Here is a 70,762-nt window from a genome sequence, read left to right as displayed (position 1 = left end):
GAGATGCAGAAAGACCTTAAGTGTTTTGACCAAAATTAGAATTTAGAACAAAACCATTTTGCCAGCCGTGACTAAGGGCACTAAGTGACACATGACTACTTTTCATCTCCCAAAATGCTTTGGGGTGCAGGGAAGAATAACTTCATTTAGCCAACCAACAATCACAAACGCCCGTAGAGTATCTACAACTGCTGCTGGCAGGGAAACAGCAGTGAACCCCACCAGACCCCATTTCGAGTTTACTCTGTTGATACTGGCAACAGTTGAGGTCATAGGACAAAAAAGACCCTGAGTTTCTGCCTTCCTTTGCTGAGGGTCAAATGCAAAGTATCCTGGGAAACCGGAGATAACTCATTTCAAAGGATTGCTGTGTGAGAATAACCAAAACCCTCTTGCAAAAATATCTATCTGTGAATCCCTAAAACCTATATGTGTGGAAAGATCATGATCATCCTGTAGTAAGTAGCACCGTGAAGCAATAAAATTCCATGTATGGGTCAGAGAGGGTGCTTATGGCTCCCTGGAGTTCACTAGCCAGTCATCCTAGCCTGCTTGGCAGGCTTCAGGCCAATGATAGATGTATCTCTGAAAACAGTGTGTTCAGAGACTGAGGAACGGTACCTGAGTTTGCCCTCTGGCGCCCATATCCATCTGAGCACACACGTGTGCACATACACATGTGCGCCTGCACACATAGGAATGAACACATACACACACACACACACACACACACACACACACACACACACACACACACAAACACAGATGGAATAAAATCTGTAAGAGGTGAGATAGAAGTTTATGCTGAAGTTTCCAGAAGCCCTGATGACACTGAATTTGGACCTTATAGACCTGCTCTGGGCCTTTGATTTCTAGAACCCTCTGAAAAGAATTTTGTCTGGTAGCAATCACTAAATATGTGTTGATTTGGCTTAGCAGTGATAGGACACCAGTGAGTTGTCTGTACAGAGACTACTTTGTTTGCTTGAGACATGGTTTCTCTTTGTCTCTTGCTGGCTTGTGTTGACCTCACAGAGATTTGCTTGCCTCTCGAATGCAGGGATTGAAGACATGTCCCATCATGCCAGGCTTAGGCAAAGGACTATAAAAAGCCTGTCTACAATAGCTTCATGTTTTAAATAGGAAAATAATGAAAACAACTCATCTGCTTACCATTTTCTTGCTAAAACCTTTTTTTTTGCACTATCCTATCTATTTTATTTTATTTTTATATTAAGTTTCTTTTTTAAGGTATACATTTATATTATTACACATGCATAACATAAACTACATAAACTACAGCAGGAAGAACCACACGCCAATCAGGAATTATATAAATGTTACATTCATAGTGATAGAAAGTGTTGGGTGACTGTTCAGGCAGTAAACTGTCTCAGTCGTTTTTTCGTTTTGGAAGCTGCTAACCTGCACTTCCGGTTCATTCAGGTGTTTAGGTTTTATTCCTTCTCAAATCTCTGATGGGACTGAAGATCAGATAGTTTAGTGTCTCAATTAAGATTAGCAGGTTAGGGGTTAAGATGTTTTTTTAGATCAATATAGATGTTTTAAGTTAATAGAGACAAGATATGATGGATATTGATCTTTATTCAGAAATTTAGACCCAACAAGATAGGAAAGATGTTTACTTCAAGTTTGCCATATACAAATAGCTAAAACCTTTTTTTTCTTCTTCTTCAAGTCATCTATATGCACGAGCATGATTCATACTAGTTGCTGGAAACAACTCAAATATTATGAGCAATAGAACAGAAAGTCAAAGTGTTGCACAAATGAACACAATTTGAACTCATTCTATTTTCTTTTTGTTGTTGTTTGTTTTTCAAGGCAAGGTTTCTCTGTGTAGCTTTGGCTGTCCTAGAACTTGTTCTATAAACAATGCTGGCCTTGAACTCAGAGCTCTGAGTGCCTGGGCCTCCTGAGCGCTGGGATTAAAGGTGTGCGCCAGCTGGATTCACTCTATTGTTGAAAAGCCAGATGCTAAAACATTAATACTATGTGATCCATTTACGTAAAACTCAACCTAGGCACAATTCATTTTGTTGCTAAACGTTGCTTAGGAGAAGGATGTATGGGAGGGATGGAAAAGGATGTATGGGGGGGGGTGGATAGAATGGGGTTTTGGCAACATTTGATCCCTTTATTTCTCTGCTAATAAATAATATGGACGAAGTCACTTTGTAAAAACCTTTATTATTTGTATTAACTTTTACATGTTAACACTAAAAAAAAAAGTTTTCTTGCTACTATAAGAATGTGTGTAGTTTCAGGGATTATTCTAACAGGAGTTCACCTCAGAGAACACAGATTTAAAACAGAATCAATGAACACACTTTTCTTTGATCCAGGACCCAAGAGGAACCAAATATACCCCTTCCTGACTTTTGAAACTAGGTAGATAATTTCAAAAGACATGTGAGCCACATACATATGTTCTACCCATCAGTCTTTTTTCTCCCATGATAGTTTCCAAGCTGGTGTTTTAAAATAATATTTAATATTATAAGATAATATCTAATATTATAAAATTATATCTTATAGTATAAAATAATAGTTAATGTAACAAAATAATAGTAATATTATAAAATAATATTTAGCATTATGAAATAATAAATAGTACTTAATATTATAAAATAATAAAATAGATTTAATATTATAAAATAACATAAAATGATATTTGATATTATAAAATAATATTTAACATTATAAAACAATGAACAATACTTAATATCATGAAATAATAAAATGATATTTAATATTACAAAATGATAAATAATATTTACTATTATAAAATATATTTGATCATATTTAATATTATAAAATGATATTTAGTAATATTTAATTGTTGGGTAAATAATCTTGGCCATAAAGAGAGTCTTAAGTAAATTAAGCTAGAGACCCATTACTTAGTTATGGTTCTCTGAAGCGTGAGTCTGGTATGTTTGCAATCCTGTCTATATGCACCTTTTCCCTTGAGCTACCCTTAGCTTGAAAGCCAAGGACATGATCTGCCTACAGAGACCTTTCACCCTCGATGGTGTGACCAGCTGGTCTGCTGATGAATGTATTTAAGGAATGCTGGACAATTCCTGTATTAGACAGCTTCTGGCTTAAATTAGGATCTAAACAACAAACATCTTTAATAAATTAGTATTTGTTTGTGGCTAGCGGTTAAACTTCTGACCTTCAGCAAATGTTCACTCTTCAATTAAAACTGGAATAAGTTCTTTCTCCATCCACAGCAGTCCAGATCTTTGTTTATTGTGTTTTTGAGGTCACTGGAGTGTGCTTCCAGTACTCACTTATCTCCCGAAAGAAGGCGAGGAGCCAATTCAGTACTTAGAATTCTCAAAGTACTTAGAGCAACAAGATTACTTCTGCACAAGTTTCTTGGCAAGTATCGTTGTGACCTCTAATTTTTCCTTTCTTTTTTTTTTTCTCTTAATTTTCCAGTTTATCTCAGGCTAAAAACATTCAAAAGGTTGAATGTAATTTTATTTCACAATTTTAAGGAGGAAGACCCAAGTTATGGAGTTAAAAATTGCCAGTGCAGTTTGACTTATTTTTACACTGAAAATGTTTTTTTTCCCCTTTCTCTCCCATAAGATATCCCGATTCCCAGACTCTACTCCCAGTTTTCACCCACTTCCCCATCCAGACCCATCTGCTTTCTGTCTCTCATTAAAAAACAAACAGGCTTCTAAAGGGTAATAATAAAATAAACTATAATAAGATAAAACAAAACAAATACACCAGAATAGGACAAAACAAACAGAAGGAAACGGACTCAAGAGAAGACACAAGAAGCCCACTCGTTCACACACTCAGGGATGCCTAAAAACACCAAACTGTAAGCTGTTTTACATACACACACACACACACACACACACACACACACACACACAAACTGTAGGGTAAAAAGAGGAAAGGAAAAAGTATATATACTAAAAATAACATTAAAAAAAGTTAAAGGCCTTGACACAATATTATGAGACAAGAAAACGTCATTAAAGCCATTGGGTTTGTTTTCTGTTGACCACCTACTGCTGAGCACACAGTTTCATTGTTTCTCCGGTGAGATTCCCTTGGAGAAAACGAAATTTTCATTTGCAAGTGGCTATCAATTGGAGATAGGTTCTGGTTTAGGACGGGGCATGTGTCCGCTTCTCCTTTCAGCTCTAGGACCCCACCTGGTGCTGACCCATGTAGGCCCTATGCATGGTGGCCCAGAGTCTGTGAGCTCATATGTGCATCAGTCCTGTTGATTTACAGGGCATTATTTCCCTGGTGTCCTGCATCCCCTCTGACTCTTACACTCTTTCCACTCCCTTTTACAGAGGTTTCCTAAGCCCTGATAGTAGGGATTTCATGGAGACACTCCATTTAGGGCAGAGTCTTCCAAGGTCTCTCAATCTCTTTATAATCTCTGACTGTGGTCTCTGTATTTGTTCCCATCCACTGCAGGAGGAGGCTTCTCTGAAGATGGATAAGCTATGGCATTAGGAGTCACTTTATTATTATTATTATTATTATTATTATTATTATTATTATTATTATTATTATTATTTCTTAAAGAACAGTAGTATTTGACTTTACCCTAGGACTTAGGCAATCTAGTCTCATGTTCTTGGCCACCCAGGCAGTGTTGGGTATGGGTTCCGTCTCATGGAGCGGGCCGTAAGTCAAATCAGATAATGATTGGTTACTTCTACAAGCTTTGTACTAACATGTCTGGCAGGTCACCAAGTAGATCACAGGGTTGTGGCTGCCTTGGTGTTTGTATTTCTCCTTTGGTAGCACGCAGAGGTACCTTTCTGTACTACAGATGCTAGCATGTAGGGGTGAAGGCTCTATGGAGGCACCAGCTGGACTTCTTCATGATGAATGCATTGTATAGATGCCATCTTCAGCAATGGGGCCTTGCCATATCAGTTTGTGGCGAGCAAGCTTTAGTCTTGGCAATACTCTGGGCTGCTTGTGGGTTCCCATAGGACCTCATTTGGTCAACAACTCAATTACAGATGACTCAATCCCAGTATTGAAAGCTTCATTTGCTGAGAAGAGATGGCCAGTTGGGAGGACTCTGCCTCCCTCAATATTTGATGCCTTCATTTAGAACTGTTATATATTTATAAAAGCTATATTATAAGGAGAAGCAGTCACTCATGGCAGCCAGGATACAAAGAACTTTTATATATTATTTATATAAGTTAGGAAGCTTCTATTGTATTAAGTTTCCATACTACCCCACAAGCAGCCCTTCATTTTAGCTGTCTTTCCCTGTAGTCCCTCCATCATCAGCCTTTTCTCTCTCTCCTCACTTGACCTTCCCATTTTAATTCCCTCTGTATCCATCTATAACTATCCCACTTCCTTTTCCTAGAGAAAGCTATTTGCCTCCACCCCTAGTCCTTTATTCTATACCTAACCTCTGTGGTTCTATGGACTGTAGCTTAGTTATCATTGACTTAATAGTGAGTATTCACATATAACTGAATAATACCATATTTGTGTTTCTAAGTGGGTCTGGATTACCTCACTCATGGTGAATTTTTCTGGTTCGTTCTTTCATTTACCTGAAAATTTCATGATTCCATTAAAAAAAAAAACCAGCCGTGTAAATTACCCTGCATAAATGTACCATGCTTTCTTTATCCATTTGTCTGTTGAGGGACTTCTAGTTTGTTTCCAACTTCTGGCTATTATGAATAGAGCAGCAATGAACGTGGCTGAGTAAAGGCTGTGTGGTAGGAGGCAGCTACCTAGATCCAGTATAGCTGGGTCTTGAGGTAGATCAACTCCCATCTTCCTGAGGAAAGTCCACACTGAATTCCATACAAGCAAAGAATAGGTGTTCGTCTTATCCCACATCTTCAGTAGCATGAGCTGTCACTTATTTTACTAATCTTAGCCATTCTGGCGGGTGTAAGATGGTATCTTGAGGTAGTTTTGAGTTGCATTTCTCTGTTGACTAAGGATGCTGAACATTCCTCTAAGTGTTTCTCAGCAGTTAGCATTTCCTCTTTTGAGGATTGTGTTTAGAGCTGCACCCATTTTTTTTAAACTGAGTTATTTGTTTTCTTGAGGTCTAGTTTTTAAAAGTTCTTTATATATTTTGGATATTAGCCCTCTGTTGCATGTGTAGTTGGTAAAAATCCCATTTCGTAGGCTGATGGTGTCCTTTGTCATATAGATGCTTTTCAGTTTTTATTTTTGAGGTCCTATTTGTTAATTGCTGATCTTACTGCCAATGCTAATGGTATTCTATTCTGAAAGTCTTTTCCTGTGCCAATGACTTTTTGCCTATTCCTCACTTTCTCATTTGTCAGGTCCAGTGTATCTTATATTTTATGTTGAGGTCTTTGATCCATTTGGAATTGGGTTTTGTGTAGATGATAAATATAGACCAATTTGGGCTCTTCTACATGCAGCCGTCCAGTTGACTAACCACCATTTGTTGAAGATGCTGCCTTTTTTTCCCAGTGTGTACTTCTAGCTTCTTTATAAAAGATAGGTGTCTATAGGTATATGGAATTATGTCTGTGTCTTCAGTTCGATTCAATTGATCAACATGCCTGCTTTTGTGGCTATACTGTGTTATTTTTATTACTATATAGTTCTGTAGTAAAAGTTGAAATCTCTGTCACCAACAGAAAGACATTTGGATTGAGCATACCCAGTTTATTACTGTGGCAGCAGGGAATAATGCAGCCTTTGGACAGCAGTCTGGACAGCTCAGTAAGTCAGCAACCCACAGAGGTCTGCTGTAGAAATCCGGCTTCTGTAAAGTGCTTTGGGGAGGATTTTTGTGTAGGATTGGCAGTTGTCGAAAACTGAGGTTAGTCATATGAAAGAAGATCTCAGTAAGCCTGCTCTGGAAGAGACAGGGGCTGTGACACTACTCGATAAAGGAGAAGCTGTCACTCATGGTGGCCAGAATACAAAGGCCATTCCTCTCCACCACCCTTTGAACAATGTTCATGTTGGGTCTTTTGTGCAGACATAATTATGGAATTGTCTTGTTTCTCTCCTGACCCATATCTGTCATGGGTTGACCTTATTTGAATGTAATGTATTATGAAACTATGTTTGGCAGGAGAGCTCTGAGACCTACCTGGCAGTATCAGACGCAGCTGTGCCACTCCTCACCTCAATATTTATTTATTTATTTATTTATTTATTTATTTATTTATTGTGTGTGTGTATATATGCGTGCCTACTATGGTACATGGGTATAGGCTAAATGATAACTTATAGGAATCTGTTCTCTTCTGAAACCATTCTGGACACCCGCCCCCCCCCGGCCCCACCCCCACCCCTTCCACCCCCCACCCCCACCCAGGGGAATGAACTCAGGTAGTCCGGCCTGGAGACAAGTGCTTTAACTCACAGAGACATCTCAGTGGATCTAGCCTAAGTTGTTTGTTTGGTTTTTTTTTCCTATCTCAGAGTAGTATAAAATAGAAACATATTTGAGAAATGAACTTGTGAGAAATAGGAAGACAAATGCTGAGATTCGTCTTCAGATCACATAAGAAGAATGGACTGTGATGGGCAGGCTGGAGGCAGAGAGGCTAGAAGGAAGGAAGCAGTGATAGTTTCTGGATGCACACAGTGTGTCATCCGTGGGACCGGACTGCAGAGTCGCAGCAGGAAATGAATGAGGCAGTGGTCCCTCACAGAGCATGTGTCACCACATCCAGGCATGGTGACTCTATCGGCGTGATCGGGCACTGGAGAAAGAATGTCTCATGCAGATTTCAGGAGCAAAGGGTGCCAGGTGGGGAAACTGGGAGCATTTTCAGTCAGGGGAAATACAACGATGGTATACTGTAAGATAGGAGGAGGCGGTTTGATGGACTCAACCGGAAGTGCCAAGGAATCGTTAGAAGGACAGTCACCAATAAGAATAGATGTGTTAGTTGATGGAAACTGGCAACTCGGGGTGGGGGGTGGCCAACAATCTGCCTAGATTAGTTCCAGTATTAAGATTAGGGGAAACAGGTTTTCTTTGGAGATGTAGTGTACTTTGGGGGAAGCACAACCATTTTCAGACAGGTTAAGTATGAGGTCACCTGGAAAAGCCAACTGAAATTAAGAAGGCAAGTGGAGACAATGGAAGGGAGTTCAGAGTTTGTGGCTGTTGTGTGGGAGACACTAGATTATAGAGGATAAAGCCACGGGCTAGAGGGAGTCATTGAGGAGAACATTGCATCTCCAAACATAACATTAGGCAAGGTCAGAAGAACTTATGGAGCTGATGTGCTCACTACAAACAGGGTACATCAGTGCCTGTCATTTCATTGTCTTTATGCTACTTGTTTAGAATGCTTTGATACCGTAATGGAATTATTTAGCCCAGGTGTGTTTGTCCTTCCCTTTAAATCCATGTGTTCCTTCCAGTACCTTCTGTAAATGTGGTTTATCCATCATAACTTCATCTCCTTTAGTCATGGAAAGCTTTTAGTTTCCCTTAAAATGTTCTAAAATAAAAATAGCTTCTTTCTAGGTATGTTGCCTGCATGTACACCTGTGCACTGTGACATGTCTGGTTCTCAAAGGGGACAGGAGAGGGCATCAAATGCCCTGAGATTTGTGAGCTGCCATGTGGGTGCTGGGAATTGGACCGGGGTCTTCTGGAAGAGCAGCCAGGGCACCTTAAGGGCAGAGCCATCTCCCCAGCCTTGTCTTTGATTTTAATAGTTTTACTGTGTATAATAGTCAGATGTCAGGCAGTTTCTTATGTCAACGTGGGACATAAGAATACATAGATTCACCCAACAAGTGACTTCTAGACTAGGTCCAAGGATGCCCAAATTCCATATTATATATAAGCTCTAACATACAGCAAGTGACACAGCAACTGTAAACAGTGATTTAAGTGTGAAACGTGAGAACTCTGCCCTTCTCTTCAGTCCTGTATACTGCTGTAAGGCAGTGTGTGGATAAAAACCACTGAATGCTTTGTCCAAGTAAAGGCTTGGACAACCATCTGCTTCCTTAACATTGCTGTGTGTCAGTATGCCAATATGGTCAAGAGATAAGGAAATGGAGTAAAAGTCATAGTGGAGGTGGTGAGAAGCAAGGGCCCTAACCTGCTTAATTATACACTATATTACATTCAGTCCTCCCCCAGTGTGTGTGTGTGTGTGTGTGTGTGTGTGTGTGTGTGTGTGTGCAGGTGCATGTGTAATCCAGAGGTTGATATTCGTTGTCTCTCTAATCTCTCTCCATCTTAGTTTTTAAGACTAGGGTCTTTCACTGAACCCAGAACTTGCTGATTTAGTTAGACTGGCTGTCCAGTACACTTCAGGAATCCTCTGCCTCCACAGGGCTGGGATTATAGGTGGGCGCTGCCACCCTGGCCAGCTTTTCAGATGACTGCTATAAGCATATTATTGACTGAGCCATCGCCTCAGTTATCATCATTCATTCATTGTTGGTTCAGTTTACAACTGAAAGCCTTTTACATGCTAAGTACTGTGTTGAGCGTTGGACATGTAGTTAAAGATGCCATAAAAATAACTCCCACATGTTATGTGATTATAGACACAAGAGCAGTTATAGCGTGGTCTGGCAAGTTGCAGACACAAAGGATGGAGGAATGTTAGAGGAGTCTGCCTGCTGATCCAGATGCAGAGCTCTCAGAGACTTCTCCAGCACCACGTCCGCCTGCATGCTACTGTGAGGTCTGTGTAACACACCATTTCTGAAAAGGAAACTCCATTTTCAAGGGGAAGTGGCCTAGGCATGAGCTCCAATTTCAGAAAACCCACAAGAATGTGCTTCGATCAATTCACCTCTGATAATGTTGATAGTGTTGCTCACCTCCAAGTTTGACAAGCCCTTAACTCCAGAACAGAGTCATGTAGCCTCAAGAACACCTACGAATTTGGGTTGGTTTGAACCCTTTCAGAGAGCTCTTAGTGCCGGACCAGAGCCCTAGCCAATGCCAGATGTATTTGTACTCTTGTTCCTGATCTGTGCCAATAGAAGTAAAGATTACCTAACCCACCTTGGAACTCCCTTTTCTGCCCTTTAAACACCTTGAGGTCTGCATGTGCCCCTCGGGGTTGTTGCCATTTTTGTTTGAACAGTCGGCCCTAGCATGCTGTAATAAAGGCTCTTTGCTTTTACATACAACTTTGGGCTCCTGGTGATTTTTGGGGTCTTCTCAATCTGGGCATAACACTACCATGCTTCCCACCATGATGATAATGGACTAAAGCTCTGAAACTGTAAGCCAGTCCTATGCCACAGATAATGGTGTCTCTTCACAACAATAGACATCCTAACTAAGACACTCATAGACAGCGACCTCATTAAGTGGTTAGCATGTATGAGTTAGGTACTTAGTAGCTCTGTTAAGGAAGTAAGTCTATAAACAGCTAATTATTAATGTTTTTTGTATCAATACGTTTTTACTGAATTCTAAATTTAGGAAATTAAAACTCTGAGGTTGGAGAGATGGCTCAGAGGTTAAGGGCATTGGTTGCTCTTCCAGAGGATCAGGATTTGATTTCTAGCACCCACGTGTGTAGGCATAAGGTTATTGTGTAGTTTTAAATGCTGATTTCTGTACCTCTTATGTCTGGACACAAGCTTTGTTCTGAGAACTTACTGTCTAAATGTTGTCTAAACTCTGTTTTTCAATTGTCCCCCTGATGTGTCAATAAAGCAGCTTACAGCCAATCAATGAACAGGGGAGAGAATAGGGCTGGACTTCCTGCCAGCCAGGGGAGGAGGAGTTAGAAGAGGAAGCAGGGTAGAGGTCCAAGGAAGCTCAAGCAAGAGGAAGGAAGTGGAGCTGAGAAAAGCTACAATGTGCAAGTATCACCGGGATGTTTGGTAGGAGTAAGACAAAATATCATAGAGGGTTAAGAACAGACTTAAACTGCTCAAGATTGAGTTGTGAAGCCTTGCATTATAAAAGAGTCTCAGTTATTTGTGTGATAGCCAGGATAAGAAATAAGGTAAGAGAAACAAACACAGTTTTATAAATATAACTTCAATACACATGGAGTTTTACAGTTGTCTGTAATTGTAGTACCGGGGAATCAAATATCTGCTTCTGGCCTCCTTGGGCGCTACTCACAGGTGGTGCACAGATATACGTGAAGGCAAAAACCACATATAAATAAAATGTAAGAGGTAAATATATCTGTCCAAAATTTTAAAATGTTCAGGAAACTTATTTATGTATCTAGCTATGGATCTATCTACCTTTTGGATTTCTGTTGCTGTTTTGCATTTTTTTTTTTTTTTTGAGACAGGGTGTTATGTAGACCAGACTTGCCTTGAACTCCTGATCCTTCCACCTCCCAAGTGCTAGGATTAGAGCATGCACTGTCTGTCTACTTGGGGAATTTAAGTTACTGGAGATAGACAATGAGCAAGGCAGACTCTGTCTGACAATTGACTTATATCAAGCCATACACTCCCATCCTTTCAAATATGCAAGAAAGCGTGAGGGTTTCTTTTGATGCTACGGGTCAGTAGTATTTAGAGAGTGGAAACTCCAGTGGTGTGCAGAACTGTAGGCTTCAGTCAAGGAATGCCAAAGGTGTTTGCCCCACCCTTCAAAACATCTTACATTATCCTATTCTACTCAGAAAGCTTCGGGCTCTGAGAAATGGTCCTCCCTAGTTCCTCTCAGAACAGGAGTTATCACTGAGGGCGAACTGGACTGATTTAGGGATGGAGATCTATTATTCATCCTGTGATCTGTGTGATGTCCAAGGATGCTCTGTCAAAGGAGCTCGGGCCGTGTAACTGATAGACAACGCTAATTCATGTCTCATTATTCTCAAGGCTGAGGAGTCTAAGATTAAGGCACTTGCAGTATTGGGTGAGGGTAGTGGGGGTGGTTTGAATGAAAATGGCCCCCATAGGCTCATAGGGAGTAGCATTATTTGCAAAGAGCAGAAGGTATGGCCTTGTTGGAGGAAGTATGTCTCTGGGGGTGGGCTTTGAGGTTTCAGGTCCTCAAGCCAGGCCCAGTGTCACTCTCTCTTCCTGCTGCTTGCTAATCCAGAAGAAGAACTCCCCAGACCCATGTCTGCCTGCCTGCCACCATGCTTCCCTCTATGACGATAATGGACGAAACCTCTGAAACTGTAAGCCAGCCTCAATGAAATGTTTTCCTCTGGCGTCTCTCCACAGCAACAGACCCCTAACTAAGACATCCAGCCTGCTCACAGGTGGGCTTTCTCTCTTTTTCATTATTTGGTTAAAAGGGCAAGGAGCTCCCTCCATCTCTCTGGTAAGGACATTAATCCATTTGTGAGGGCTCTGCACTCATGTCCCCCAAAGGCCATACCTACCAACACCACCACACTCAGGTCATAGACTCGGAGAAGACACAGATATTGAGACGAGAGCCTAGGAAGCCATAAGGCACAAATAGACAAAGTGACTTCAAATAGTGGTAAATGTTGTGAGAAAACTAAGGCAGACTGGTAAGGTAAGGAAGGCCCAGGGTGGTGGTGGTGGTGTGTGTGTGGGGGGGGGGTCAAGGGAAGAGGGAATGTTGGGACTACAGAATTATGTGACAACTCAGTCTGATGGCCAGCATTGCTCTTGATGTGGCAGGGACAGTCAATCGTCTTCCCTTAGCATTGCCATTTCCTCATAATAAAGAAATGACAAGAATTATGATACTTAGTTTCTTCTTCACTATTTAGTTGAGTACATGATCCCTCTGACTAAAAATTGTATTGTTCACATTGCCCTTAAACCGGGATGTTAGTAGACTGAGACCTAGCTAACGACATCCGACTGGACCATATTCTTCTGGCTAGATATAGACGTGGTGTTGGAACACCTCAGGACCATGTATCATGGGCCACACAAGACTGGGGATCAAGCTAGAACAGAGCCACAAAACAGAAGTCCGGCTCTAGACTCCCATATCTCCAGACTAGAACATGTGACAGAAACCCATGCACGTGCTGTTTAAAGCCATGGGCATTTTAAAGTTCTGTGTGTTTCCCACCTGAGCCATTCCTAAGCCATAAATCCATTAAGCATCTCAGGGCAGAACCTTTTAACTGCCTGCTCACCAACTTTCCCTACCTCTGTCCTCTCTAATTAGCTCTGGCATGTTTTATTTCCCTCCCCTCTGCTTTTCTTACTGCTTTTTTTCCTTCCTTAAATTGGGCAGTTTTCAAAACTTAAGAAGAAACGATATATTGAGTAAATTTAAAAATCAACTTTCATTATAAAGAACATAAAACCCACGAGGGAATAAGCTACAGTCTCCTTACTTGCCCATCACACCGTCCCACCCAAAGCCCCCATACCATTATGGAGTGAAATTTCAGACTTTCACTGCTTAAGATGAGTCCACTTTATTTCTTCTCTACCTGGAGGATTTCCCTCTTCCTTATTTCCCCTTCTCTGTCGCTTCTCTTTCTCTTCCTACTTCCTTTCCTCCTTCTATCCTGTTTCTGTTTGCTTTGCCTTTAAGAAAGCCAGGCCTCACTTCGGCATCCCTGTTCTGGTGCCTCCCTCTATCTCCCTCCATTTCTATCACTATCTTCCAGCAACAGTAGCCTTTGCACATCCATAGTTCCTTTCTGAAAAGGGATTTTAAAATGTCGCACAACCCCCAGTCTCTACCTCACATAATAAGAACTGGATACCCTAGTCTTGTGCTCTAAGATAATGTAATTAGTAAGAAGAATATATTTGCTGTAGCAACCAAAAATTAAGTATTGGGTACTATTTTAATTAAAAAAATCTTAAAGCCCTGATGATAACTCGTTCTTTGGATAACATTGATAAGCACTGAACTGTCAGTGGACATTGCCCCGGGGACAGTTTCCCACAAAACAGGCTGGAACTGTTTTGAGGCCATTTGTGTTGAGGAGCCAAGCACAGGCAGGGATCAACGGCCATGCTAGATTGAATACAGATTATCTGGATATGGTGCTGGCGTATCTTCCCCCCAAAATAGAAATCTGGGTCAGATTCTCATAGAATTTAGCTGTTTCTATTTTGACATCATGGTGGGAGATAATTTTGCAACGTTGACCCTGTAAACAGAACAGAAAGATACATGGCTAATTAATAGCATCCCTTTGTTCACCTTTTGGAAGCCTACAACATTTCTGAACATTACAAAATGATTTTTTTCCTCCGGGCAAGTTGTGGGCAATAACATAGGTAGCTCCACCTCCACTGCTCTCAACTGTGTCAGGAAATTGAACTTCACCTTGGTTAACAATATGTGGCAATTCTTGTACCCACAACAGGATGAAAGAATTTGTGACGGCTGTAGATTGTATTTACTTATCTAGATGGGTGACAAGTCTGAAAACAGGGAAGACTTGCTTCACCCCTGTAACTCAACCAGCTTCTACAGCCAGGTCAACAGTCACGGAAAGTCTAAGACTGTTTAGAGACATGAGTAAACACCGGAACTCTGTAGACAGAGGCAGCTGCATGGCTTCCAGTTAGGGCCACTTGGGGAGCTGGCCTTCAGTGCCTGTCCTCATTAGTTTAGGGGCTGGAGACTGAACTCTGGAGTGTATGCATCCTAGGCGAGTGCTCCACCACCGAGCTCCACCCTCAGCCTAATGGTTTTTGCAAGTTCTTTTAAAAAATGTTCTTAGGACATATTTTTTCTTATTAAATCCACTCAGCTTTTCCAGGATACTAACGTTTCACCTCTCCTATTCTTCAAATTGCATATTACTTGTTTGTGCAAGTGGGTTTTGACTTATGATTTTAGATTCAAGTATTTAATTTACGCATCTTGAGACAGATAGAGCTGTTCTGGGAAACTTAAAGGAACTATCTGCTTACAACCGACTTCCTGGATGAGTGCTTTTACCTGGAGATGTGAGGGCACCAGGCCTTTCCCATTCTAGTCCTGGGGGGTACTACTTTTTAGGATAAGTGCACAGAAAGGTAACATGGCTTTAGCAAGTCACATACTGGTGTGTGTTTGTGGGAGGTGGGGATCGTGACAGATAATACCGTCGCCATTCCTCTTACATTTGAATATTTAGAATTTCAGTGGCCAGGGACTAGAAGAAAATTTATTACAAGGAAAATGATTACCGTGTGGTAGATTCAGAGAGCTGCCATGTACCTGCTATTTTCCTAGTGTGAGAAATATCAAGCTGACATTATACTGTCTCTGTGATGATCGCTTCTAAATGTCAGAGTGCAAGGAACGCATTCGTGGGACTTCAGTGTCTCGGCATAGTGTCAATTTAAAAGACGTTCACGGTGACTTTTTATTTAAACATGCTAAATGAAGTATGAAAAGCAGGTTAAGGAATCAACGGAGAAAGGAAAGCAAAGAAGAAACCCACCGACCAGAAAATTTTAAGCACCATAATAGATGGCTGTACTTTTACATCAATTTCCGTGGACCCCTTGCTGACAGCAGGCTCTGGTGATCGCCTCCTAAGACTGCCGACAACTGCCATCACATAGCTATTTCGTTCATCTCACACACTGAATTTGAAAAATTAAAAATAAGATGAGGGCTAGTCAATAATTGTGTGAACCATCTCAACGGATATGGCAAATGACCAAAGTAATATTTTCCCGTGATTTTTAGTAGTAACATTGGACTTCTAAAATTGAGTAACAGAGTGATATTGTTAATTTAAAATGTAATCCATTCCCCAAGTCTCTCTAGCAGTTAATTATGAGCCCACTGAACTTGGTTGAACTGCTATTTTGGAAATAACTCAAAGGATTTATTTTTTTCTTTCTTCTAACACAAATTGGTCACAATATAGATAATTATGTGTTTAAATAAACCTTTATCTTTCTAATTATGTGCACAGCATGGTTCCTAATTGCCTGGGGTCACTGAAATCTCAGGGCATCCCTAGGGGAAAGCTTTCTTGTGTAGCTTGCCAGATTTCCTTTCTCTTCTTGGAAGCCAATTTCTCTTCCCTTTTCAAATTCCCCTTTTAGCAATAGAAATGATGATGGTGATAGTAACATGGGTCAGGTAAAATTATTCAGACTTTTTGCAGAAGTCAGTGAAAGGAACCACTGTGGATCCACTGAATTTCTTTGATGTATTCACAGAATGTTATTTCTGATACAAGCCAAAGGTGTAGAGCCTCCCTGAGGAAGCAAACAGCTTCTGGGAGCTGCAGAATTTTAAATTTTTAGTTGAAAAATAAAAGAATGGGAGGATACAAGGGATGGGATAACCATTGAGATGTAACAAAAATAAATTAATAAAAAAAGGAAAAATAAAAATAAAAATAAAAGGACAGGCCCAACCCACCCAGACAGAACCACTCACCACATGTAATTAATTTCGTCACTAAAATCAAAGTCGAAACAGGATGCGGTACTGATTAGGTTATTTTAGTTCTTGCTCATGTTTTCAAGTCTCGGTCAAGATTTAAAGACAGTGGTTTCACTATTAAACTCCAAGAGTCACATTGGTAATAGACACATGATGTTGTATGCATCGAATATCACCCAAATCAAACCGAACTGCACCAAACCAAACCAAAGAAACGGTAGAATATGGCTTTGGACCAGTCATTTCCTTTTTCTGCACCTCTGACAGGAAAGAGGTCCGTAATCATGACCATGATTGTTGGGCTAGATGAAGGTTTGAATTCTCTAGAGTTGATTGCCTTTGAATTTATTTTGTTTTTGTTGTTTTTGTTTGTTTGGCTTTTCGAGACAGGGTTTCTCTGTGTGATAATCCTGCCTGCTGGCTGTCCCGGACTCACTTTGTAGACCAGGCTGGCCTCGAACTCACAGTATCCTGGAGGTCATTACCAGTGTCTTTTCTGGAATTCCCTGACAGCGGAGGTCACTAACAACAACAGGAAGATGAGGAATTTGTGTTTTGCTCACTGGGATCTCTTGGGTTCAAAAGCCCTACAAGGGCTCACGTTGTTTGGCCTTTCTTGTTTGCTTAGCTTTCTTTTACTCTCTTCATCCCCTCCCAGCCTAGTATAGGTGAAGCATGGTGGGTTCACAGCCTGGGTGTTCTTGAAGGAGATTTGGGGCTTTACTGGACTTTCTCAGCTCTAGAAAGCAGCAGGGCATCGTTTTGAAGGATCGTCGCTCTGGAGTTAATGGGCAGAGGGGCCTTGGGCGGAGCTTCCAGACGCGCGCCCCGCCCTACAGACACGCCCACTCCCCCGTTCCACCCCATCCCGGCGGGCTGCGAGGCCGGGGCGCCCCCCAGTGGCTACATGCGCGCTCTGCTCCGAGCGGCGGCGGAAGCGGCTTCGGGTCCTGGCGGCGCAGATATGGCGGAGGCGGTGCGGGAGGAGCTCTCGGCGCTGGCCGCGATTTTCTGCGGGCCCCGCGAGTGGGAGGTGTTGAGCTGTTCAGGTGAATACCTTGCTTCCTACACTGCAGCCACAGCGGGGAGCCAAGGAACCCCGACTCATGTAGCCGTGGGCAAGAGTGGGAGACAAGTAGAGGGGCGCGGCCTACGCTCGCTGTGCCCTCCCCTGGTCTCGCCCTCTGCCTCCCCTGGGCGCTTACAGCCCTCCTCAATGGAAATCTAGCTCTCCCCAAATATTCAGTGCCCCTCCCCCTATAAGTATTTGTGCATCAGCCTTGACAAGACTACGCTGTATTTGGTTGTCAGGGTCCCGAGAACAGTCGCGGAACGCAGTCCGGAAATGATTGTTGGGTTGGATGAAGGTTTGGATTCTCTAGAGTTGATTGCCTTTGAATTTATTTTGTTCTTGTTTTTGTTTCTTTGGCTTTTCGAGACAGAGACAGGGTTTCTCTGTGTGATAGTCCTGCTTTGCTGGCTGTCCTGGACTCCACTTTGTACTACACCAGGCTGGCCTCGAACTCACAGTGGTGATTCGTCTGCCTCTGCCTCCTGAGTGCTGGAATTAAAGGCATATGCTACCGGGCCTGGCAACCCTTGAATTTTTGTTGTGGTTTTTGCTTTAAAAAATATTTTTATTATTACGTTTTCCAGGCTGCTGAAAAGTGAGTGACGGCCAATTCCAGCCTCTTGCTGGGTGCTTAACCATACAGCCCACATTACTGGATGCATGGATGTCTTCTCTTATAACATAAGCAGGGCACCCCACCTCTCCTCTGGGACTTAATAATCTGTAAAGCTATTATGATCATTATTACTGAAAACTAAAAGTTACTCTATTCTTGTCTTAGCCTCCCTTAAGGACCCCCCCATCCCCCAATTTCACATACTTTTAAATGTTAAGTTTTATGTGTGTGCACAAGAGTTTTGCCTGCCTGTGAATATGCTTGCCAGTGACGGGGAGGCCTAAAGAGCGTGTTCAGGGGATCCGAGTTGTAGAGGGTTGTGAGCTAAGAACCGAACCCAGGGACCTCAGGAAGAATACCCAGTGTCCTTAACCACTGAGACATCTCTGGTGCACCCTTAAGTTTCTCCTTTTGGGAAAGTGTGCTGATGTGAACGTGTACATGTACTTTTTGAGGTCAATAGGAGCTAACCCTACTGTTACAGTGTAACTACTATTGAAACTGCCTTTCTGACCGTAACTTGGTTTACATCTAAGAAGATGGTGTGATATGCCCTAGACCTAAGTAAGCTGTATCTATGGTTAAGAGGGCTTTGGGTTTCCATGTGGTAAGTTATTGACTCTTTGGGAGTTGGCCCCCTTGCTATTATTTCTTCATGCATACACCCATCTACAGACATTTTGTGGTGCTTTGTGATGTCCAGGTGATGTGAACTTTCTAGAAAAACGGAGCTGCTCTTTTCTTGAGCGCCTAGACCTGTCTTGGGCCCTTTTGAAACTTCCTTAAGACACCTATGAAAGGATTTGCTGTAGGAATTTGCCACCCCGTTCTGATTGGGTAGCAGTCATAGTTGGTTACCGTCTCCTCTGTGTCCACAGTTCTCTGTTGATAATCGCTTCCTCCGGAGGCGGATATTTAAAGGGGATTACTCGTGTCTCTGAGTTCTTGTATCCTGCCTCACTTGCAGATATGTGGGAGAAGGGAACCTGTGATGTCCTATGACATCTTTAAAAAATGGCGCTGTTTTGCATTCTGCATTCATGGTTGGCCATTACCTACTCTTGATAGGTCAGAGAAAACCCCCCAAAAGCAGTGCTGAGAGAAAGAGGGTGGTTTCTTAATATTGGGAAGAACACTGTGGCCCTTTATCCGCTGCTAAATTGAGCATGACTTTCAAGCCATGCCTCCTAATTAATTTAATTCAGTGTTCTGGCATCAATAAGTAATTGAATTATAAAAGAATCCAGTGTAACAACTTTGGACATTTTGTTACCAGAAGGTTCTTTGGAGAGTGGGACAATTCAGCAGTTGAGATAGGAATGTTTGATGCTCACAGCTGGGAACTGTGAGGAAGGCTTTAGCAGAGCAGACCAAGTGTAGCAGGCTGCATGGCTACCACTTTCGCTGTCAGTGGCACTTTGGGTTTGAGGGTGTGACTCTGCACCCCAACATGTCTTTCCTGACCTCTGCCAAATAAGTTTCTCCTGTCTTCAGTGGAATTAGAAGAATATTGCCAAGGGCCTGCATTTCTCTGTAAGTGTAGGAAGGCCCAGGCTTTAAAAAATGGGTTCAGTTTAGTGAGGGTTAAGAATTTGAGAGACTGTTTTCATTGTGGCCATTCAGATGTTAGAGTAAGCTCACAGGAAGAGGCACTGTGTGTAACTATCTCTTCAGGGTGCAAAGAATGTAAACGTGTTTCCATCTGTGGGAAAGGAGTGGGAATAGACCAAATCAGGGATATCTTGTTCTCTCCGTCCCATGTGTCATTCCGGATGCTGGGTTTGATGCCACCTGACACCTCCCGATCTTTACAAGGGTTTTGATGAGAGGTTTTCTTAGCTATGGTTTGCTCTGAAGATCACGGATGATCAGACTGGTTAAAGACCCGGCAAGCTTCACAGGGTTGGACTTGGCACCGTGTCATATTCCTCTGTAGCAATGGGCTTGTAGAGGAAAAGTTCTTAGCAAAAAACTACACATATTGAGGAAAAAAAATTAGTTTGAGCATCCAGTACAAAAGTACAGGTGGGATCTTGTATAATGAATTAATTATTCTTCATATATTGATTATCACAGGAAATTATTATGGCAGTAGTTTTCTTTAACTAGCTAGTTTCCCAATGATTGACACAGAGAGACTATGATTTATTATTAAGCTGTAGTCCCTATGCTGGGCAGATTCTGAGCTATTCTAATGCTACTACCCTTAAAACCCATATAAAGGTCAATCACTGGCCACTCTGATGACTCCCGTTGGCTTCTGCTCCATCAGTCTGTTCTCATGGCTTCCTTCTTCTCTCCTGCTGCATCTTCTCCACAGTCTCTCCTAGCCTTACTCTCTTCCCAACCCCAATCCTGGGAACCTAAACTCCGCCTACCTCTCTTCTGCCCAATCATAGGCCTCTGCATTTTTATTAACCAATCAGGCATAGTTGGGTAACATTCCTTACATCACATGAATACGGGAGATGGTCCAGCACTCATAACCATGCCCACATCTTGGGACTCAAAGTCAGCATCTGAAAACACGGTGCATAAGATCCTGATCCAACTAGATATAGCTCATATTCGAAACAATCTAGTGGCGGTAGTGGTATAGGGCTGTGTTCCCCTGTGTGTGTGTGTGTGTGTGTGTGTGTGTGTGTGTGTGTGTGTGTGTTTTGGCAGGTGAAGCCGGTGGTGTCTATTTTCCTGGTGGGGTTTCAGAGAGCTTTTTGCTTCAGCCAGTGCTCATTATTAATGGAGTTGCAGTTTTAAAAGTTACAAAACTAGGGAAATCACTTGATAGCACAAGATGTAACATCTTGCAATAGCTTTTTTTTTTTTTTTTAAATACCAACCTTCGGTTTGGACTCCACCCTTTTACAAAATCATTCCATTGTCGCAGTGTTGTCTGTTGATTATCCCAGCTAAACTCACCTCTCTAAAATCAGCACAGTCTTGAACTTTATTTTGAAAGGCTGGGATTGCTGCCTTGGCCTTCCATTCCCTTTAGTGGTTTTGCTTCCTTCTATAAGGACATTTAGAACAGATGGAAATCCAGCTGAAGTGTCAAACAAACATTCGTGTATGCATATTTGTGGTGCGTGGCCTGGGAGTAGGAGCAAAGAAACTCTTGGTTTTCTGGAAGTATAAAGGGTGTGGGGGAGGCGTGTAAGTGCTTTTCTGTGCAAAGGTTCGTAAAGGATATGTAAAGACTGGGAAAAATAAAGCAAGTACAGAGAGTGTGAGTTAGGTATGGTATGTAAATGGCTTCTTGATGTGCGTTAAATAAATCCTGAGAACCCGTTCCATATAGTTTTCCCCAGCATCACAGTGGTGGGACCGTGTGTCTATCCTGTGTTGTAGCCGATGAAGTAGAGAGAAACGTTTAAAATAGGATTAGGGTGGAACCTGGCGTCTAAGCCAGTTTCTTTAGTTGGAACTTCTGTTGTCCGCCGTGTTAGGAACATGATTTCTTTCCTGTGTCTTTTGGAAAGGTTCAGATTTGATTGTCACCAACTTTCGATCCTCCTGCCTCGGCTTCCTAAGTTCTGTGTGTGCCTGGGCTAGGAAGGGTTAGATTTACTTTTTCCTTGAGTTGTAGCTATAATATCAATATTGCTACAAGTTACAAGGCAGAACGACTTGGGTAAATACTGAATGTGGTTCTGAACTTGAGCTAGAAGGCGAATCCTGCATCTTTTGGCAGAAGGCTTAGGCTAGGGGAAACCAGTCTCGGGTCTTATGGAAATTTTGCTGTGGTAGGGCAAGCCCGAGTTCTTTAGGATGCAGGCTCATTGAGAATGTGATTTGTGAGTTAATAGCTGTCCTGGTGTGGGGGACGGGTGTGGGGGACAGGGGTGTGAGGGGCGGGGCGGGGGGGGGCAAAGATTAACATCAGATGGACAGTTGTTTCTGTTACCCATTCTCTTGCTAAGCTGTTACTAACTTTAATTAACCTCAAAGTACATAATAACTTTAAAGCGCAACCATTCCCTCCCCGCCCCCCACCCCCTACCCCCATAGGGTCTCCCTGTGTAGCTGGCTGTCCTGGACTCACTTTGTGGACCAGGCTGCCCTCAAAATCCACCTGCCTCTGACTCCCTGAGTGCTGGGATTAAAGGTGTGCACCACCATACCTGGCTAATTTTTCTTTTTTAATAATAATGATAAAAAGGAAACAAACAAATAAAGACAGTCAGACTTTCAATGAAGGAGACACACAAAGACTAAGGAGCAGAAGAAGCCAGTTATTGCTATAGACACTAAGGCAGATCAAAATTGAGAGGGCAAGAGAGGCACTTCTAAGGAGTTCTTGGGGAGAAAATGAGTTTTTAAGAGAAGATCCTGTGATTTTTTTTTTCCCCGTCTCCCACTGCACTTAACTCAGAACAGGGTCTGTTCAGGTCTTCTCATGGAGATTGACTAGGAAAATTTTGATCCTTTTCTTCTGAATATGTAAGTCCTGCTTTCCTTCCCTAGTTTTCCAAAGGGAGAACTAGGGTGCCCCATCCCATTGCTGTTCTGTTTCTGACGGGGATTGAGCTGGCTTTGGTGACACACACACCTTAAATCCCAGCACTCAGGAGGCAGAGGAAGGTGAGTCTATGTGTTTGAAGCCAGCCTGGTCTAGAGAGTGAGTTCCAGGATAGCCAGGGCTACACAGAGAAACCTGTCTCGAAAAAACTAAAATGATGAAGAGGAGGAGAAGAACAGAAAAAAAGAGGAAGAAGGAGGAGGAGGAAGAAAAGAAGGAAGGAAGAAGAAAGAAAAAGAAAGGAAGAAAGAAAGAAAGAAAGAAAGAAAGAAAGAGGAAACTTGGCAAAGATTTACCTGGCCTCTCATAGCTTCCCTTGGGCTGCTGGCCAGTTTATGCATTTCACTGGGCTGAAACATGCTGGGTTTTCCTGTAGCACAGTAGCCACCTGTGGCTGGTGGCTGCTACAGCCAATTCCCCCCCACCCCCACCCTCCACAGGTGGTTTAAGACAACACATCTGCAGTGCACTGAAGTTCTGAAGGTCAGATCCAAAGTCGATTTTTACCGGGTGAAACAAAACGATGGATGCTCTTTGCTCCCCTCAAGCCCCTGGGGACGTCCATTGGCCTGCCTTTCTCAGCTTCATTGCCATGTACTGAGGGCCCTCTTCCTCTGTCATCAGATCCCAAAGCAAGAGCTGTATGCTTCGGTGGATATGTTTCCTTTTTCTCTGATACAATCTACATCTCCACCTATCCCCTCCCCACTTTAGGACACTGAGGATGGTGTGTTTAAGTAAGCCAGGGCAATTTCCCCATGTCAGCATCCTTCCTCAGGTCTGCAGGGGCCCTTTGACATGTAAGTGAGTACACTCACGGCTTCAGGGGGGCTTCAGGGGAGCAGGGCGCATACATTCATAGGTCTGTTGCTCAGCATGCCACAGGTGCCAAGGACTTCCACACTCATGTGATCCATGGTTATAAGCCAGTGGCATAAACTGAAAGCCTCTGTAACTATAAAACGTGTTTCTTATTAAAGCTTCCTCCATTTGGGGAGCGCTATAAAACAAAATTGGCATATTTCAGAGGTAGAAAAAAAAAGTTAATTTGGTTTAAGTATAATAAATCTGCATCTGAAAATGCCATAATAAGTTCAAAGTACAATGGACACTGTAAGGTCGGTGTTAGAGGAGTGTTGTGGTGGAAAAAACTCAGTGATCTGCAAGGATTTACACGACTCAGAAAATCTGTTAAACTCAGAGCTGCATTTTGTTATGTACTAGCAGGGGGGAGTAAATCTGTGGAGAGAAAGGTGCAGGAGACGCAGCGAGCAAGCTACCGGGATGTGGTCCTCCGGTCGGCTTGTCCAAGCATGCCAGATTCTTAAGAAGTGTTGCCAACTGGGAAAGTGGACTTTCTCCTGCACGGTAGCAGTTAGGAGGTGGTGAGAAAACTGGCTCCATTTGAGAACCAAGCTTCAGAGAGCAGTGATGTTAGGTGTCCCAGGACAATGACGTGCTGGCTATATCAGGGCTCACGTAGGCACACACCTGCGTGGCTGACTTCACCCTCACTACAGTGCCATGGGTGTAATGAGTGTAAACTATTGAGCTGGCCTGGGACGGTGGGGGTCCAAGCTGTCAAGCGTACAAAGCATCTTCCTCCCAGACAATGTTCTAAGGACTGGGCCTCGCCTCTCAGTAGGTAGCCATGGACCAGTCCTGACAACAGCCTTGCCTGGGAGTGTGCAGGGCTTAAGTAGCCCAGGCCTGCTAAGCCTTCCCCATTCGCCATAGTAGCATTTTAGAGGTCATGGGTCGCATCTGAGAATGCTGCTTCGGAAGGAAATGGCACCAGAAGTTACAGTTTAAGCGGTTATGGGGAGGCTGGCTTATGAGACAATGGGAATGGGTGGCTGGAGTTTTATGTTACAGAGATTTGGCAGGGAAGCAGCAGAGGGTGATAGGGCTGAAGCTTGTTGAGGAATTAACAGCATTGGGTTTTTTTTTTTTGCAATGTTTTGGGTTGTTTTAAAAACATGTTCTAAGTAGGAGAGAGAAGCAAGGAGAGTGAGAAAATGCACAGGAAGTTAAAATGATTAGAACAAGACACTAGGGGTGGTAGGATTTGCTGTGGGAAAAGACATTTCTTTATCAGAGCAAAGAATGAAAAAAGGAAAGAACAATAGGATAAAAGAAAATGGATATATGGCTGAGTGATGCAGCAATTGCAGCTTCTGGGCCAGGGTCAGGTTCAGGAGTAAGGAGACAGCGCCGCCAAGTGGCGATAGGCAGTACTGCTTCCTGCACACCCATCGCATTTGCACGTCTTCTCCTCCTATTTCCACGTCTCATATGGTGTACTGTGAGGAAACACCTCACACGAAAACGGGAGAGAGCACGCTTTTCTCCTGTCTCACAGTGAGAATACCGTTCATCATGGGGGAAAAGGTGGCTGCGGGAAGGGCTCTCAGCTGTGGCAGCAGGGGCATGAGGTGTCTTCTCATATCTAGGTGGATTAGGAAGCACAAATTATACAGGAAGTGAGGCCAGACTATAAACTTGAAGGCCCACTCCACGTCTTCCAGCAGGGGCCCCTATTCCTGAAGTCGCACTACCTTCTGAAAATAGCGCCACCAACCGGAGACCAAGTACGCAAACATACCTGTGGCGTGCATTTTACATCCAAACTCTAATACTCGAAGTAGCACGCAGGTGAATAGTTGCACACCATGGGTCTTTCTTTGTCACAGCTGAGGGACACTGAGCTTAAGACCATCACGGTGTTCGGGAGGCCAGTAAGTTTACCTCAATTTAAACCTTGCAGGGTATCAAAATATGATAAACACCACATAAATATATACAATTTATTTTTAATAAAGAGACAGACCTTCCAGTCTTATGAAAGTAGAGTTTTTTTTCTCAGCTTTTGTCCTAAATATGCTATGTGTATTGTCCGGGTCAGGAAACACCTGCTTTCTGACCCAGAGGAAGGCTCCACAGACACTGAGAGAGACTATAGGGAACTGTACCCCAAGACACACACACACACGCACACACACACACGCACACACACACACACACACACACATACACACTCAACCATACACATTCACACATGCTTAAAACTGGGTGTAGGGGCTCATGCCTTTAGTTTGAGCACTTGAAAGGCTGGACTTATATAGCTGGTTCATACAGCAAGCCCCAGAGGCCAGCTATGTGAGTACTATACAGAGTACACAGCCCAGTACTACATAGAGTCTGTCTGTCTGTCCTTGCTCTCTGTTTCTGTCTGTCACCTCTCTCATTCTCTTTCTCTCTGTGTCTGCCTTCCGTCTGTCCCTCCTTATACATGGCCGAATAATAATAATAGTAACAATGATAGTAGAAGAAGAAAGGAAGGAGGAACAAAGAGATTTGAAGTGTGTGATGGGTTTTAGAAGCATATATGCTGCTAGATTTAGAAAAGTTTTTAAAAAATAGTATATACATTACATATGTAAAAGAAAAGATTGTATGATTTTGGCATGGTTACTACCTATGATTCTGGATGATGTCTGAAAATAATAGTTCCTTGCAGCTGGTATTGACATCCACTAAAGAAACTCTCTGCAACAGATGTGCTTGGCTCAGTGTGAATCTGTGTAACAATGGCTTTTATATGCCATTGGGCTGAGATGGCTAAGAAGTGATTTTAATGTTCTGTGAGGGTCTTTAAAATGGACGGGGTGGGGAGGTGCATCCAGGTCTCTGTTATTGAGGCAGCCATCCCGGCGTGCTCCCCTGCTGAGGAGAAGTAGAGCAAGGGTACAGGAAAGAAGGCAGAGAGAGGGGCCCCGCACACCACAGCCACACATCTGGGTCCAGCTCCCTTCTCCACTCTCTCTGATCTGGCTGCATCTGCCCCCTGCAGAATGAATTAGCCTGACATTTTATCAACTTTTTGGAAAGTGGGGTGAAGTGATGTGGAACACATCAGAGTGGTGAAGCCGAACACATCTGATAGAGAGCAGAATATTTCATCTCATCGCCTAGGTGCGCTCTCCTCTCCCCCTTCTCACAGGGCCAGCGGAGGCTGAAGGGATGTCTGCTCAGGCTCCGTTCATCTTGCTGCCTTCATGTCCCGCTGATAGGAGTGCATTTGAATCGGAACAGCAGGCCCCATCACTTTCAGCATCACACCCAGCCATCAGCTTCTCCCAACCCTGCCACCACCGAGGCTCCATGTGACTGACTCATCATAAGTAACTTCAAGTGGACGTCTTTCCTACTCCCTATACGTGTTACTGCTCCACTGAACACCCGTAGGAGTTGGTTCGTGATTTGCATAATTATCAGTGAAATGTGGGAGGAAGGTATATGAATCAAAACTACTTTTTTTTTTTTTGGTAATTTAGTAAAAATGGATGATAAAAAGTGTGAATTGCAAGTGCGTTTGTGTGGTGTTGTTCATATATATTTATGGCTGGGGGAAATGACGTGTAAATCATGGCTTTCTTTGCATTGTGTGTCTCTTCATAAAATAACCCAGAGTTTTCCTACGAGAAATAAATTGAGATTTAAAAGGGAAATTTTAAGCGATTAGTATTCCATTGCAATTGAATTATGTACAGCTAATGATTATCTTTGGATGTCTTCCAGAGACAGATGGGGCTGTATTGAGAATTCACACAACAGCTGAAGGACTTGTGGGTGAGGATGTGCCCTTAGCACTGGTGTTCCATTTACCAGCCGGCTACCCTCTGTGCCTACCCGGCATCTCTGTTAACTCAGACAGTCTAACCAGGGCCCAGTGCGTTACCATAAAGGAGAAGTTACTTGAAGAGGCTGGGAAGCTCTTGTCAGAACCTATGGTTCACGAGCTGGTTCTTTGGATTCAGCAGAATCTCAGATTCGTCCTCAGCCAGCCAGAGACGGCAAGCAACAGCGAGAAGTGTGCTTCGCCAGAAAGCATGACTGAGGATGACGGCGTGTGGACAACTCTATTGCATTTAGATCACATGAGAGCAAGGACCAAATATGTCAAAGCTGTGGAGAAGTGGGCTTCAGAGCTAAGGCTGACAGGAAGACTGATGTTCATGGGTAAACTAATACTGATTTTACTACAAGGAGGCAGAAGCAACATCAAGGTGCCAGAAAATTTAATGTTGAATACGAATCTGCTTAGTTTCGGTTAAACACAGTGTATCTTTAAATGTGTTTTACAGCAATGGGATATTGAAGCATGGTGTTTCTGCTTTACTTATTATCATGTTAAGTGGTACTTTGTTTTTTCTTTATTCTTTAATATGTACTTATTTATTTTATGTGTATGGGTATTTTGTCCGTATGCATGCCTGTGCATCTCATGTGTGCCAAGAGCTCACAGAGGCCAGAGGAAGGTGTTGGATCCCCAGGGACTGAAGCTGCAGGTGCCTGTGAGCTGCCAAGTTGGAGTAGGAATCAGACAGGTCCTCTGGAAGAGCAGACCTGTTCTTAACCACTGAACCATTTCTTTAGCCACACCCCGAGTTCTTTTAAAAAATGAGTATTTTGCTCCTAACAATAGCTATAGGCTTGCAAAGCTTAAGAGTAAGTATAAGATTATATTTAAAAAATTATGCCACCCAGTGAAAGTGACAATTTTAAAATATATATTTTACCTGGTCTACAAAGCCAGTCCAGGACAACCAGGACTGTTATACAGAAAAATCCTGTCTTTTAATATGTGTGGGTGTTTTGCCTGTCTGTGCACCATGTATGTGCAGTGCCCAAGGAAGCCAGAAGAGGGCGTAGGATCCCTTGGAACTGAGGCCAGAGGCAGCTATTAGCTGCCCTTTGGGTATTGGGAATCAAACCCAGGCCCTCTGAAAGAACACAGAGTGCTCTTAACCTCTGAGCTCTCTCTCTCCAGCACCAACAATAGTTTTTGAAAAAGTCCCACAGCATGTATTTGTTTCATATTAATGATAAACTGCAACCGTATAAGGGAACATGAAAATACTGATTTTTCCATAGCTCAGCACAGCAAGGAGCATGTTTGTGAGTAGTCTGCAAAATTCCTAACATGCAGGTGCTTAAAAGTGCGTCCTGACACGTCAGTGTTGTGTCTGTAGTGCCTGAAAAGAAAGCATGTCCCTTACAGCAGAGAGCCAGCCTCAGAGGGAGCAGGTCGGCAGGACTGTCAGCAGGTCACCTCCTCCCTTTTTCTGTCTTCTTTCCACCTGACTTGTCCCAGCTGCTGCTTTCAAAGCCGTCACCTTCAGGCTTCCAAGCCCTCATCCCGAAGCCCCCTAGCCCGTTGTTTTATGAGGAGCCAGACAAGGGAACCTGCTCATTACGTCTTAAACCTTTACCGAGCTACAGATCACGCAGTAAGTTTTACACTGTCAGATAGGGTGGGTCAGGCACAGTTACAGAAGATTTTATTTAAAACTGATTTAGCACGAACAACCTATAATCTTAAAAATTTGAAGAGTAACAGCCCAGAGTTTTCCCAAGGTAGGTTCTTAAGACAACCTTCTTTGACATTTGCTTAACCAGGTCCTTGCTGGGTTCTGGTGGAGAGAAAGTAAGAAGCTGGATTTAATCTATAAATGGCAGTAGGGCCTAACCAGGGAACCACAGATTTGGAGGCAATCTGTGTGCATTATAAACGTCGATCCTTTAGAATAGTATACTAGCTGATGAAAATGGGGACAAGGTTCCTTGTCCCCACATTTAAATTCTCTGATTGTGACCAGCTCGGGTACATTAGGATAAACACAGTATTTTTGCTGACAGAACCATGAATTACTAACATGTATTTGTTCTTATGCCTACAATTCCACTAGTTCAGAGAAATGTATTTTTTTAAAATAACTTTCTCTAAAATGTCATTTTACATGAATCTCTGTTAATTTTTTTTATAAGGTTGTCTACTAGGATCAGGAACACGTATGTGCATTTATAGGTGGGCGGTGAGTGGTGGCTGCCTGATGGCCCCACTCGCAGCTGGCTTGGTGACAACAGCGGTTGCTATTACTGTGCAGTGTCCCGTGTTCTGGAAGGCAGTCATTCCTGGAAGGGCTTTGTGTGCCCTACTTCACTCAGTTGTCCCAGAGTCACCGGGAGGTGGATGCCGGAGTGAGTCCGGTTGTGTGGAGTCGGTTAAGTAAGGCTCCCAGACTTTGAGCAGCCAGCTCAAATAGCTAGTTTAAATAGCTGGTTTAAACAACAGAGGGTGTCAATAGCCTACCCTAGCATCTGCCCAGTCCAGATTTAAAGGTGGGCACTTTGTTTTTATTCCTCTTTACAGGGCGTTCACTGGAGCAGTGTTCGGCCACCTACGTGAAGATGCTCGCACCTCTCTCACTGCTGCTTTCTGAGAACGCGCTCCAGGCAGGACAGTGCGTGTGGATTCTGCCTCCTTTGTACCACTCAGCTTAAGACCCGCACTTAACTACGGTTTTATCCTTCAGGAGTACCTGATTCTTCAGAAAACCTCCAAAGTGGACGTGGACTCAAGTGGAAAGAAATGCAAAGAGAAAATGATTAGTGTACTGTCTGAAGCAAAAGTGCAAACGGAACACAAAAGGTATAATTTAGTACTACCGCAGATGCAAAAGCAACCGAATGGGTAATTATCCTCTGACAAATCTGCGCATATTCATGAGCTTCTCTTGTATAATGCAGGTTTCTGGCGTTTGAAGTCAGAGAGTATTCAACACTGGAGGAGTTACAAAAGGAATTTGAGACGGCAGGACTTGGGGAGCTCTTCTCAGAGTGTGTACTCGGGCTGGTAAAATAAAGTGACTGACAGGACCCACTGGTAAAACAGCCGCTCTGTTGTTGACTTCCTGCTGCGTTTGGGGAGGGGCTCCCTGAAGTAGTTATAAGAGAGCAATCTGAAGTTGCTCTGAAGCAAAATCATTCTCATTTCAGGAAGAAAAGCGAGTTCTGGTTTATAGAATATTAAACATGAAAAGATCCCATATATTCTAATGTTTGCCAGAAAAGACTAGGTTCAATAGACGGGATTATCTGAAGTAGAAATTAAAACAAACAAACAAACAAACAAACACCACAACGGTAAATGAGCTGGTTCTTTTTTTTTTTTTTTTAATATGGACAATTTGTTTAGAAGTCTGCAATTTTCATGTAATTAAATGATTTCTTAAAGTGATTTGTTTTCATGTTTACTTTCTCATGTTTACATTTTTGGCATTTAATCATGATTTTTCCCCCATTCCGCTTATTATGTCTACTGTTTTAAGTTGAATGTTGAGAAAAATCTAACACTAATTTCTTGGTGCAGTTGCGTAAATTGTTGGATTAAATTCAAAACAAAGAAGTTTTACAGAACACAGTTGCTTCTTAGGGTTCCAGACTGACATGGTATTGCTAGCTGTAAGATTACATAGTAAGTTTAAATTAAAATTCTTATTTGAAAAAAAAAATTCTGGTTTTACAAGGGAAATATGTCCAACAAAGTGAACCTGCCTTGTTGGATAGGAAAAAAAAACCACTATGGCTATATAGTTTTCTTTGTGTAAATTTTCAAATAATGGTAAAATACACTTATGTCCAAGAGGAGATAAACTAAAAAAATAATTATTTGTATTAAAATTTATGATGAAAAGTAAGAGGACCCTTGTTTTTGAGAAGGGTATTTATGTATATAAAGTCACTGGGCTTCTAAAGTTAGATGTTGAGATGTGAAAAAGGGCCACGAGACACCGTGACACTGTAGCTGGTGTTGGGGTGAACGGAGCACAGCAAGCTCATGCATGGATGAATGTGAGTGCACACGCGCATGTGTGCACATGTGTGCGAGTGTGCATGCACTTGCCTCTGTATGTGGAGGCCAGAGGTCAATGTTAGATGTCCTCTTCAGTTGCTACTTATTTATTTATTTAATCACTTTGGTTTTTTGAGACAGGGTTTCTCTGTGTAGCCCTGGCTACCTAGAACTCATTCTGTAGACCAGGCTGGCCTCAAACCCAAAGATCCACGTGCCTCTCTCTGTCTCCCAAGTGCTGGGATTAAAGGTGTACACCACCACTGCCTGGTTGCCATTTTATTTAAAAAGTGATGTCACTTTACTTTTTGTGTATGGGTGTTTTGCCTATGCCTGCGCCTGTGCACCACATGTGTGCACTGCCTAAGGGGGCCAAAAGAGGGTGTTGGGTCCTGTGGAACTGTAGTAACAGATGATTGTGAGCAGCCATGTAAGTGCTAAGAACAGAATCTGGGTCCTCTGGAAGAGCAGCCAGTGCTCTCAACCACGGAGCAGTCTCTCTCTCTTCTTACTTTCTGAGACAGTCTCTCACTGAACATGGAGCTCACTGTTTGCCTAGGCTGGTTGACCAGCAAGCCTGGGATCCTCCTGTCTCCACTGAAGCCCTGAGGTTACACATGTGTCCCACTGTGCCAGGCTTTTGCATGAGTGTTAGGGATTTGAATTCAGACTGATGTATTTGCACAGCAAGTATTTGGCCCACTGAGCCTCTTCCTAGCATCATGAGGAATGTCTGTCTCTTGGCAGTGCTGTTCTGTGACCATGGAGGTTCGGTGTGACAGTCTTACTTTTCCCACTATTATTACATTTTGTTCGCCCAGTGATCGTTTTATGGAGCTCTGTTAACCAGAGGTGATTTTCAGTCTCTTAAGCCATGCCCCAGGGTGTTTATTTCTTTCCTGAAGAACCTGCAAATGCAGTTAGACTGTCCTAGGGAAAGACTTATACGTGGCAAGTTGAAGATGCTCCACTTGGCTACCAAACCGAGAAAGGACTGTGAAGATTCAGGCCCGGCCATCATTACCCTTTTCCTTGATTTACATGGTTTTAGTGAAAAATTTAAAAGGGCAGAAATCAGAACTGAGAATTCTGTGCACCCATGGTTGAGCTGAGCTGAAAGGGATTGTAATACAGTAACACCAAGGTCATTGTCATCAGGACTATAGGCCAGCAGCAGGAGGTCGGCGCTGAGCTTTATCACAGCTGCACTTCCAGTCCTGTCTCACTGTGACTTTTCTCTGCTGACACGCTGCCTGTCTCATGCTCTATGGAACATTGTCAAGAGTTTACTCTGTATCCCTGAAAAGGAACTAGGGCAATAGCAGCTCTTTCCACTTGACTGCATTTCTGTCTGTTAAACTTATTCGAGTCGTTTTATTTATTAATACTTCCTTGTATATATATATTCACATCCAGAATGGAACAGGAAATTTTGGCAATGTTTAAGTCACGGTCATAGGACAGGGGAGTAAGGGGAAAATGGGAGGGAGGGAGGAATGGGAGGATACAAAGGATGGGATAACCATTGAGATGTAATATGAGTAAATCAATAAAATTAAAAAAAAATTAAACTTGACCTTTGGATAAAAGAAAGTTTTAAATTATTTTCTTAATTATGTTTTATGTGTTTGTGTGTGTGTATGTGTGTGGGTGTGTGCATGTGTTACAGTATAGAAGTGGAGTCAGAGGACAGCTTGCAGAAGTCGGCTATTTGCCTCCATTTCAAGAGTCGTGGGAATGAAATTCAGGTAGTTAGGATTGCTGGCAAGAACCTTGACTGCTGAGTCATGCTGCTGCCTAGGGGAAGAAGACAGGGTCTCTCTGTGTAGCCTTGGCTGACCTGGACTTGCTTTGTAGACCAGGCTGGCCTCGAACTCACAGAGATCTGCCTGCCTCTGCCTCCCGAGTTCTGGGATTAAAGGTGTGCGCCACCAAAACCTGAAGCTGTCCTTTCATTTTGCTTTCCTTAGCCAGGTGTGGTGGAGCTTGACTTCTGAACTTCTGATTTCTTGTTTCCTTCTTTCCTTTTTTCCTTTTCTTTTTTTCTCCTCCCTTCCCTCCCACTTTCTTTCTTTGATACAAGATTTCTATTATGTATCCCTGGCTGTCCTGGAACTTGCTGAGTAGACCAGGCTGGTCTCCAATTTACAGAGATCCACCTGTCTTTGCCTCCCAAATGTAGGGATTAAAGGCTTTCACCTGGCCACTTGTTTCTTAAGACCAAACTAGCTTCTCATAGAAGAGAGTGAAAAGGAGTATCAAACATTTTCTAATTACTAAGTCAAGAAGTCAGAACTGCTGGAAGAAAAGAGTAAGTCCTGCGAAATGAACTTGGATATCTTAGCTAGTTTAGGAGGGCTAGCAGAAGCGTTGACTTAATTTTTTGCAAGTTAGAAAAACTCAGAAGTACAAATTTGGGCTCTAGGGGATAAGAGGAGGGAGGAAACTAAGACTCCTGAAGGACTGTGCTGTAGGAAGGAGGGTGAGCTCAGCGAACCAGTCGATCCAGCTCAACACGGAGGATTCTGACTAGATCTAGGAAATCTTAGACCTTGAACTTGGATTGAGGAAGTCTGTGATTCTAAAGCTCTCAATCCCCTGAATCTTCTTTGGGGGAAAATATCATTCTTATAACCCTTTAATTTTATCACTGAGATATTTTAAAATTCAGTGTCCAACAAGTAATGAGAGATAATTGGATACACCAAGAAACAAACAGTAGAAACAGACTTGAAGGTAGAGCTGGAAAACACTGAGAGTTCATGGTCAGCATGATAGTCCTTGCCTGCCTGACACAGACTTAGAAATACCCAGGTAGAGAGAATCTCAATTGAGGAATTTTGTCTACACACTGGCCTGTGGGCATGTCCGTGAGCCTTTTATTGGCTGCTATTGATGTAGCAGAGCCATGCTGTGGGAGATGCCATCCCTAGGCAGGTGAGCCTGGGCTATATATAAAAGGTAGCTGAGAAAGCCATGGGAAGCAAGCCAGTAAACAGAGTTCCTCTGTGGTCTCTGCTTCAGTTCCTGCCTTGGTTTCCCTTGATGACCTGTAAGGCATATCAACCCCTTTCTTCCCAAGTTGCTTTTAGTCAGTGTTTTATCACAGCAATGAAAACAAACTAAAGCATATGGTTATCCATTTAGGAGGGGAAATGACTCTTAAGTTTTTCTAACAGAGTGTCTTTAAGGTAGACATGGATAAGAAATGCTGAAAAAACAAAAGATAGTAAAATGTGGCTGGGTGTGAGGAGTGTGGTAGAAATCTTTAACCACTTCACCTTCCAGTTTTAGCCACTAAGTATCCATATACATCACTTATGCAGCTTTTAAACTTCTGCTCAGCTATAATACTGGTATATATAATCGTGATATATATATGTATATATTATATCTATTTATAGAAATATATATATATATATTTTTCTAACTATTGTTTTGAACACAGAAGAAATTCTAACCTTCTTTCCCTAAAGGGAGAGACAAAGTCTTAACAGCTACTATTATCTTTATTAAAGTTAATTCTTCCAGTTTCATTTATATTCCCTCCTGGATATTCTGTAAAGATAATCATAAAGATCACTACCAGCAACACTTTTAGCATAAAGTCACCAGGGGATGTGGATTTGAAAAGAACAGTTACTACATACAACGATACCCAGGACAAGTAGTGAAGAGAGCTTGCATGCTTACTTTGTATTTTGTACAACTGGTCAGGAAGCTGTGGTTGATATTTATTACTTTTTTATTTGAGGTTTTTCTTCAGTGGCCAGGATCTTCATTCTGATACAAGGTGAGCCCTTAATAGTTGACTTGCTTAAAACACACACTGTTAAATTCGAGAGTTGGATGAGGCCACCTAGAGAACCAGTAGGTTCCGCACCTCCCTTGCTGACCCCAATGTGTAGCAGCAAGCTGCCTTCCCTAGAACAATCTCACTAGCCACTCCAGCCAGTACCAGAGCCTTTCCCTGTGGTCTAGCGACTTAGCCCAATACAGTTAATTGTTAGTCTTAGCTTTCTGTTCACTTAAACCATCTTATGTGCTCTAGTAGAAACATTCTTGGTAATAAATTCTGGGATAGAGTTACTAACTGTAATACTGGAAAGTATCAGCCTTATTTTTATCTCTTGAGTCCTGGCTCTATGTCCTGAAGAAGGACATAGCATGCATGAGAGAGCATGTTTTTTGACTGGCTAAAGTACATGCTTTACACTTTGTATAATGACACCTCAGTGTCAGAGGCTCTTGTCCCCTTCCTGCCCTAATGACTGAGTCTGCGTAGGTTATTATATACTCTTTTAGCTAGGTACTTCAGGGTCGTTTGGTACTTGGAAAGACCTATTGCATAGTTATGGTCTCATTGCTACACCGTTTTGTTGGGAAATGTGTCTTTTATCATTTGCATGTAGTTTGTGGGGGACACCTTGTCTGCAAGATCATATTTGATGGTACTATAGGAAGAGACTTCAGATTCATCTCCAGAGTGTGAGTGTGCTTAATCCTGATTGTCAACTTGATTGGATCTCAAATCAAGTAGGAGACATGCCTCTAAGATCTATGATGGAATTTCCAGGAAGGAATAAGTGAGGGGACAATATGCCTGCAACCTCTTATAGTGGGCAGCATCTTCTAGTGATGGCCTGTAGGCTTTGATTCTTTGATTTTTTTTTGGGCCAGGGTTTCTCTGTGTAGCCTTTGCTGACCTGGAACTCACTCTGTAGACCAGGCTGGCCTCAAACTCAGAGATCCACTTGCCTCTGCCTCCTGAGTGCTGGGATTAAAGGTGTGTGCCACGATTGCCTGGCAAGGCTTTGATTTTTCAAAACTCCATTTTATTTAAGGTTCTTAAACACTTCTGCCTTCCTTCTAACACACTGACCTGAGGTAGGGAAGAAGGTTAGTAGGAAAAAGGGATTGTGGCCCTATTTAGACATGGTTCCTTGGGCTAATTCTACTCTGCATTGTCAGGGTACAAGCAGTTCAACCCAATAGCAAACACCAAATAGCAACACAAGTCCATAGTGGGGGCGTAATTCAGGAGAAACAGCAAAGACCCCTGAATGAGCATGAGTCAGTGGGAAGAGGCCAGAGTCAGCCAGAGTACTGTGAAAAGTTTTCTGGTGCATTTCTCTCTATGAACTGAAGACCCGCACAGACCAATACAGACCAGCGAAGACCAGTGAAGCATTGCAAGGTACAACAATGCAAAAGTGTCACCTCACTGTCTGTGGTGTTCTATTTATATACTTTCTAAACATTACATGCCCTCTCACATGTCTGTTTCCAGTAAAACATCATGTGCCCTCTCACAAGACAGCTTCCAGAAAAACATCATGTGCCCTTTCACAAGAAAATTTCCAGCAAAACATCACATGACACAGCTGAGTTTTATTTTTATTTTTATAGTTTTTAAATTTTTACACATAAATACAATACAGTACATACAACAAGAAGAACTATGAAAGAATCAGGAATTATATAAATGTTACATTCATAGTGTTTTGGCTATTTGTATTTGGCAACTTTGAAGAAAACATCTTTCCTATCTTGGTGAGTCTAAAATTCTGAATGTAAATCAGTATCTATTATATCTCATCTCTATCAACTTAAAGCATCAATCTAGACCTAAAAATAACTTACCCCCTAAACAACTAAGCTTAATTGGAAAACTAAACTATCTGGTTTTTCAACCCCACCACAGACTTTCCTATGTGTAGGTCCTAGGTCATCGGACAGCTTGCACTACAGTCAGGGTCTTTTCTCCTTTCTCACTCTGGGCCCCCATCAAAATAGGCAACCTCAAAGGATAACTGGAAATGAATCAAAGGTGGGTTTATTGCTTCCAAACTCCAAGAATTCCTAGGAACATACCTTAATGGTGAGAGAACTGGATAAAACAATGTATCACACAGACATATTCTGAAATATATCTCAAAAAACCAAGCCCCTAAACATCTACCAAATTGGAAGGTTTCTGAATTTGTATTGGTTTTGGCTCCTTCCCTCTTATAAATTCGAGTCCTCTAACATGTTCAAAATGCTTGCTACTTTCTGTTCACCAGGTTCTATATAATCCCTGGTGGGATGTTAAAATGAGTGAGGCCTTTGAACACTGATTTATGACACAGAGCGAGGATGTTGATAAAATTTTAAAGGAAGAATTTTAAAGTAATTCCTGGAGAGAAAATATAGCTACATTCGCTTCTAGTGCTCTTTTCAAATTGATATAAAGAAAAAAAATCATCTTTTACATTAAGAGCTAGATATCAAGTATTCAGTTATTTTGACAAGCTCCAGTATAAGATTGCATTTGAGGCTTCATGGAGAGATTCTTTCCCTAAAACTGAATCAAACCAAACCAAACCAAACTAATGAACTGATCAACCAACCAAAAAAAAATCCAAAGGCTGATTTTTTGAAAACTTCCAGTGCTCTACAAAAATTACCAAAAAGTAAAGAAAATTTCATTCTGACTAATGCTATTTACTTAGCACATTGCTGGGGATTGAACCCAGAGCGTGGTACATTCTAGGCAAAACTAGTGCTTTACCACTGAACAGCATCACTAGTAATCATTTCAACCGGTTTGATGCCTCAGTTGGTCTGCTTTCCACCATTAATTTAAACAAGTTTAATTAGTGTGTGTGTGTGTGTGTGTGTGTGTGTATGTGTGTGTGTGTAGGTGTGAGAATATGTGCGCACTATAGAACATATTACATATATAGAGGTCAGTGGATAGCTTCCCAGGGTCAGTTCTGCCTTTGGCTTCTGGGAATGGAACTCAGGCCATCAGGCTTGGCAGCAAGCATCTTTTCCTTCTGAGCTATCTTGGCAGTCCACCCCACACCATTTAGGCTTTGACTGCATTGCTTTTTCTCCAAATAACCTAGATTATAGATATTAATTCTGCACATGATGTGAAATCATTTGTCCTTCTTTCTTCTATCTTTTTTATTTAGAGCTTTCAAGGTAAATGGAAGCAATAGGTTTTAGAAATAATAATTTCTATATGTACATATATGCCTATCACTGGGGAGAAATTTTCTTGCTTACTTCAAGGAACTGGCGTATGTAATTACAGAGAATGACAAATATAAAATAATGTCTTGGTGGGCTAGAGGCTTGAAAGAGCCAATTTTGGGGTTTTAAATCCCAAGTCTGTCAGATTGGAGACATTGGGATGAGCTACTGGAGGTAGTCTGCTGCCAGTACTCACCCTCCCTTGGGAGAAGATCAGTCTTAAACTTTATGTGGGTCTTCCCCTGATTGGGTGATACCCAGCACTAATATGGAGAGCAATCTTCTTTCCTTACAGACCTCAGATCTTTACAGAAACATCCAGGAAAATGGGCGGCTAAATACCTGGCCTATTCAAGTTAAAGCCTGAGATGAAGTATTATACTTCCTAAGAAGTAACCCACAAATGGCCCTGCCTTTAGAAGGAGAAACTCATCTCTTACCCACTGAAAACATTGCAACCACATGACTTTCATCTTGTACCCATGTAACAAATTGCAATCTCTTCTTCACCAAGCTCTCACTTCTAGAAAACATTAAATATTGGTCTTCAACCCCATCAGAGACTTGAGAAGGAATAAAATTAATTAGCTGATAGTTTAATTTTATAATTAAGCTTAGTCTTTTAGGGATTAAGATGTTTTTAGGCCTAGATAGATGTTTTAAGTTGATAATGATGAGAAATGAGAGAGACTGATTTACATTCAGAATTTTAGATGCACTAACATAGGAAAGATGTTTTCTTCAAGGCTGTCAAATACACATAGGCAAAACGCTATGAATGTAACATTAATATAATTCCTGATTGTTTTGTGGTTTTCTTGTTGTAGGTAGTTTACTGTATATATGTGTAGTAATATAAGTATATGTGTAAAATATTTAATTTTAAATAAATAAATAAATAAGCTTGACGGACACCCACCCCCCCCCAAAAAAAAACCCAAACCAAAAACCTTCAGATACTGGTGGGAAATCTGTAGTAGCATTGCTAGGAAGAAAGCCATTGTGGGTAAGTTAACAACTTGACACACTCTGGCCAGAGTGTCTCCTCTTGAGTCAGAGCTGACAGAAGAATGGATTCCTCAAATCTACATTTCTGATAGCATGAGAATATAAAATATATGGACATTCATGATGCTGGCTATGAAATTACATATTAGACATACTCTTCAGGTCCTGGCATCTCCTGAATACCAAACAACTGTTTCTAACTCTGTCTACACTAATTGTATGTTCCTCTGTATCCCAAATCAGCACCATTAAACCAAACTTATTTAGCAGTCTATTTCTTTTGTTGATGCTGTTGTTGAATATATTACCATTAGGTCCCAAGACTTAATCTTGAAATGTCCTTTGTTTTCTCATCCCATTACATCCAATTAGCTTCCGCATCTGGCTCATAGTGAGTCTTACATTAAGCCATCTTTTCCAGTCTCATGGCTTCTTTTTGCCTCAGGTTCTTATTTTTATCTGGCTAGAACTATTGAGTCTTCAAAGTGGTCACCTTGCCTTCATTCTTTTTCTTCCACCCCACCTATTGTCACATGAGATGTTCCCTCACTGAAAATGTTAGATAGGTTTTGTAAGGCAGATTTTGACTTGGACTTTTCAGATGTTTGGAAATAGAGTGGGGCAAATATACGATGTATTTTTTACAAAATCTCCCCTAACTAGAACTTGTCCAATATCCCTTGATCAAATCCAGTGATTCAGTGAAACTGGGTGTCATACTAAGTAGAACAAAGAAAACAATGAATTCACATTGGTTCAGCTTAAACTTCATGCCAAAAGAAATCAGAACAAATTGGCTTTTACCTCCAAGGAAATTATTTCTTAAAAAAAAAAACATAGGCTGAAGGAGCTGAGCACAATGATTTATTGTTTAATCTCAATTATTCAGAAGCAAAGCTAGGTGAATCTCTGTAAGTTCCAGGCCAGACAAAGCTACATAGTAAGATCTTCCCTCAAAAACTACAAAATAAAACAAAAGGTTGGCAGAAAACCTCATACTTATGATTTTTAGAGTCTTTTTTTGGTTTTAGAATTATAGACAAGAGATGGCAGATTTCACCACCTGGACTTCTCAAGTAAATGTTTTTCAATTATTCACACGCTCCCCCCATTCCCATGATAACTGTAAACTCTTTTTACTTTGCTATTTCACACGTCTTCTCAGTTTGGCCCCAAACATTATTTTATTGTTTCACTCTTCTGCTCCATATCTTTCCCCCCTTCAAGTAAAATGGGCAACTATTCTTCTGCATATGGCCAGGTCTGCATATGGCCAGGTCTACATATGGCCAGGCCTGCATACGCCTCAGCAGTCACAATGTGGCCCCAAAGGCCTGACGGTTCCTGGATAGTTACTGCTCTTCAGTCCATGTTACTAGGCTGGAAAAGCTGGAGTCTGATCTTAGTGAAGGATGCCAGCCACAGCAACAGCAAGCAGCATTAGGGACAGACACCAGGAAGAACAGAAGGTTGGCAGACAAGACTGATTTTCTCCCCCAACCTCTTTGTACCTGGGGTCACCCTTCAGAAGGTACTACCCGCTCTGGGAGTGTCTTCTCTCTTCAGCTAATGCTTCCTGGAAATGCTTTCATGGACCACCTCCCCCAGAGGCATGTCTCTTAATTGATTCCAGTTCCAATCCAGTTGACGATGAAGATTACTCATCACATGAGAGGCAAATGCTCCGATCTTCCTTTATAAATAGCATCTTCTCTTAGCTTTGACTTCCACTTTGCTCTACTCACTGAAACAAAATCTATGATGTTATTATCAGCTCTCCCCTGTCTTTGAAAGATTGTGCTGTGAAATTCATTCAGTGCTCACAAAAAATGAACAAAGTGTAACTGTAGGGCTACATCATGATCCTTCACATTCATACATAATAGCATATGCAAACAATGGTCTCATAAGATGTTGATTGTGGCATCATAGCTATGTTTATTTATGTAAGAACATTCTATACAGTCATGAAATTGCCTAATGATGCCTTTTCATAAACTATCCCCCTTGTTCAACCATGCACCAACATTTATTTGATATTTGGATAAAAGTATTTGTCACTCTTAAAAATGAAGCTACAAGAAACATTATTGTGTATGTTTACTGATAGATATATATATTTAAAATTATGTGTATTAGTATTTTGGCTATATGTATATCTTTGCACCATGTGTATGCCTGGTGTGTTGTTTTGAACAAAATCTCGATCATCAGAATTTAACAATGAAGACTTAGGAGCCAAATGATGGGGTGAAAGCCAGCTAGCTCAGAGAGGCAGAGGAAGCACCCAGCTGACCTTCCTACTCATCCCATGTCACCCAAAAAGGAACGCTCCTTCTCCATACCATCTCAAAACAAACAAACAAACAAAAACAAACCCTCAAGCTGAATGTCCCTCCCTTCTACTGTGCATCATTCTGTCTGTCCTCCTGACTTCCTCTTAATCTCTATGTCTTTCTCCTGTGTTCACTCCCTGTCAACTAGTTGCTTGCTCTGCCTCATGACCTATGATTGACTTTACTAATCCTGTTTACAATTGTTATCAGGATTAAATGTGTGTGCTAGGGCTGAACTACACCACAACTAAAGACAGGTTCCCCCGCCCCCCCCCCCCCCCCCCCAGTAAACAACACAATCTCTGGGTTCACAGTGTCATCAAATATCTTGCCGTGTTTCCTTCCCTTTGTCTAAATAAAAAGGAAAGATTGTAATTCCAACACATTGAAACTATTTTCAATAACAACGTTATTTATGCCAAGCTTTCCATAATGTCCAGCTTGGTTGTAGTTATCAGTCTTACTAAGTATTTTTGAGTTCCAGGTTCTGTAAAATGTTTATGTCAGTCTCCTGTGAATTCAGTAATTTGCATGCCCTGAGCAGTTTGTAGTCTGAAGCTGATCTTTGGGTGGTGTTTGTCAGCTTAGTAGCAATCCTGGCTAGGTAGAGCACAGCAGTCAACCCAAAGGTGTCTACTGTTTGTGAAGAACCTGGGGGCAGAGGAGGCATGGGATAGTTTATCCCAGTGGCTAAAGTTACCACAGTCCAGGTGGATTTGTCATTACAGGGCCCCATCATTGTGGAGACCTCAAAGGTTACTGTTAGAAATGGTAGAAAACTTAAACATTTTAAATGCCATATTAAACATATCTCTGAAAGGTTTGAGGGCCACAATCTATTAAGTACATCCAGAACAAAAAAAAAAACTTTGTTCCAAGTTACCTGCTTCAGACTCAAGCCTCAATACATGTACAGGAAGATAGATGAAGCTTATTTATAGAATTAATACTTTGTATTACTACTAATATCATGACAGGAAGTTTATATATACATAATAATCATATAGATTTTGAGATAATACATATACCTTAAGAAAAGTTTTAAAGTCAGATGAAAACCAAAAGATTATGGGATCAGTGGCAATAGAATAGTTCCTTATTTATTTATTTTTGTTTTCCTTTGTCCCATACCAGGTGGCTCTTCTGATAAGAGACAGAGATTTTTCATTTTCCTTTAACAAGCATGCATGTATGGGTTTAGAGGAGTGAGCCATGCTCCAACCCCAAAGCCAGCTTTATTTTTTAATTGAATTGGGACCACATAAAGATCATTTGTCACTTATGTCTGTAGAGGGCAACAGAGACAGGTGATACCACTTGGCCAATTTACTTGTTTTCTTGGACATATTCTCTTGGACATTTTCTCTTTTTCTTAGATGTTTCATTTTTCCAATGGTCTCTGGATTCCTTAGTTGGATGCTCTTATTCACCTGGAAAGATAAAAACAAAACCCTGCCCCAACCCCAACTCTGGGAGTTCTTTTTATGGCAGGTTATATCTTTCCTAGGGCAAAAAAATTTTTTTTGGTGATAGAGTATTATTTTTTAATTGAAATAAAAAAACCTGCTTTTGAAAAATTGAAACCAACTATCTTAGTATATGTGGATAAATATACCTATATCTCCCTTTATATATAAATTCAAGATTTAAGTGTATTTACTTTTAGATCACAAAGAACACTTGTTTTGAATTGCAGCCTGCCATATAGCTATACTATTGAACATGCACCATGAATTGGAGATGATATCGATTTTTTCCTTTCGTAGTTGTTTGTCCTATAGCTAATAGTGCTACAATGATTTTATGGTTCCTTCCTCAGTATTGTTCTAAAGGCTGCTATTTTCCATTAGTTTTGGTCCATCAGTTTGGTTGACAAACTCTGATGAAACATCCATTTGCCAAATTTATTTCTTGGGTACCTTTTGCATTACTTCCTCTAGGCTATGGACTTTGGTTATACAAAGAACAAGTAGGACATTTTCTTAGAATTTGCTTGGCTTATTGCCAAGTGATAAAAAAAATTCTTCTTCAAACCTTTGCTGTTAACACGGTGTTTCTTTTAAAAGTTTGAGATTTCTAGCATGTGCCCTAATAATAGCTGATCAATTTCATCATTACCTTGTGCTATAGGGCCTGGTAGACCTGTATGGGGTCTGATATGTGTTACATACAATGGATTGTTTCTATTTCTGATTACTTGCAATTGGAGTAAATATTGAAATTAATTCTGAATCATTTGGAATAAGTTCAGCAGTTTAAATTAGTAAAACAACTCTTTCTGCATATTACAAGTCAGTAAGTATAATAAGAGATTCTTAGGAAATCTAGCAATACCATAAGAATGGCATTCAGTTCTGATTTTTGAACAGAATCATAAGGTCTTTGAGCCACTTTATTTATTTTTCCTGACTTATAACCTGCCTTTCTTTCTTTATTTGCATCCATGTAGAATGCAGGGGCTCCAGAAATTGGTGTTCACTTTACTATACAAAGGAGAATCCAATATGTTCTTTTTATAAATCGAAGTCTTTTGGTTTGGGGAGATTTGTTGCTAATCTTTTTCCCATATTACTGCAAGCTCTTTGCCCTTGTTCATTTTCTGCCCCTAATGAGGCAATTTCAGCATTAGCAAAAGGTACCACAATTTCTGCTGGGTGTATTCCTGCTAATTGACAACATCTCATTTATCCTTTTAGAATCAATTCAGAAACCTTTCCTAAATAGATCTTTATTTTAATTTTATTTATTTTTTTACTCTGTGTGCTAAAATATCTATTCTAAAATATTATCTTCTTTCTGCATAAGAATTCCTGTGGGAGAATGAGTAGAAGGCAAAATAACCAAAATACAATCTAGCTTTGGATCTAAGTGATCCACATGTTCATCCTGTAATTTCTTTTCTACATAGCCAATTCTCTTTTAGCCTCAGCTGATAATTTTCTTGAACTATTTAAGTCCTTATCACCTTGTAAGGTTTGAAGTAAGTTACTTAGCTCTTTAGTAGTTAATCCAATTGTGGACCATAGCCACTTAATATCTCTTAGCAATTTTTGAAAATCATTAAGAGTCTGTAATTTATCTCTCCTGATTTGTACTTTCTGTGGTTATTAAATTTCTAAAAAAAAATCTATCTTACATTATAGATAATTGACATAATCTCTTTGTATTTTTGCAGGAGCAATTGGTAATCTCCAGCAAGACAAAATTATCTTTATTTCATAAAAATGCTTTCTAAGGCATCTGCATCTGAATTGGCCAGTAAAATATAATGCATATTATAGCAAATTATAGATTGAGAAAACTTTATGAATTCTTTCTACAACTATTGTACAAAATATCTGCAGAAGGTAGCACTGTTTACATTTCTTGTGGCAAGTCTTTCCAATGATAATTCTTTACTGGACAGTTATTATAAGTAGGTACTAAAAAAGCAAACATTTCCCTATCACACTCATGCAAAGAGATTGTGAAAAAGCAATATTTTAAAAAATTACTATCAAGGGCTATGACATAGGTAATAAAGAAGGCAATGGGATTCCAGGCTGTAAAGAGCCCATTGGCTGAATCTTTTTATTTATGGCTCTTAAATCTGTTAATATCCTCCATTTTATGATATCTTTTTTTTAATAACAAACACAGGGGAATTTCATGGACTGACAGATTCTTCAATGTGAGCATGTGGCTGCTCCTGTACCAGCTGTTCGAGTGCCTATGAGTTTTCTTTTGTCATTGGCCATTGTTCCACCCACATGGGTTTGTCAGTTAACTATATCAAAGTTCGGTAGTTGGTACCTTCAAAAGAGCAACAGCTATTGTGTATGCTTATGGACAACCTGGACAGTCTGTGACTGTTCTTGATAATACCTCTTAATATTTTTTTCTCAGAAGCATTCTTTATTTTATGGTTTGTTTCTGAGATTGGAAGAGTGTTAATCTATATTTTCCATTGCTGCAGCAAATCATGTACACATAAATTCATGGCTATACTAGCCACATATGGCTTTAATTTTCCTATTTGTCTTTCTGGCCCTATACACTTGACCCATCTTGCACTTTGTTTTATGTGAGAAAAAAATTTCAATCCCTAGAAGCTGAATATTTACCTTCTGACGAGGCCAATCTGGATACCAAGATTTTGGTGAAATTATTGTTATATGTTTTTGTGTCTACTAAACCTTCAATTTCAATGCCATTTATCTTCATTTTTAGCTTAGGTCTCTGATCATTTATAGCACTTTGCCAAAATACTTGTTTTCTGGTCTCACCTGAATTTTTTGTTTTATCTACTGAAACTGTTCTGTCCAAGATTACATCTAGAGCAGTGATGTTTTTAAACAATAGGCATTAAATTTTAAAAATTTCTTTGTGGATGAGTGTCTCCAACAATGACAGGGAAAGACTGAATCAAATTTGATATCAAGGCCTGCAGGGGGCCTCTTTGGGCATTTCCATCAGGAGATTATATCAACGGGTTTCCATTCCTGTCCCGTGTTGATCTGCAGTCATTAGTGTAATGCTGGGCTTTGCCATATCTTCTGCATACTCCAGAAGGCTAAGGACATTTTTTAAATTATCTCTGGAAAAAACATTATTTTTAGGAATGCTTTGCCTATAACCTCTTTTCAAACGACCTGGCTTACCACAATTAAAACATTTGATATTTTTATTTAAAAAAACTTTTAGAAATTACTTCTCCTGTCAGAGTGGCATCAAATTTGAGATCCAATATCAGCTGTATCTATAATCCATTCCTCTACTGATGCTGATCTTGCCTTTAAAGGCCTGATTACCCCTTTGCGTTCTGAATTAGTATTTTCAAAAGCTTACTTCTGAATCTGATACTATTCTATTTACAGATGACATCAGTCTTTGCAACAACAACAAAAACAACCAGTGAGCATTTCTTTTGGGCCTTGTATAATTTTAGTAACTGACTGAGTCTTCAACCTTATCCCAAGTGTTTAAAGGTGCTAGATGACATAGTGTCAAGCTGTGATCATCAAATTCCAACTGCCTTGTACTGACCTTCACCTAGCAGCTGATCCTGGCAAATATCAATACCTCTGGCCTGATTTTGTTGTTCTATGAGCTTTAATGAGCTTTAATTCCTCTTTCCACCATGATTGCCATTGTAGCTGAGGACCAGGTTCCAATATTGTGGTTGCCAAATCTTTCCAGTCTTGGGAGTATAATTCTGTTCTGAACTGACCATGAATTTAGAATCTGCTTCACATGAGATGAATGCACACGATAGGAGACAACTGGTTCTTTAAATATGTCTCTAATCTAATGGGTTGATAGGATTCCATTTAACTTCTTCACAACTTTGGGCTGATGGTGAGGTTTCTATGACATTGAGAGATACAATCTGTTTAAAAAAAAAAAAAAACTCAATCATTCAGTTTTACCAATGAAGACTTGGGACCCAGATGCTGGGGTGAAAGCCTGTTAGCTCAGAGAAGCAGGGAAAGCCCCCAGCTGGCCTTCCTCCTCAGTCAATGTTCCAGAAGGAAAAAGAGGCCTCCTCCTTCACTCTATCTGCACTCTATCAAACTGAATGCCTTTCTCTTCTATTTTCTATGTGTTTCTGTATTCATCCCCTTGACTTCCTTGTATTCTCTAGGCTTTTCCTCTATATTCACTTCCTGTCAAATGGTTGCTTGCTATACTTCTTGACCTATGGTTGACTTTATTTAATCTTGTTTACAATATTCAAACAGAAGGCTTTCGGATTAAAAGTGTGTGCTATGGCTGAATCACACTACAACTAGAAACAGGTTTTTCCAGTAAACAACACAATTTCAGGGTTCACAGTGTGATCAAATATCATGCAATATTGGCACTTGTGGAAGTCAGAAGAGAGTATCAGATCTCCTGGAACTGAGGTTATAGATGTTATGAGCCACCATTTGGGTGCTGGGAATTGAACTTGGCCTTTTGCAGGAGCAGCTCATTCTCTTAACTGCTTAGCCATTTCTCTAGGACCCATATTTGTTTTTATGGAATGCACAACTAGAAAATAAACAGTTTATATATCTTCACCTATACTCCATAGCGCTATCATTCTTTCCCAAGTAGATAGTACAAGGTACACTTGCACCAGCATTACACATAACCTTTATCAGACTCATGCCTGAACTTGGTACTGTCTTTTTATTTTAGTTATTCTGGGGCATGTCCAGTGATACTGGCTGTTAATAACATTTTCTAGTCTCTTTTAGGTCCTTTAGATGTTCTCTTTTGTGAAATGCATTTTGAAAAATTGCTTGTTCTTTATGCAGTTGGGTGGCTTACTATTTTCTTACTGGCTGTAGAATTCATTATACATTCTAGTTATAAGTGAGTTCTTTGTTAAAAACACATGTCACGTCTCAGGCAGAGTCTGTCATTCTGGGGTTTGTGTTTTTTTCTTTCTCTCTCTCTCTTTTTTTTTTTTGGTGAGAAAAAAATGTTAAATTATATTTTACTATGATTATATAAATGAAATCACCCAATTTAAGATTGTATATTGTTGACTTTTGACTAATGCACACATCTGCCACCACCACCCAATCGTTGGGTCTTATTAGCTCCACTATTGTTTTTCCATGTCCTAAGTGGGAAATGTAGGGTGCATTGCCCCTTCTGTGACTTGACCAACTGCTGTTTTCCTCAGTAGGCTTGAGGCCAAGTCAGGACCATGAACATTCCAGGTCCTGGCAAAGCTTGTTAGGTTGCTGGTGGACTTATCGACCACTCTAAACATATAGAAGCTACCTTCAATCCTTAAGCCCTCAAACAAACCTTATAACACAATGTAATATTTAGCAGTGTTGGGACGCTACTAAATAGCAACCCTCTTCTCAGTAGTGTTCCCAAAGAAGGGTTGTAGCCTCCCTCCACATGTCCGTCCCTGATAATGCTTTGCACCCACTGCCTTGGCACTTAGTGCTTTTGTCCTTTGCACTTAGTGCTTCTGTCCTTGGAACTACAAATGGCCCAAGTCTGGAAGTCACTCTCCTACCTTCACCTTAGAGGATGGTTTTAAGCAGATGGAAATGCATTCTAGATGCAGACTCTACCCATCTCCACTGGAAAGCACCCTTTGGGTCCCTTAGCAGTCATCTTTTCATGCTTTTCTCATCAAGTAACCCTGTTCTGATTTCTGACACTGGAGATCAGCTTTGCCTGTTACAGAACAAAAGTCTTCTCACATAGCATGCGTCCTTTGTGTCCAGTGTCCTTCACTCCCTGTGGTTCATGCACCTCATGGTTTGTTCTTTTTATTGCTGTCAGTAGCTCACTGTGAGAATCTATTTATTCACAGATTGATAGATGTTATGAATAAAGCTGTCTAAAATATTTAGGTACAAATCTTTTTTTATAGATACTAATTTTCATGTCTCTTACTAAATATCTAGGAATGGAATTTCTATAAGTGTATATTTAATCTTGTAAGAAGCAAACAGACAAGATACTTGTAAAAGGGTGGCACCATTTTATAGCCATCCCACACATGTTTTGGTTTTCCAACCTTCAGTAACAACTGGGATTACTTCTCTTTTTACTTTAATCACTCTAGTGGGTGGGATATCACAGCAAGATTTATTTTTAGTACCTGTAGGTTTTCTTAAGTAGCCTAAGACAAGCAATTATCAAGAAATAAAACATCTGAGAAGTTAATAAGTTATGAGGGTGTTTGCCTTACTCCATTTCTGTAATAATCAAATAGCAAGAGCTGGATACTTTACAAAGAAGAAATTTCTGTCTAGCTTAGGACTCTGGATGCTAGGAGATCTAAAGGCATGAACCACATCTGATGAGAAACTTCTTACTGATAGGGACTCCCCCATTAGAACAAGTTACCACATGCAAGGGGCTCAGGAGAAGTGACCAAACTGGTTTGCATAACAAACTCAATCTCATACTCTCCATCAATGTTCTGCATAGTCCTATGTCAACTTGACACAAGCTAGAGTTATCTAAAAGGGAATGCCAATTGAGAAAAATGCTTCTATCAGATCTGTCTATAAGACATTTCCCTAATTAGTGATTGCCAGCACCATTATGCGTGGTGCCATCCCTGGCCTGGTAGTCTTGAGTTATATGAGAAAACAGGCTGAGCAAGTTACAATAAGCAAGCCAGCAAGCAGCATCCACCCATGGGCTTCTGCATACCTTCGTGTCTTGTTTGAGTTCCTGTCCTGATTTTCCTTCAGTGATGGACTGTTACTTGAAAATGTAAGCTGAGACAAATGCTCCCAAGTTGCTTTGATCATGGCGTTTCATTATAGCAATAGTAACCCCAAGTAGGACACTCAGTAACTCATTAGTCCATTAATCCATGAATGGATTAACTCATTCATGAAGACAGAGCCTTTATGACCCAGTCGGCTTTGCTTCCTTAGTCCACGCTCCCTGCAAGTGAAATATGGGGGACACATTCCAACCATTGTAGGATTGCTCATTATCATTCCGGTTCAATGAGAATCCTTGTGCTAGTGAGAGTGTACCAGTGCTTTCTTTAGGACCCACTTGATGGCTAGCATTACAACTTCTGTTTCAGCTGCCTTCTGAGGGCCCAGAGCTGTTGTAAGACAGATTGCCTCCATGACCATGCCTTGGAACCAACATGACACTATCCATGGAGGAATTCAGTGATTTGGCCAGAGAGCTACTGGGAGTCCTTACCAAGAGACTGGTGTGCCAAATGACATGCAGAACAAGAACTGGGGATATGTGGTGCTACCATGCATGGAACCTGCACGGTGGCTGTCACTGATCCTGCTCCCAGGTTTCCGGGGACCTAATCTAGCAGTTAATACTGACTCTGCTTTTGTCAACCTGATCTTTTTGGGTTGGTCTCTATCTCCAGACTCTAATATTTATTTGTTTCTTTAAAAGCTTCTCCTTCAAAACCCCTTGCATTGCAGCTCAGAGAAAGTGACATTATCTGGTGAGAAAAAAGCTAGTTATGGTAGAGATCACCATTTACTAAGTTTCATCTCAGACTTCCATTGGTAGTAATGGTAGGGGCAGGAGGGACCCCAGCTGTGATTGTAGCTGGCAGAAACCACTGAAAAGTACCAGGTAAATGGTTCTACCCCACCTTCCTCAAGAATAACGTCAAGAGAGTGGGGGGAAGAGATGCTATAGACCTAATTTAGAAGCTTTCCCAGGTTTGAGGAGCTCTTCTCTGATGATCCATACACACCCAACCAAACAGAGCCAACCAAACTGGGTTAAGCCCCTTTCACTCTTGTTCAGCAACCAATTTGTGAGTCTCTTCTTGGGCACAGACAGCCTTTTGCTTGATAAGAAAGTATTCTGTGTGTTGGAGAGTCTTAGGTTTACTTGAAAATAGCAAAAAACAAAAACAAAAACAAAAAACAAAAACAAAAAAGCAAAACAAACAAACAAACAAACAAAAACCCGAACATATATCAAACATCTTCTTTGAGCTATGTTTATGTGTTTTATTTTATCTACAAAACTACCAGTTCTTAGAAAGAGACTCAAGATTTCCTAGCCCAATTTTCAACCTCTTCAATATTATAACTGACAGACATTAATGCTTGAAAATCTGCAGGGCCTGGGGACCCCCTCCTGAGATGGTTGCTGCTGACACTGGACAGCACCAGCGGCACCAACAAGTTACTTCTGGCATCAAATCAAAACCTGCTTTCTTTTACTTCTAGCCTTTTATCATAGTTCTGTCCTGTGCAGCAACTTAGAATTAGTATACACTTCTCTCCATGACAGCTCTTCAAATATTTGAAAGTAGGTATTTGAAAGTAGGTATTATGACTGTTTTTATTCTTCACCTCCCAAGATGCCTGAATAATTTATCAAAAATTATAGCTTCTCCCATTCACCTGGACGCTTGCCTTTCATTACACTCTAATTGGTCAATGTTCCTCTTAAAATGTGGCATCTAGAATTGAATTCTATGTTATAGACATAGTTTAACCAGCCAGAAACACAATAGAACTGTCATAGGCAGTGATCTGTGGGTAGTAATTTCTCAGAGAAGATTCATCCTTCAGTTAAACCGTGTGTGTGTGTGTGTATGTGTGTGTGTGTGTGTGTGTGTGTGTGTGTGTGTGTGTGTGTGTGTGTGTGTGTGCGTGCGTGCGCGCGAGCACGCATGTGTGTGTAGCTCAGTAAGAGGGCACTTGCTTAGGAGGCATGATGCCCTGGGCTGAATTCCAGCACCATACACAAACAGACGCTCCTTGAACAAAGTTGACTTATATGAACACATTAGAAAGAACATAAATTGTCTTATAAATTATTTTGTTACATGCTACTGTAAGACTTTAAAAACAACAAAATGAAGAGTATATTCTCACATATGTCTTTTACAGCATTTTACAAAATGTTCATTTCAACCCTTATGTTTGCAGGGCTAGCAAAAGGCTACTATTTGCCTTGATAGAGCCCAGGAGCACTTTAAATCTCAGTCATTCTTCTAGAGTCCAGAGGCTTTTCCATTGAGTACAATTTAAACAATGTAGTAACTTTTAAAACATACCTTTTGATGCAAAAATTTCATACATTTCTATTTTTATTTTGTGTGATGAGTGTTTTACCTGCATGTGTGTATACCGCATGTGTGCCTAGTGCCCATGGAGTTCAGAAGAGGGCACTGGTCGTTGAGAACTGAAGTTATTGATAGCTGTGAGTCACAGTGTGGGTGCTGGGAACAGAACCGGGATCTTCTCTGAGAGCTTTTAACTGCAGAGCCGTTGTTACAGTTCTCAAATGTTATTTTTTTTTTTAAAAACTCTCTTTGTTCTCACTTGATAGTAGAATTGCTTATTGATAAAAATTTAATAAATAGAATTGTTCTCCAAGTTGAGTTTTAAATATATAACCTGCATATTTTACATTTTATTGTATAGTTTAAAAACACTTTGAGTAGTTTTGGGACGGTAATCTTAGGAAGGTTTAATATTGCTAATTAACTATCCATCCTCAATTGCTTATTGTGTATTAAGTATATGTTAAGGACTTGGAGAAGATGTTATTTATTCCTCTCCTTTGCTCTTTTTTAAAAAAAATGTGTTTGGCATATTTTTTTTTTACCCTGAATATTCTGATTAGGGATTCTAACATTCTAACTATAGGTTATTCTCTTACCTGGTGAATATAAATATATATAAATATAATTGTGAAGTACAAATACAGACTCAAATAAAATCATGATGATAATGAGAGCCCAGCCCATTCCTTGGCACTTTGTATATATTAGTTTGCCCTTGGTTCTATAAGAAATTACCAGAGGTCTGTTATGTTATATAGAAAAACAGTTAATCTTATAGTTTTGGAGGCTAGAAGTCCAAGATGGGATGGTTCTATTTGTTTGGCTCCTTCTGAGAACCTTATGGTGAATGGTGTCATGGCAAGAGTAAATATGAGAGAGAGAGAGAGAGAGAGAGAGAGAGAGAGAGAGAGAGAGAGAGAGAGAGAGAGAGAGACAGACAGACAGAGAGAGAGACACACACAGAGAGAGATAAAGAGACAGAGAGATAGACAGACAGAGAGAGAGAGACAGAGAGAGACACACACAGAGGCAGAGAGAGAGAGACAGAGAGACAGAGAGAGAGACAGAGAGAGTATTTTAGGCCAGAAAGAGAGGAGGGGTCAGACTTGCTTTGTGTGTGGGCTCATGTGTGTGCGAGTATGTGCATGTGTATGAATGGTAGATGTGTATGTGCATGTGTGTGTGCATATGTGTATGAATGTGGTAGATGTGTGTGTGCATGTGTGTGTATGAATGTGGTAGGTGTGTGTGTGTGTGCGTGTGTGTGTGTGTGTGTGCGCACGCGCGCACGTTCATATGTGTTTCTTGTAACGGGCTTTGAAGTCATGTTTCTTGTCTCAGCTTCTCAAGATGGCTCCAGGCTGGCCTAAGTTGAAGCCATCTGAGACATCAGCCCTTCTCACTAGACCACCTCCCAGCACCTCAGCAGTGGGGACCAAGCCCCTAACATGAATCTTTGGGGGAAATGCTCAAATTATATACAAACTTTAGCATAATAGATTCTTTAAAAGTTTTTTGTATTTAAGTAATTTATTCAGATTACATCTCATTTGTTATCCCCTCACTTGTATCTTCCCATTCCCCCCTCTCTCATTCATCCTATTGCCCTCCCCTAGGTCTGTGACAGAAGGAGACCTTGTCCCCCATTATAAGATCACAGCCTATAAGATCACAGGTCTCTTCCTGGTAGCCTGCTTAATCTTCCTCTGAGTGTCACCAGGTCTCCCTACCAAGGGGAAGTGGTTAAATAGGAGGCCCCAGAGTTTATGTCAGAGTCAGTCCCTGCTCTCCACACAGTTGTGGAGAATGTGCTGTCCATTGGCTAGATCTGGATTGGGGTTCTAGGTTTACTGTAAGCATTGATCTTGGTTGGTACAGTAGTTTGAGGTGACCTGCCTGGGTCCAGATCCACCAGCCTTAATGGTCTTCTTGTAGGTTTCTAGGACCCTCTGGATTATTCTATTTCCCCGTTAACAGATTCTTAATTGACATTTGCCAAATGAACATTGCATATTGTTCTGGTGTTTCGGCTGGAGTTAAATCCCACAGCTCTATGAAGCATTGTTTTAGTCACTTTGGGACTGTAGTAGTTTTAGATTTGATTTCTCTTTCTTGGTCAAAAGAAATTACTATAATTTCTAAAACATGACTATCTTGTAGTAGGTATGGTTTGACTTGTGACATGTGTTAAGTACTTTAAAGAGCATAAGTTACTTAGAAATATATACATATTTAGAACTAGCTGTCTACTGTTCTCTACAATGGGGAAAATAATCAAAGAAAACCAAGTAAATTATTTTCAATAAAGGTATAATTCTGACATATATTTAGGAAAGAACAAGCCATTTGTTGGCAAACTTTTTAAAATATTTATTCAATGTAAACTTCTTTTATAATTACAAATCTTGACACTGGGAGAATGTAAATTAGAGGAAGCCTGCTTTTCAAAGTTAGATTTGGAATTACATAATTCATATAAATGCTATTAGGTCCTGAGTGTCTTATTCTGCTGGATTTGCTTTCTTCTTATTGTGTTTTAAATTACTAAACAAATAGGTAAACCTTTGTAGAGAAATGTGGTGCCTTCTTTTTGTGTTTTGTACACTTAATCTTCCTGAGCTAGGTATTATTTGGTTAACTATGCAATATACAGACACGCACAGACTGAAGAATTAGAAACGCTGTGATAGCATTGAGTGGTTATTGTTTTGGGCCATATGAGTGTGTAGGCTTTTATGTCAACATCAGTGAGTGTTTTCTAAACTTTCTAGTATTTCCTGCTAGCAAAGAACTGTCTCTTTTTCTGAGGGGGAAAAAAAAAGCTTGCTTATAAAATGAGGCCATTTTGCATATTAATTAGGAGGTCTTTGAACTCTAAGAATAAAATCCGTTAATGCTTTGGCTATGGAACAAGTATGCATTCAAGGACATTAATTTTATGCTAATAACAAGACAAGCTTTACATTTTTCTTTGTTTTGTTTGCGTTTCCTAAAGATAATTTAATGCAAATAATCCATCCATATGCTGCACAGAGCGTGGCGGATGGTGTTCCTATAGTTAAGATTTTATCAGTGCTTCCATTATAAATCTCTATTACCCATGCTTTATAATTTAATTGAAAAAACTCACTGCAGGCAGAAATTCAACACTTAGAGTTTCAGGCTGAAAGCAATATTTCTCTTTTAAAAATTGCCTCCTCTATTTAATTTCATAGTTAATGGAAATGTAAGAAGTACCCTCCCGGAGCTGATTCTGAACAAAGCCAAACAGATCACTGTCTCCAGCTGAAATCTTTCCTAAGTGAAAAGTGCTCGGTGTCTTATTATTGGCCCAGTCCTACAATGTTTAGCCAAATTAAAAAAACAATACAACAACCGAATCTGTTTATCCTCCCTCTCTCCGTGACTCCCACATGCAAGGAGAACTAGAAAAGTCTGTTAAGAGGAGACATCTAAAAATGCACGTTAAATAACACGGGCTGCGTGTTGCCTTTTTGTTTGGCTTCCGCATGCACACTTGACTCTGTTCAGTGGATCTGAGCTCCAGCTGGGGAGCCTGCTCTTGTCAAACTGAGATAGGAAAGGGGCAGGAGGGCAAGGGGATGCATGCTCCAGAATTCTTTATCTGCCATGTAAGTGTTCATCCTAACCTTATGCTTCAATTACCTTGACGGGATCCTAGGGTTAATTAACGGGCATACCGTTTCGGCTGGCTTACACAGTCGAACTGAGAAGATCAGGGTTTTTGAAACATGGTGGTTTTGCCATCAGCTTTTGAACCCAAATCCTGTAGTGTAGAAAGGTTAACCTGCCAGCTAATACACGCTCTCCAATCAAGCCTTCACTGCAATTTTAGCAAATCCAAGGAGAGAAGAAATCGTGAGTTAGAGGGAGATGCAGTATTTCAAGCAACCTACCAACCTTTCTGTTTATGCTGCATCTGAACCGTATGGGTGAGTCCTTAATCTTAAGTAGTCTTGGAAACTTGCTTAAATACAGCCTGTCTCTGTCTATGGATGGAATTGTTTCCAAAACAGTTGTATTGACACCCTAAGAAACAATATTGAGGAAAATAATAAAAACACTTTTTTTTGACATTTTGCCATTTAAAATGCATTAAAATACATATTTTATTTAAAAGAATTTGTCAATGTCATAATAATGATGTTTCTATTTTGAGAAAAAAAGGAGGCAACAGGATTAATTGAGGAAGAGCTATCAGGCATATTCATTATTAATGATTTAAATTTGAATTGCCTTTATATTTGCCACTTACAGAATACCTAGCACTAGCAGTTACTGCACCGTGGGTTTTACCTTTGCCATCAAATTGAATCCTCACAGGTACTTGCTGATGTGCATGCAGTTCCCATCTCATTGACAAACCTGGAAACAGCTGCTCACATGACGGAGAAAGCCAAAGGTAAGAGAGGCAGCAACTTGCTAAGGACCCTGGGCAAACAAATAGCCATCAGCGCACACATTCTACCTTCAGCCTTGTGGTCTTTGTCCAGTAGGCAAGCAGCTTCTTATGGCTTTTGGAGTAATTCATATGTTAAACTTTGAGCAACAGAGTATAGCGAGGTACTTGGATCCCATCCTTCTTATACCTAGTCTGAGTAGTTTATAAGTGATAAAGTTTTATTTCTTACATCTCTGGATGCTGGGTGGTCTGAGTTCTAGGCACCAATAAACAGATTTGGTTCTGGTGAGGTCTCACTCTCTGCTTCATTGCCACATCTTCCTGTAGTCATACATGCTGTGGTCACACATGCTGTGGTCACATGTGACATAAGGGATCAGAGGGTGAGTTAACTCAGAAGCCTCTTCTCTAAGGGCTGTAATTGTATTCATGAGGGCAGTGACCTCATGACTTAAAAGACCACACTTCTTAATACTATCACAATGCGGATTGAGTGGACACATAAATTGTAGAGATACACTCAAACCGTAGCAGATACTGTGACCAGAATGTCTTCTTCTTATGTGATATCTGTTTTTAGCAGGAATTTGTAAAATTCCTATGTCTAATTCTCAAAATATTCTATATAGCTTAGATTCTTTTTTCTTCTTCTTATTGATTGTTTGGGAATCTCATATCACATACCCTATCACGCTTACCTCCCAGTCATCCCATGTCAGCCTCATATCCCCATTGATTGCCCTTCACTCCAAAACACCACACACACACACACACACACACACACACACACACACACACACACACACCAAGTCCATTTTGTGTTGTCCTTATACTCACTGTAGCATGGTCAAACTCTTAGTGGCCAGCCCCGAAGGTGAAGGTGAGCCTTTCGCCACCTGCATTCACTCCAGATAACATCATCTGTGGCAAGCCCTGTGATAGCCCTCCTGGGGCGGGGCCAGCTCTTCTGCTTGCCCACACTATGCAGGTGAGGGGTGAGGTCAGCTTAGCATAGCTCATGGATATCCACATGGCTTCTGTCCACAGCCTGTACCCTGGATTTCCTTAGAGTCTTCAGTGGTAACTTAGGCCGCAGACGTCAATATAGCCCCTGGTTGTATCAGGACCAATCTACTCATGACCCTCAGGGGCTGCATGAACCATGGGCCTCAACATTCCCTCAGGTGGCTCCAGAGGCAGCAAAGCCTGAGAATATCATCAAGGCATCAGTCTGTAGCACAGACTACATACATCCACATCGATCTCAGGCTTCTTTGAGGTCTGGGTCAGCAGCATGGACTAAAGACACCAACATGTCTTCCTGTGGCATCATGGACCACGGTGGTCCTTAGAGGAATGTCTAGTCCATAAAGGGAACCTTTCCTCATCTTGTACCTCGATTGTTGTGCAGAGCCAGGCCAAATTCTGAGCCTGAATCTGCACTTGCAAAAGCTCCAGGCTGATGAACACCAGTCCACCAATCCTATACTCCATTTTTCTATTTTTTCCATCTCTTCAGCATGTATTTGTTTATCATAGTGGTACCCACTGAAGGCACCTCCAAGGAAGGTGGCCTAGTTGGCTTCTACTGACTATGCCCTTAGCTTAGATTCTTAAATAACAATGCAGAAGAAAAGATTCATATGCATTTAAGCTACACAATTAATCTGTGATAAATAACACATTGGGGAGCTGGAGAGATGGCTCAGTGGTTAAGGGCACTGGCTGCTCTTACAGAGGACCTGGGTTCAGTTCTCAGTAATCACACGGCAGCTCAAAACTTCCTGTAATTCTGGTTCCAGTGGATCTGATACTCCCACATGGATATACATGTAGACAGAACACCAATGCACCAATGTGCATGAAATACAAACAAAACAAAACAAACAAACAAACAAAAACCAAACCAAACCAAACCAAACCAATCTATTCTGCTTTTTCAGAGGTCTTGAGTTTGAGTCCCAACAATCACATGGTGGCTCACAACCATCTATACTGGGATCTGATACCCTCTTCTGGCATGCAGCTGTACATGAAGATAGAGCACTCACATAGGTAAAATAAATAATACATCTTAAATAAGGACATGGCGGCTCTTTCACGTCTTTGCTCCATGATGACCAAAAAAGGGGAAACAATAGTTGTGCTAAAAAGGGCCTCGGTCATGTGCAACCAGTTTGCTGCATGAACTGTGCCTGGTGCGTGCCCAAGGACAAGGTCATTAAGAAGTGTTATTTGGAACATTGTAGAGCAACTGCTGTTGGGGGCATATCCAAAGCCAGTGTCTTCAATGCGTATGTGCTTTCCAAGCTCCATGTCAAGCTGTATTGCTGCGTGAGCTGTGCCATTCATAGCAAGGTGGTCTGGAATCAATTCTGAGGAGCCTGGAAGGATGGAAGACCTCATTATGGTTCAGACCTGCTGGTGCTGCACCATGACCTCCACCAAAGCACGTAGAAAGACAGAAAGACAGAAGAAAAATACTTTGGACAAATAAAATGGGAGTTATACTTAAAAAAAAAAAAAAGACATGGGTTAAATTTTCTATGGGTTACTTATCCCATCCTTTAACATAAAGCTTGTTCATCTTATATGATGGGATATTTTTCCAGGAATCTCATGGAAGCTGAAAGTAAAGGCCAGCCAGTGAGGAACTTGCTTTCTGGAAGGATTTCACATAGTTTTAACAGCTTGGCGGACTACCTTACAGGATGAAACTACAGCCTAAGACAGTGATGGGCAGGACCATATCTTGACTAGGACTGTTCATGTGTATCCCTGTCTCTCTATTTAAACTTTGATCACCTGCCAGGACCAAAAATAACTTGTGGAAGTCACTGGCTCTCTTTGTCCCTCTTGTCAATGTGACTACACTGATTAAGTCTCCTTTATTCTGCTTTCTGTTATTAATTTGACTCTAAAAGAGCCAATTAAAAATTGGCTGATTGGGGACAGGTGGCTGAACCTGTCGTGGGCCACCGGCCTATGACCTTTATGTTATCAAACAATAAGAACAATAAAGTAGAACTGGATTAGCCCCACAATACCGCATCATAGAAGGTGGCTCCGCCATCTTCACTTATATAGATGTTCAGGGACATTGAGTAACTTGATCAAGATTACCATTTATGCAGTATTATTACTCATGTGTGTGTGTGTGTGTGTGTGTGTGTGTGTGTGTGTGTGTGTGGTTGTGTGTGTGTGTTGTGTGTGTGTTGTTATTCTTTATTTCAAATAAGTGGTTGAAGCTGTGTGTCCGTTAAATTTTTTTTGCATATTTTGGCCACAAGCTGGACATGTGTGTCAGAAAGGGCCAATTCCCACACCTTATCCCATGCTTTACTAGGGGAGTGGATGCATGCTGGCCATGTGACCCATGCCTACCCAGTCAGTGACATTTTCTGGGTCATTTTAGTTCAAAGATCAGGGTACCTCTTTTCCTCTTTGCCTGTGAAGGTTGGAAAATAGAAGGCACCGTTGCCTGTAGTCAGAGACTGGCCTCATGAGAACCACTGGTGGGAGAGTACAAAGCCACCAAGAGGACAGAGGGTCAGTGGATGGAGGGAAGAGGATCTGATGACCCACATATTCTTTAAATTTTTTATTGTGTATTTATTTGTGTGTGTGTGCACACACATGCATGCGTATGTATGTATGTATGTATGTATGTATGTATGTATGTATGTATGTATGTATGTATTTAGTGTGAGTATTTCATGGTCCCTGTATGTAGCTCGGAGGACAACTCTAGGGAGCCAGTTCTATCCTTTCACCATGTGGGCCCTGAGATCAAGCTCAGGTCCTCAGGCTTTGTCACAAACACCTTTGCTGCCGAGTCATCTTGCTGGCCAGCTACCATTTTTCTAAATTCCATTTCTATTTTTATTTCTGAAGGCAATAAATTGTCCATGGTTTGGCGGTGAAAATCTTGACTAAATGCTTTCTCCTAGGTCAGTTTCATTTTTTTTCCTGACTTTATTTTGTCAAAAGAGCATTGACTATCTAGAACCAGATGAAAATCTAGATCTGGCTGACCCCAGTACCCTGAGCTTCTCTTCCAGGCCTCTTTAGAGGTAACAACTGCTGATGGATTGATACTTTTCTTTTTCATTAAAAACACCCAAATAACTATTTTCTCTATGTGAATGTTTAAACCTGCCATTTAGGTTTTTGTCAAAGTTGGCTTTACAAATTTATGCCTGCCTCATGCTTATATGCTGCATATCTTCCATTGCCTTCTTCTGGGCACCAGAGCCCTTCTTCATGCCTGTCTTTTTCTCTACTCTGTTAGTGCTCTTGGGGGCTGGCCATGGAGGCACTGGCTCTCCTGCCTTCTAGATTCTGATGCAGCTGGAGGGTATTGCTTCTCCTGGGAAGGTGTTGAGCTACGGTGGCTTCCCTTGACTGGAGGATACAGGTGCTGGTCCTCCTGGCTTGTAGCTGTGGGCGGCATGGCAATATTCATAGCTTTCTCTCTATGCACATCCTCATGAATCAATCTGTGGAAACGCTGGAGTGTTTACCAGACTTGAGTGTGCTCTTTGTTTCTGTCTGGACTTTGAGTAATACTGTTTGGATCACAGTGTCGTCTTCTCCACATTTCATGTCAAGATATGACATTACCCATGTTTTTAATCATTTCAATTTTCATGAGGGGAAAATGGCATCTTGTTTTAATTTATATTTCTTTGATTATTATTGAGTTTGAACATCTGTTCATATGTTAATTGGCCATTTGCATATTTCTGTTAATTGCTTGTTAATATTCTTTGCCCATTTTTCTTTTGGGTGATCTCTCTCTTTTTCAATTCACATTATGAGTGGAATATTTTTCTCTTATTCTGTTTCCCAATGGATTAAGTGAAAACCATTGTTTTTTTTTTTTGAAATTTTTACATTTTGCTGTTTATTTTTGTTCTAATAGTTTTTATTTGATTCTTTTGGATTTTCTCATACCATCTGCAAAGAGTGACACTGCTGTCCCTTCTTTTCCAGTTGATACCGCATGTCTTTATCTTGTTTTATTGCTTTGGCTTTATCCTTCGAGATGCTGCTGGACCACATTGGGATTATGGGAATCAGCAGGCAGCAGAGATGTTATTGGGGATCCTTGTCTCATTCCCAGCTAGCTCTCCTCAGAGTGTGATTCACAGAATGCTGCCACAGGGAGTTAACACCCAGTGTCTCCCAAACACTCACACTCATCGACAAACAACACACAACCCTAGGGAGAGCCAGTGCACGGGAATGTGTTAAAGACTCTGAGAGCTTCCTCGCTGTTTCTGCACTGGCCTAATCTAGTTATGGTACTGAATTTTATGCACTACATTATCAGTTCAATATTAGCATAGGTCCTGGAGGGCCAATGTATAAACAGAAAATGTCTTGCAATGGCATAGCTAAACCACCATGGTTTTATGCAAAAAGCCTGGCTGACAGTCTACCTGTTTCCAGTGCGGATTACTGCAGAAGCCAAGCCAAGATAGCTTACGTTTCGGGAATCACACGCATCATCCTACATTTGGGTGTATTTTCCCTTCAAAAGAAATGTTGAGATGAAAAAAGCTGTTTTGCATGAAAGAGTGAGTAATAGGAATCCATACTGCTCCTGCTTCTTTATTGTTTTTGCGTCTCTCTCTCTCTCTCTCTCTCTCTCTCTCTCTCTCTCCTTTCCCTACTACCATCCCTCCCTTTTCTCCTCCTTCCTTCCCCTTCATAAACAAAAACATCAATAAGTAAAAAGTCCCACCAACAGGGCCCGGGGAGATGGCCCAGTCTACGAAGTTCTTGAAGCGCAAACACAAGGAACGGAGTTTAGACGCCCAGCACCTCTGTGAACAGTGTGCGCTGGGCGGTGCGGCCATGAGCATCACTGGAGCTCATACCACGGGTCTAGGCGAACGGTGCGTTCAGTTTGAATAAGGTGGGGCGCCAGAGAGGAAGGTACTGACTTTGACCTCTGGGCTCTGCACACATCTGCACACACTTGCACACACACGTGTACACCTTTTCCTACACAAGTACCAACACGTGCGCACGTGCGCTCGTGCGCGCGTGTGCGCGCGCACACACACACGGGCTTCTAGTTACTCCTAGTATGTATAAACTTCTTCCTAATCGCCTTCTCTCCTTCCTTCCCTATCCTCTTCCTCCCTCATTTCTGTTGTTCTAGAGCATGCTAACTAACCTCCAGAAGAATCCAATTCTATCATTGCTCTTTTCCCATCTCAATTACAAGTTGGAAGTTACTCTTAATATTGGTTTGGTTTTTTTATTTTTTTGAGAGAGAGAGTCTCACTATATAAACTTGACTGGCCTTGAAACCATGGAGACCTCTGCCTCTGCCTTCTGAGTGCTGGGATTAAAGGTGTGTGCCACTATTCCCTGCTCTTATCATCATTGATAGGAACACAGCCGGCGGAGCTTGCTGTGCTGTGGAGGCATGAAATGCCATGACATAGGCAGTGGGGGAAGCAAGAACAGGAGTGTGAGACCAGTCTGGGCCACATAGGACCTTAACAAAACAAACAAAGGCAAAAATAGGAGGGCTACTATGAAAAGTAGAACTGAAATGTGGCATGCCTGCGGTAACCGATGGAAAAAGCTCTTATTTGTTGTTTGAAATTTATCCCTTTGCACTAAAAATGTAATATAGGGTGCAGCGATTAAGGGCACTTGCTGTTCTTTCAGAGAACTTGAGTTCAGTTTCCAGGACTTAATACTGGTGGCTCACAACTGCCTGTTACTCCAGCTCCAGGGTGTCTGGTACTCTGCACATATGTTCTTCTGGCCTCTGCGTGTAAGTTCATCATGTACACGTACCCAGATGCATATACACACAGATACATGCACATAATTAAAAGTAAATTGTTAAAATTGTAATAGATATATATTAACTGACTCATAATGCTATATGTATTTACAGGTTATATGGGATGCTTTAGTTAATGCAGAAATCATATCAGGGTAATTGGTGTGCCCATTACCTCAACCACTATTATTTCACTGTGTTGGGAAGACTTTTCTGTACCGAGCATTGTGAAGTCTACAATTAATTGCTGTCACCTGCGTTTTCCCACTGTGCCACAGAATTTTGAACAGCCCCCTTACCTCAGCTTAGCTTCCACATGTAAGTGAGGATGGTTACTATTTGTCTCTCTGAAGCACTCACTTCTAACCTATGTCCCAGTACAGAACTGAGGGAACGGGGGCGCCATCCTCCAAAGCACTGGGAAAACTCTAAAGTTCTTTCCGGGATGCTCACAAACTCTTGCTTTTTATTTGGTGGCTTTTCTAATAGAATCCATCATCCCTGGAACATTTGAGAATAAAAATCTATCCTCTGTTCAGTTTGACTTTTCCTTTCCTTCAACTATCAGTATAGAAACAGCTTCCCCTTGGCTACATGGACCTGTGGTGGCAAGACCTTTAGCAACCTTGACAGGACTCAGATGTCGTCTCCAGCACCCTCCCAAATGCCTCGTCCACATTTGCTTTCTCTTCGGATGAACTCCGTCACCCTTAGGGAATTTAAAAACTACACACATTTATTAGACAAGCTTTCCATTTTATGTAATTGCCAGAATGGCAATAGTTTGGTTTTGGGTTACATTTCAGTGAAATCTTTTAGCTATGTTGCCAGGAGGAAATCAAACTTCAATAGATTCCTTTTCAGGAGGAATCTGGTCCCCACGCATTGCTTCTAGAGAGTAGTCATCGTAAGGCCCCAAACCTGACATGCAAAGGGGTCTTAGAAACCAACCTGCTTGTGAGTTTTCCTACAAAATGAATGGAGAGATTTCCCTATCTAGTGACTGAAGAGCACTGGAAGATGGACCCCTTGAGAATCCACTTGATTTCCAGATTGTCAGGAAAAAGAACAGAGTTGTGAGAGTGGCATGACTCCAGCACCAGAAGGAAAAGGCTCTTTTTCATGGAATCTGAAATTTATCTTTGTATGGTTTCGTTTTGAGACAGGGGCTGTATGTGTAGACCAGTTAAAATTACAAAGATCTACCTATCTCTGCATCCCCAGTGCTGGGATTAAAGGTGAAATTTCCTTCCTTTTTTCCTGACAGGGTCTCACTGTGTAGCCCAGGCTGGCCTTGAACTCACCGTTCTCTTGCCCCAGCCTCCTGAATAACAGGTGTGAAGTGACTCCATGTGGGTTAGAACATTTAGAGTTAGTTCAGTTTGGTTAAATTTGTGGGGGTTTACCTAAACCACATTTTTAGGTTAATATAGAGTGATAGAAACTCAGTGAATCTTTAATATAGTCTTTACTTAATCATTTTGATAGTATTTTCATTTTATGTCAGACTTTAATGATTTTGGATTTTTGAACTGAAGAGGTGGTTCAGCAGTTAAAAGCACCAGCTGCTCTTGCAGAGGACTTGAGTTTGGTTCCCAACACCCACAGGGCGGCTCAAAATCACTTGTAACTCCAGTCTCAGGGTATCTGGTGCCCTCTTTTGGCCTCTGCAGGCACCAGGCATGTATATTATGCATATACATATACATATTCAGAAAAACCACACATACATGTAAAAATAAAAATAAAAAATATTAAAAATGAAATTTGAATGTCAGTCTCTAAAAGTCAAAATCCATGACATTATGTTAAATAGAATGTTTCTTCTAATATAAGAGGGTTGAGAGTGGGTTCTGCCAAAATGCTCTGCAGGCACCAGGCATGTATATTATACATATACATACTCAGAAAAACCACACATACACGTAAAAATAAAAATAAAAAATATTAAAAATGAAATTTGAATGTCAGTCTTTTAAAGTCAAGATCCATGACATTATGTTGAATAGAATGTTTCTTCTAACATAACAGGGTTGAGAGTGGGTTCTGCCCAAATGCTCTTTTAAAAATAAATAGAATAAGAGGAAAAATTCATTATTGCTAATGAATTCAGAGATTTTACTTACTGGAAGCAGTCAAGTAGTCTGGTACAAAAAACACACATTACATTTATGAACCATAACATTACTAGGTTTGTAATAGAAGGAGCTGCTAAATATATTTTGAATATCACAAAGCCTGGGTTTCTTGCCTGGAGCATGTTCCTTGTGATAGGCTTCATCTCATATTCATATCTTATTCACGAGGAATAGTGAATCTCAATAAAATCCATGGATTGTGTTATGTTTAAAGGCTCCTTACTGAACCAATATGTTAACAGATAAGAGCAATAATACATGTGTGAACCTTTGAAATTTGAACTGAAGAGGAAGCTGTCCTAATAAAACTCTGCTACTGAATTTTATACAACATATAGCAGCCTTTTAATTTTATATTCAGGTCCCGAAGGACCAAGAGATAAACTGAGTACATCTGCAATCTTCTGGATTAAGCCATGATGGTCTTAGGCAAAAGCTTAAAAGCTCTTGAGTTTTATGTGTTGGAGAGGCGTTGTATAATATTCACTCATTCCATTTCTTTGTTAAGAGCTTTCATTGAATGGTAAAGTTTTGAATTAAAAGTTTTGTGTTTACACTTATTTAGTCGAACCATTAGCTCAAGATGTAGGGGGAAGTGTTGTAGCTCTGCAGCATGCTACATTCAATGTTTTTTTTTTAAAGTTCTTTTTTATAGCCTTGATATCTAATGCTGTATTTGTAAGACTATCAGTTATCAAGCTATGTAAGTGCTAAATTCCTTTTGAAGCTTTCAAGAGGTATTTTAATTAAGTTTTCAAAATTGCTTTTTGGATCATATTCATGATTCTTTGGTGCTTTATTTCCATTAGCAAAATAGTAATTAAAATTAAATTTTAAAGGAAGTAACTGCAGTAGGTCATCCTTTTATTAACTTGAGATAGATAATGAACCTGTCCTATATAAAGACGAAGCCAGATCTGCAAAGGGACTGAGGATAGTGTGTTTTAATTAAGGTAGTCTTTATTTACACTTAACGAACAGCATTGCTGCTTAGAAATTTAAGATCTTAGTGATGCACATTAACATATCACCTCGACAAATCTAATAGAGATTTAATACTTGTGTTTTAAGGGGAAATTCATCATAAGTTAAGAGCATTTACATAGTAAACTTCAAAGATGTTATTCTTTGCAGAGTTTTCCATAGTTAAAGAACACACTACACATTAAAATTTTATAGTTTTTGTGGTGCTAGAGTACACTTGCTTTGTTACTAAGCCCAATCTCCTTTTCAGCTGTGCGTGACCCCACGGCCAGCTTTAATAAACATGTAATAAATGTACTGACACTAGATACCTCTCTCCTTCCCTGCCTAAATCTCAGCGATGGTGTGTGTGTGTGTGTGTGTGTGTGTGTGTGTGTGTGTGTGTTTACAGAATGTTTAAGCATGCAAATACAACCCTAAAGATATCTCTTTGGTTGGATGGAGAGTATTTAATCATTTAAAAAGTAGGCCGAAGAGACTTACCCCAACCACACTGGTAAACAGCTATGAGATGCAACATATATAAATTAAGTGTTCACTAATTGGGGTGTGGATAGAAGCCGTCTTGCTGCTAAGTGTTTACAGTATTAGTATCCACTCTAGTTAAAGGAATTAAAGAGTCCATTTTAATTAAGAATGACAACCTTATTCTCAAGGTTCCTTTTATTTTGATGGCTAATAAGATAATTTCATCACTTGTGTGTTACTGATCTGGAGAGATGATTTTAGAGAATGGCTTAGGGAAAGTTTCAACGGTGGAGTTTCCCTGAGGTTATGTGTTATTGACTTGTGATGGCCTCTGTTACTTAGACACCTTCCCCTGGGAGTGACTGACATGTCAAGGGCCACACTGTTCTTATTATCTTCTAAGTTAACAAAATGCCTTTCCTATCCCAACCAAGAGGGAGTGACTACGAGTGTTTGCCACCAGAGTGGAGAGTTCATTGTCCAGTGTGTGTGTGTATGTGTGTGTGTGTGTGTGTGTGTGTGTGTGTGTGTGTGTGTGTGTGTTGAAAAGTTCCCTATCAGCAAGGAATGCAAGTGTTTATTTAAGAACCATTTAATGGAGGTGGTATTTCAGAGGGGTAAGTCGGGTCATCTGTACATTTGCTCATTTCCAACACAATGCTGCGTCAATTTCAGCAGTAATTTGAAGATATCAAGTTGCTTACTTTAATCATTTTGGAGCCAGCACAGAGGGTATCATTTTATCCTGTTCTTATAAACAGACTGATTGTCACAGTGTTCAGATATATCTTCATTACTCAAAATTGGTTAAATGTTCAATAATTACAATGTATTAAATTCGGTTTTATCTCACAAATAATAGTAATAAAGTGATATTCAAATCCTTTCTTCCTTAGAAGGAACTGAAGTAGAGACGATGGGTGCCTGAGGACTTTGAATTGTGAGTTCAAACCTCAGTTTTGTAATTGCTGAATGCAATTCCTGTTCACACTTGTACACTGGACATAATGCAAGGTGTGGCGGTTTAAATAAGAGTGGCCCCCCATAGACTCATAGATTTGAGTGCTTGGTCACACTAGGCGATAGTGAAAGGATTTGACAGGATCAGGAGGAATAACCTTACTGGAGGAAGTCTGTCACTGAGGGGAGGCTTTGAGATTTTGGAGGTTCATGCCAAGCCCAGAGTCTCTCTCTCTCTTTTTTTTTTTTCCTGCCTTTAGATCCGGATGTCGAGCTCTTGGCTACCATGTCTGCCTGCATGCTCCCATGCTCCCTGCTGTGAAGATAATGGACTAACCTTTGAAACTGTAGGCAATCCTCAATTAAGTGCTTTCCTTTATAAGACTCGCTGAGGTCATGGTGTATCTTCATAGCAAAAGAACACTGATTAAGGCACAAAGGTAAGTATTTCTTGTTTTCCTCATGCTAAAAGGGCATAATAATTTGGAAGCTTGCTTAGTGATTGTGTGGGCAAAGGTTATAGCAGCTATTCTTCTTCCTGTTTTTACTAACGTTGCTGACATCCACCCTCACTACTACGTACGAGCTGAAAATTGAAGGCTCATAAGTTAAAAGGATTAATGTGTGACAAATACTAAATAATGAAAAGCTAAAAGTGAGTAACGCTCACTCAGCTGGTGGGATGGATGGAGTATTCCTGTGTAGGGTAGAACACAGAGTCAGTCAAAGATGACTCAGAGTTGTCATAATGTCAAAGAGTGCACCACCCAGTGTTTTAGGTTATGACCACTTTCAGGATATTCTTCTCTTTGGGGTGCAGGTTTTAGATGTTCAACTAAACTTGTTGGTGGGAAACTGGTCAACTAATATTGTAAACTGAAGGTGCCTTCCAATATGACTGTAAGCTAAAAATGGTGCTCAACATTTCAACACTTAGTAATACTTTCCATGTATCAAGTAATGATATATTTTGACATTTCATCATTCATCTTTTTGAGACGGGGTCACGCTACATAGCCCTGGCTGTCCTGTAACTCACTATGTGGACCATGCTGTCCTCGAGTCACGGAGATCCATCTGCCTCTGCCTCTCAAGGGCTGGAATTAAGGGCATGGGTCTCCACACTTAACTACCACATCTTTATTACCCCATTTAATAGTTAGTACAATCTCATGATCCTGGTTTATGGAGGTGCTCATTTTACTTATGAGAGCGACAAGGTGGAAAGAAGATACTAGTCCACACAAGAAGGCCATAATCCAGGCCACCTGCTGCCATGATGCAGGCTGCTGGCTTCGTTTCTTTTCAGCTATGCATATTCTTCAGGCTACAGAGAGATGGCCTAAAGTCAGTGATGGAGCCTGCATCTTTCCTTCTGTGTGTTCCTTTTGTAGCTCTAGTAGAGCACCTGTAGAAAAGGATATGAGGAGAGTAGTCACCTGTGAGGAGCCTGGGTGACTATTCTCACCCATTCACCTTAGAGAACTAAAGCTGCAGCAGTCCTCACTCGCTGAGACAACCAACACTTAAAACTCAAGCTTGGCTTCACGCTCAGTTGTCTCAGTGGCCAGCCATGTACTGAGCTTCTGTGATATGGGGTTTATACTCGTGTCTGCAAAAAGTTATGAATTATACTTCTGCTAGGCCCATGTTTCCTCAAGGCTGAAAGGTTTAAACATACTCACATATCCCAGAAGTATTTTTATGATTCAGTTATTTGCCTGTAATACCTATGATGACACATTTTGAGAAATATGAATGATTTAGCTGACTTTGGAAGGGGAGTCCAAACAGTGTACTTTCATTTAGAAAGATGTGAAGCAGTTCACTTATTCATTTTTTTTTTTTGGTGTTTGTGAGAGAGCATGTATGGGCGGCATGTTTGTATGGTGTATAAACAACTGCTTATGTGCATGCACACAGGCCAGAGGAAGACTTATGATGTCCCGCCCTACCACTCTTCACCATATTCTCTTGCGATAGGAGCCCTCATAGAATCTGGAGCTAGGCTGGTGGCCATGAAGACCCAGTGAGCTCCTATCTGTGCTCCCCATAGCACTGGGTTACAGGCATATGGGCATCTATGCCTGGCTTTTTTATATGGGTGCTGGGATCCTAACTCAGGCCCTCATGCTAGGCCGGCAAGTACACTTCCTCACTGAGTCATCTTCCCAGAGGTCCCTCCCTTCTGAGACAGAGTCTCTGGCTGGCCTGGAATTTTCTATGCAGTCTAGGTTAGTTTGGAAATTGCAAGGATCCTTCTCCCTCCTCTTTCTTTCTGCCTCCCTCCTCCTAAATGCTGGGGTTACAGGCATGTATTCCCATGCCTGGCTTCCATTTCACTTTAATGACTGATGAGTGGTGAGCAGAGGTGCTTTGCAATGTTGTATTAAGATGAACTCTGACATGAACTCTGGTGCCCCATATTTGACCACCTCCCCTTGGCGGGGAGGCCTGATGGCACTCAAAGAAAGAACAAGCAGGCTTCCAAGATGAGACTTGATAGTCTATGGCCATATAGTGGGGGAAGAGGTTCCCCTCGGTCTTAGACCTAGGGGAGGGGAATAGGGTGAAAGCGGGAGGGAGGGAGGAACGGGAGGATACAAGTGATGGGATAACAATTGAGTTATAATCTGAATAAATTAATTAAACACACACACACACACACACACACACACACACACACACATGCTCTCACACACACACACACGATGGATTGTAACCCTGAGCCAGCAAAAAAACGTACTGGGGTTAGTAGAGTGGGTGACAGAGTAGATCACATACTTATGGCTTATTCTGTACCAAAACTGTAACATGTATGATGCTATCTTAGACTCTCACTATATTTTAAAATGCTTTGAAAATTTTAACTCTTTTG

General features: G+C 41.0%; 1 protein-coding gene and 1 long non-coding RNA gene across 5 annotated transcripts; both read left to right on the top strand.

Moving 5' to 3' along the window:
- The first annotated feature begins 12,175 nt into the window (after window positions 1–12,175).
- On the top strand, window positions 12,176–32,613 carry RWDD3 (RWD domain containing 3). 4 transcript variants are annotated; one of them, XM_084757031.1, is made up of 5 exons: window positions 12,176–12,218; window positions 26,584–26,805; window positions 27,092–27,579; window positions 29,890–30,005; window positions 30,104–32,613. In XM_084757031.1, the coding sequence occupies exons 2-5, from the start codon at window positions 26,793–26,795 to the stop codon at window positions 30,216–30,218; spliced, it is 732 nt and encodes a 243-aa protein (XP_084613157.1). In that variant the 5' UTR covers window positions 12,176–12,218; window positions 26,584–26,792; the 3' UTR covers window positions 30,219–32,613. The 4 variants fall into 4 exon arrangements, with proteins under 4 accessions (XP_084613157.1, XP_084613158.1, XP_084613155.1 ...); XM_084757032.1 differs by lacking the exons at window positions 12,176–12,218; window positions 26,584–26,805 and adding an exon at window positions 17,213–17,352 and having other exon boundaries at window positions 27,092–27,532; XM_084757029.1 differs by lacking the exons at window positions 12,176–12,218; window positions 26,584–26,805 and adding an exon at window positions 17,213–17,352.
- Window positions 32,614–34,988: 2,375 nt separating this feature from the next.
- Window positions 34,989–68,219, top strand: LOC311582852. The gene is made up of 3 exons (XR_014774276.1): window positions 34,989–35,001; window positions 56,445–56,523; window positions 68,145–68,219. It is a non-coding gene; the product is annotated as an uncharacterized lncRNA (long non-coding RNA).
- Window positions 68,220–70,762: the final 2,543 nt, after the last annotated feature.

This window comes from Acomys minous (genome assembly GCF_964271855.1).
Source record: "Acomys minous genome assembly, chromosome: 14".
Taxonomy (NCBI): Eukaryota; Metazoa; Chordata; class Mammalia; order Rodentia; family Muridae; genus Acomys; species Acomys minous.
Note: the sequence above shows the minus strand (reverse complement) of the source record. Positions and strands in the feature narration are given on the sequence as shown.

What these genes read in the sequence shown, in the direction of transcription:
- RWDD3 (XM_084757029.1), top strand. Translation starts at nt 17,268, where the DNA reads ATGGCGGAGGCGGTGCGGGAGGAGCTCTCGGCGCTGGCCGCGATTTTC. An exon ending in GGAGGTGTTGAGCTGTTCAG is followed by an intron (nt 17,353 to 27,091) that starts GTGAATACCTTG and finishes GATGTCTTCCAG; the next exon opens with AGACAGATGGGGCTGTATTG. An exon ending in GAGGCAGAAGCAACATCAAG is followed by an intron (nt 27,580 to 29,889) that starts GTGCCAGAAAAT and finishes TTTATCCTTCAG; the next exon opens with GAGTACCTGATTCTTCAGAA.